This window comes from Strongylocentrotus purpuratus, unplaced genomic scaffold, assembly GCF_000002235.5.
Source record: "Strongylocentrotus purpuratus isolate Spur 01 unplaced genomic scaffold, Spur_5.0 spur5_scaffold_6, whole genome shotgun sequence".
Taxonomy (NCBI): domain Eukaryota; kingdom Metazoa; phylum Echinodermata; class Echinoidea; order Camarodonta; family Strongylocentrotidae; genus Strongylocentrotus; species Strongylocentrotus purpuratus.
The window spans coordinates 39,062,664-39,134,752 of NW_022145612.1; the positions used below are offsets into that span (position 1 = coordinate 39,062,664).

General features: G+C 36.1%; 2 protein-coding genes and 1 long non-coding RNA gene across 4 annotated transcripts; 2 read left to right on the forward strand and 1 right to left on the reverse strand.

The window, feature by feature from the left end:
* Positions 1-1,115: 1,115 nt before the first annotated feature.
* On the forward strand, positions 1,116-6,055 carry LOC115919482. The gene is made up of 4 exons (XR_004061873.1): positions 1,116-1,264; positions 2,888-2,921; positions 4,107-4,398; positions 4,985-6,055. It is a non-coding gene; the product is annotated as an uncharacterized LOC115919482 (long non-coding RNA).
* A 21,289-nt stretch (positions 6,056-27,344) lies between these two features.
* Positions 27,345-35,222, forward strand: LOC115919222 (annexin A7-like). The gene is made up of 4 exons (XM_030972472.1): positions 27,345-27,677; positions 31,600-31,901; positions 33,345-33,423; positions 35,062-35,222. Exons 1-4 carry the CDS (start codon positions 27,648-27,650, stop codon positions 35,080-35,082), a joined length of 432 nt encoding a protein of 143 aa, XP_030828332.1. The 5' UTR covers positions 27,345-27,647; the 3' UTR covers positions 35,083-35,222.
* A 6,874-nt stretch (positions 35,223-42,096) lies between these two features.
* On the reverse strand, positions 42,097-51,325 carry LOC100889589 (ankyrin repeat and protein kinase domain-containing protein 1). 2 transcript variants are annotated; one of them, XM_003728797.3, is made up of 4 exons: positions 51,250-51,325; positions 49,686-50,118; positions 44,104-44,333; positions 42,097-43,427 (listed from the first exon to the last, which is right to left on the reverse strand). In XM_003728797.3, the coding sequence occupies exons 2-4, from the start codon at positions 49,946-49,948 to the stop codon at positions 42,577-42,579; spliced, it is 1,344 nt and encodes a 447-aa protein (XP_003728845.2). In that variant the 5' UTR covers positions 49,949-50,118; positions 51,250-51,325; the 3' UTR covers positions 42,097-42,576. The 2 variants fall into 2 exon arrangements, with proteins under 2 accessions (XP_003728845.2, XP_003728846.2); XM_003728798.3 differs by lacking the exon at positions 51,250-51,325 and adding an exon at positions 50,215-50,745.
* Between the last annotated feature and the right edge of the window lie 20,764 nt (positions 51,326-72,089).

Genomic DNA, 72,089 nt, shown 5'->3' on the forward strand with positions numbered 1-72,089 from the left:
GTAATAGAAATTCTACAAATTCATCATTATTTTCCTCTTCTTCCTCCTCCTCCTCCTTTTTTTCTTCTTCTCCTTTTTCTTTTTCTTTTTCATTTCTATCATCAGTTTAATTGGGTTATTATTATTATCTTGAACAATTTCTTTTTCTTTTTCTTATCTGTCTGTAAATATTACTATTTTAACCTTTTAATGTTGTACATGTCTGTAGGGGACCCACTGGAAATAAGCTCTCGTGCTTTCGTGGGTTATCCTGTTCAAGCTGATTTAATTTTGATATGTTATTTTTTTGTATGTTGGAAGCTTGGCGAATAACAATCAATCAATCAATCAATCGACCCTCATTCTGCATTATGAATAGCGACCCTCATTTCGTTGCATGAATAGCGACCCTCTTGTCGTATTATGAATGGCGACCCTCATTTTGTGTTATGAATAGCGAACCTACTCCTCCTCTTATGAATAGCGACCATCTTCACCTATTATGAATAGCGACCCTTTTCTTGTATTAAGTATAGGGACCCTTATGAATAACGATATCGATTTTGTATTATAAATGGCGACCCTCTTCTCATATTATGAATACCGACCCTCTTCTTTGATTATGAATAGCAGTCCTTACGAACAATGACCCTTATGAATAATGACCCTTTTCTCAAATTATGAAAAGCGGTCCTTATGAATAGCGGACCTTTCGTGATAGCGGTACTTATGAATAGCGACACTGACCCGGATGTACACTCTATATAAGCTGAATTTTAAATGTATTTTTCAAGAAAGGTGATATCTGGAAATGATCTCTTTAAAAAGAATTCAGCCGATCAGGTACCTCAAAGTTACATTTTTTGTTAAACAGTCACCAAATGATCAAATCTCTTCCTTATTTCAAATTGAGAGGATCTCATCAAATGAAATATATTCCCTCTCTCGGCCATTTCTCTCCCTCACACAAACGCATGCCGTCGTAATATTGCGATGTTAATTTTCATTATCAGTATTATATCATTATTATTATAATCATAGTATTATTATTAGTTTTGTTGCTGTTATTGCTCTGCCTATTATTATCATCATCATTGTTATTATAATTCCCATGAAATTCGAATCATTTAGATACCCATAAAGAGTACACTAAGTGGAAAGTGCATCCCTCTGAAGTTCGAGCTTCAGTTCTCTCCTGAAGAGAAAGGGAAGAAGAACGTCCATATCGACATACTACAAGGGTCAGCAACCCTTGCAGAAAGAGAGTATATCATTTCAATAGAAGGTAAGCCTAAATTATGAGGAGGTAGGATAGTATGTGTCTTTGATTTCATCAACTGTAGTCGGGTAAATATTTCAAAGACCTTACGTTAGTCATTTCTGTAACTAGTTACCTCGAAGACCGAACGTAAGTAATTCATTGTAACTAGTTACATCAACGATCCATAAGCCATTTCTGTAAGGAGTTATAACCTCACAGACCCTTCATAAGTCATTTATGTAACAAGTTACGTCACAGACCCTTCCTAAGTCATTTATGTAACGAGTTATATACTTCAAAAACCCTACATAATTAGAAAGCAATTGCAACCAGTTATTATTGTTATTATTATTATTAGGCATTTAGCTACGCTATTTATAGTACACTATATCATAGCGCTTACAATAATATGCAATATAACAATATAACCACAAATCATAACATAACATTGAACAAACAAAGATAATCAAGTAAGAAATAAGTAGGTTTGAAGGAGTTTCTTAAAAACATCCACTGATGGAGCAGCTTTTATACTGGAGGAAAGATTATTCCACTCCTTAGCTGCTGCAACAGTGAACGTGCGATCTCCTGCCTTACTACGAGCCACATGAAAAGTCAATCGAAATGGGTCTACATTGGTCTGAAGGTTTGTACTCACAGGTCGATACAACTCAAGACAGTCACTAAACTACTCTGGCGCCTGATCATTAAAAATGTGTATACAAATAAAAGAATCTTAACAACAATCCTCTGTTTGATTGGCAACCAATGGAGGGATGTTAGTAGAGGCATGGCATCCTGACGACGCGACGTCTAACCGAAAACCATGTACCTCAAAGACCCTACATTAGTCATTGAGTTTAATACCTTGTAGAGACCCCACATAAGTAATTTATTTTGACTTGATACACAAAGACCCTACACAAGTATCTTTGAACTTTGTAATCTTTGTTTGTATCAGTCTCCCGACTGTTTTAACGTGGAATTTTGATTCAATAAACCGAAATGACATGAAAGAAAAAGAAAAGTAATTTAATCAATTTTGTAACTAGCTAACTCATAGATCTTGCATAAGTAATTTTTGTAACTGATCTTACTTAGGTCATTTCTGTAACTAGTTACCTCAAAGGCCCTACATAAGATATTTTTGTAACTAGCTGCCACAACAAAAATTACGAATTGTCATTTCTGTAACTTCAATGTAATCATGTTTTCTCCTCATTCAATAAGAATTGTTTAAATGAGGTCAAAGTTATACGTAATAGCCTTTTTGGACGATGGTGAAAATGAATATAGAATCATGTTGCAAAATCCATTTACAATAAATGTAAAAAAATACTCCTTCCTAGTTTAAAACATAATAAATAGCTGTGGCGAAGACCTTTTCTGATCTAAAAAAAATTAAATTAACAACATATTCCTTTTCTTTTCGTATCTTCTGAAATAGAGATATTGTGATATACTCGATATTGTGAAATTATAGAGGTATTTTGTGACGCTCTTAACATCTTAAAAACAAAACCATTGAATTGTGATTAATTTTTTGTCTCAATAGACATCCTTTATATTAAATACATAGCAACTCCAAATATTGAAGAAGTAAAATCGCCTTAGTTCTATTGTATTTCTATATTTCGTTTGATGCAGATGAACCGGATTATGCAGTCGATCCCCCATATTCGTAAGTAAACGAATATCATCATCCATGAACGTATCGCTCATTCTTGTAACAATAAGTATTGAATAACATTTAACATATGTTTATTACGACAATTTCAATAAAGAAATTACTTTTTTAAACTCTGATTCAGAATCATGGCATAGATCCAACTCACGGTATTCTTTAAAGGGATTGGATAAACTTTGTCTCAGATTCTAAAACAAAATCCTCGATTTAGCTCATGCTGCGATGCTAATTATAAACCTTAAGGTCAGTCAAGAACCCCCGTGACTTTTACAATCCGATCGCTTGTCTGATTATGAAGATATTTATGATTGGAAATCGAAATCAAATTTTGCGTTTTCATTACACTACAGTCTATTGGGAAAAACGAGTATGGTAAAAACCGGTCACTCAAAGATTATTACTTTTTTTAGGCACTTCGTGATCATTTTAAAGCGCGATATTTTTGTTAGGGCTTCAATATTACACCATAGACACTGATGACACGTAGTGCCATGCATCTCAGATTTAACATTGTTAAACGATGCCTTTAAGAATGGACATTGCACTAAGCATTTATCTTTCCTAACGCGTAACCGGTCACTTTAAAGTTCTAATTTACTGCATGGTCGACAACAACTTTTTGTTAGTCGAATCTTGATCTGTAGATAAGGGGGTTTATCAAAGGACAGGGACTCCTGTTTATATTTTCCAAATGAATGTAGCAACCCTCTATCAACATAGGTATTGTTAAATATATATTGCCATAAACAGTCTAAATCAAGTGATTATTTTTACATGTACAACTCGACTTGATATCGTTCAATTTCAATTCAATTCAATACTATCACGAATGTGACTTTTTCTCCGTCACCAGTTCTCTCTGTCCATTCTCTTCCTATGCCCCTTTTCTATCTTTCTTACTTTCTGTTCCAATTGTTCTACAGCGCTTCATATCGCATTTATTCTTATTTTCATTTTCTAGAGGACTTCACTTGAAGCTTATGCTTTAAAAGCCCCTTTTCTGTAAATACCATATCATTATCATACATCAAAATTAAGTTGTAAATGTATTCGATTTACTCATTTTCTTTTTCTTTTTGCGATTTTTGTTCAATATAAAGATGGACATAACTACGCAACTACTCACATGTACAGTATTACAGATTTTCTACCGAATGATATATATTTACTTTCATGCAGACTGGGGGGAATGCAGTATGTTTCCAATGATCTTCTCGAGACCCTGGCAGATGTAATCCATACACCAACGAATTAAAGTCCCTTGGCTACCAGCTTGGCTTCTCTTCTTCATCTATGGAGAAATACAACAACCCAGCAGACGTGTCCTTTGATAGTGTCTCGAGGTCAGGCTTTGGTGAGATGCTGCGTGACTGGAGATGGAAGGTTCGACCTAGTGAGCAGGTAGATGAACTTCATCTGGCATTAAAAAATGCTGGGTTGGGCCACACAGCTGAGGTCATCATTCATGGACGTAAATATACTATTAACTATTTGGCGCTTTGTAAGACTAAACAATTCCCTTATATAAGTGATCAGAAAGATGGAAACTAAAATATGTTTTTAACTCCCTTTTACTAAACCATAGGCGCTAAGAAAGGGTTTCACTTTTATTATTCTGCGAAGCGATGTGTTATATGCTCGAACTATTTGGAAAACTGCCCCAAGATCGAAAGGAAATTAATAGGTTTTGGAAACAAGCTTGTCCTATATGGTAAGAACCTAGCAAGGTATTAACCCGGGACCTTCCATATGATAGTCCAGTATGGAATGCCATCTTTGATTGACATTTTGGCGTTTCATAGTCCAGAGCCACCAATGTACCACAATGCTCCCAAACCCTAGGAGCGCTAACTCAATCCGTGGCTGTAATTTCTTTAACGACAGCAGCTACAAATGTTCTTTTATGTTAACAATCAGTGTGGTATTTCTAAATATTCCAATGATTGAATTTCCTGCTTTTATTCCCCAAATGTGTATGTGAACTCTCAGTATTAAGTAACATGATCAAAAACTCAAACTATTTAATTTTCCGCCATTTCCTTCACCTTCCCTTTTAGTGAGTATCACCTCAAGGAGGCGCTTTGCACAACTTAGAGAAGCATGGGAGTCAAAGAAATAGGCCAACACTTTCCTTGCAATGATTATCCTCATCCAACGACCAAGAAGAGATTCACTTGATTTATACATTAAGCTGAGAAGCCTACGTCTTCAGTAACATATATTTTAATTAGTCTGCATGATCCTCAGCCTGACCCTCGAAGTGCATTTTTCTTCCCTAGCCAATGCTGCTGGGAGTCATGTAGCTAAGCTACATATGAGAATTATTTCTGTTTAACCTTGATAGTAAATTAATAAAAAAAAAAAAGAACAACAAGAGAAGCAGACTAGTGAGAGTTTGAAGGAAATCAGACAGAAAAGGAGTAAGTTATGAATATTTGACAGTTATATTCACTAATTATGGGCACTTCAAAGTGGTTACAAAAAAGGCTCTCAAAATCCCCTCATATTTGAAAGTTGACTGAAGAAGCTTTTAAAAATGTAGACTAAATTGAGACTGCATGCGACCTTCTGCAAAATAAATTGAGTCAATTTTACGTCATTTCGATTGAATAAAAATCTTTAGAATACAACTTTGTGGATACACCCTCGAATCAAACAGTCCCAATACCATAAGCAGTTTCTTTTCTAAAACAATGGCATGACCAGTACTTATCTCTCTTCAGGATGTATCAAACTTGGTTCAGTTGTCTTAGTGGCTATAATAATGTGTTCGTTGTGAAAGGTTTGTGTGGAAAGCGTTTCAGTTTTATCGCCGCAATAATTATATGCATGGCATAACGACAACAGAAATTGTTCTTCTTATATAAATGTTGCATGGCAAATGTTTTAGTTAACTAGCTAAAACCATCATTTCATGAAGCAACTGATAACCCTATTAAATACAAGTATTGCCCTTTTGTAAAATTGTCTCGATTCTATTAATACAAATACGTTATGCATAAAGTAATAACCGCAGTAAGTACGTGATATTATTTATGTTAAGGTTGTGTGAATACTGTTTCAGTTATATAGGATTTTCCGGCCAAATTCGCGAGTTGGTCATCTTAATTAATTTGTCTTGCGTTCAAATTCGACGGTTTTAGTGCTGTCAGAAATATCTTGGGTTTATATTCCCTTTTCTAGTTTTCAAATCTATGAAGTTTTCGTTAGAATCTATGTATGGTTCATTCAAATTAACGAACAATGTGCTTCTTTCGCTATTTGGTCATTCGATTTGGCACAACACGATTTCTGACATCGCGAAGGTGTACTTTTAGCATTCGAATTCGTTTTTAGCATTCAAGTTAGCACTTTGTGCACTTAAATTGATTGTCAATATACATTTCTCGTTTATTAAACACTTTTTATAGCTCATTATTTTCTTCTCATGTTTATTTCATCATATTTTATTTTCTTGCATTTATACTTTATACTTTTTAATTTATCTGATATTCATCATCCCTCAAGTTTGATTGTTAAGAAAAAAACGACTTACATCTACGGACTTGATGGTCTCAATATTTTCGTAAATTTTCATGTAAGGAAGTTGTTTGTCTTGTGTTTCATCATAAATTTATCACAATTTCATTGTGGAGGAAGAATACAATATTGTGACTGGGGTAGGTATTTTTGTGTCCCCATTTTTCCGGGCTATATGAACATGTCCGTGCAGAAATGCCATATCCCTTGATTTCGCCCCTCCTTTGCCTAATGTCTGACTATACCCATATGAATTTTCCTCAAAATTAATAAATGGAATAACAGAAAAGACCCTAATGACAAATCATGCATTTAATTGCATTTTTTTAAAACTGTTAACGTGTGTCGCATTTCTTCCCCCTAACATTCCTAACTTGAATAAACATAATTCGAATACGAATGACAGGTGTTAATTTGAATGATAAAAATGACGCCTCGACAAGTGACGATTAATTTGAATGCTAATTGAGCAGTTTCTAAATTAAATGACAGATCTATGAAACCCTTCGACCAAAATCCTAAATTAAATATTAAAACGGGAAAATTGAATGATAATTGGCATTGCAAAGCCGATCTGCGCTAACTTAAATGCAAAGTAAATGAATTCGAATGACAAACTCGCGAATTTCGCCGGGAAATCCTATATTCAGTTCCTACAACACTGATGTACATTATACATGTAATTACTTGAGATATTTTCATCATTGTATGGTTGTAGAAATGCTGTTTTAGTTATATTATTACAACACTAATGTACATTATAATTCCGTGAGATATTTTTCTTTATTGTAAGGTTAGATCAGGGAGGTAAGACTTTCCTGGTTAGATTTAATTTAATTTTATTATATATTATAAATACAATATAACTGAATAACAAAGAACATATAAATGTAAGCTAATAAATATAATACAAGATATACAAACAATAATTTGTTCATGTCAAAATGTTTTTTTATAAACATAATATATGTACACAATAATAACGAAACTTAATATTTCCATAACATATTATCATCCGAACTATTCTGTTGGAAAAGTGCAGGAGACCTCAGTCATAAGCGATGCTTGACAATGATGGCGGCCTCAAAAAAACATATAATGTGATGAAAGCTGTTTCAGTTCTGTTATACAATACTAATGTACATAATAACATAAGATATTTACTTTATTGTAAGGTTTTGTGAATACTGTTTCAGTTCTATTACTACAATATTGATATACATTATAATACGTAAGATATTTTCTTGGTTGTAAGGTTGTTTAAATGCTGTTTCATTTCGACTTCTACAATGCAAATGTACATTGTAATAACGTAAAATATATATTTTTTATTACAAGGTTGTAATGAAAGCTGTTTAAGTTCTATTATACGATACTAATGTACATAATAACATAAGATATTTCCATTATTGTAAGGTTTTGTGAATACTGTTTCACTTCTATTACTACAATATTAATGTACATTATAATAATACAATATATTATATTGATTGTAGGGTTGTATAAATGCTGTTTCATTTCGACTTCTACAATACTAATATACATTATAATAACATAAGACATTTTAATTATTGTATGGTTGGGTGAATATTGTTTCAGTTCTCTTGCTACGATAATCATTTACATAAGATAAACATTTAGGTATATATTTAAGCTTTCAAATAAGGTTGTATGAACAAATTCCTGAAGTCCTGCTACAACAATCATGTAAATAAGATAATTTTAACAGAGGACATTTTCTTTGTTGTATGAAAAACGTTTAAGTTCTGTTGCTATAAGGCAATAAATACAAGAAACATATTGTTAATCATAAGGTGGTATGAACATTTTTCATTTGTATTGCTACAATGATCATGTACATTACGTAATAACTTGAATATATGTTTTTTGTATAAGTTTGGATGAAAACTGTTCTAGTTCTATGGCTACAACAATCATGTATATAAGCTTATTGATTTCAGAGGATATTTTCTTTATTGCAAGGTTGTTTTCAAACCTTTTCAGTTCTATTGCAGCAATGATCATGTACATGAGTTGATAACTGCATGTGCTTCACTTTCACGACTATGAAGTTTGTATACACACTTCTCCAGTTGTATTTCCACAACGATCATGTATATAAAACGACAATAACAACACATATTTTTGTTAATGTAAGTTTGTATGAAAACTGTTTCCGTTGTATATGAATAACAATTAAGGTTAAGTCGTGTGGTAAAGGCTAACTCTGATTTGTGAGGTTCTTTATTTAGCTTATATAGGCTGAAGAAAATCGTAATATCAAGCGATGCTACTTAAAGATGACTGCTCATAAAAATGTTATAATATCGAAACATTGAAGGTTTTGATGGCAGATGTGTTATATCCCATATGACCACATGCATGTGCAGTGTTTTTCAACTGTATACAGCTTTTTATCAAGATTGCATACCGTTATGATTTGTATCTGTATTATTTCCCTGTAATAGTTCATTCCGGTTGATATGGTCCTTGGTGGTTTTAGTCTCCAAAAAGAATTGATATTTATTAGTGTATATTCTGTTCACGTTTGTATTTCTTCTATTCAACATGCATTGTATTATCTATAATCATTTGTATTTGCTTTATTGTTTTGATTACTGCATCGGCTGAAATTATTATTTTCAAAAGCTATTAACATATTTAGAATGTCGATTCTGTCAAGGTTCTACTATCAAGGTATAAAGCAGAACTAAAACCAATTGTGTTATCCTGTACAAATACATTTTTATCAAATACATTTTGATCCCGGCTGCTATCGACTCAAGCATCCTTGCTTATGATAGTTGGCCTCTGCATTTATCTTGATTATTTTTACTTACCTCCATACTTTCAAGCTTTCAATTATGCATTTTTATTTGTGTGTATTAAGTTGTCACTCTTTATGTAAATCAATTATATTATTGTTATTTGAATGTTTTATAATAATAATAATAATAATATTCATTTGTAAAGCGCAATAACTATGTGGATATATTATATTGCGCTGCAAGAGCTCGTAAATGCTGTGCTATACATACTATATGAACAAGTGAGTTTTCAGTTTTGATTTAAAATTATCTAGTGATGGGGCTTTCCTTATTTCTAGTGGTAATTTATTCCATAATCTAGGGGCAGCACAGAGAAATGACCGGTCCCCGAGGGTTACTTTGGTTTTATATGGGGGTATTTGCAACATAAATGTGTCTTGTGTACTACGAAGGTTACGACCATGAGTTTGAGACTTGATGTGCAACAATTCAGTAACGTAACTAGGAGTTTGACCATTTAGAGCTTTGTAGACTATCATTAATATTTTAAATGTAATTATCTGGCGAATGGGCAACCAATGTAGTTCCTTTAGAAGTGGAGTTATTCGAGAGAATTTTGGGAGGCTGCAAATTAGTCTTGCACATGTATTTTGGACCCGCTGCAACTTGGAGATTTGTGAGTCTGGCAATCCATACAATAAACTATTACAGTAATATAGTTTACTAGTAACACATGCATGCATGATAGTTTTCATGCTGTCCTGATCAAAGTATTTTCGAATGCGTCTTAAATTATAAATCATGAAATAGGCTGATTTGCATATTTTAGTGATATGTGAATCCATATTCAGGTGGGTATCAAAAGACACACCTAAGTTTCTAACAGTATCAGATGGGGTTATGGTTGAGTCACCAACTGATACACTACGCGACCTAAATTTAGAGACCTGGCGTGGAGTACCAATGACCAAAAGTTCTGTTTTGTTATCATTTAACATCAACTTGTTTTGCAACATCCAAATCTTAATATAAACAACACATGATCTAATTCAGAAATACAATGATCTTCAGCCGGTGTGTTAGGACAGAAAGATAGGTATAGTTGGGTGTCGTCTGCGTAGCAGTGACAACTAATACTAGGAAACTCTGTATGGATATTTGTAAGGAGTCTGCTTGTATACAAGGTAAACAACAGAGGGCCTAATCGCGACAACAGAGGGCCTAATTCAATGTGCTCAAGAATCTGTTGGGTAGCAGCACCTTCTACCAACTTAGAAATATACTGAAGATTACTAATGGGCCTTAAACTACTCAATTCTGTTTCGAGGCCCGGCTTTTTCAATAGTGGTTTCACTAGAGCGACCTTCCACAATGCAGGGAATTGCCCTGCTGATAGAGACAAGTTCAACATAGCAGTAATAACAGGTATTAATTCATCGAGACATTGCAGCAATAGTTTTGTGGGCATTGGGTCCAATGGACAGGACTTCTTACTGAGCTTCATTATCAATTTTCCGACGTCTTGTTCGGACAGTGATTTAAAACTTGTCAGCGTCACTATCTGCGAATCGACTGGAACGTCATCATTGATCAGTTTGTCTACGTGTACATTGCCATGTTTTAAATCTTTTAAATGTTTTATATTTGATTTATCAATTAATGCAGAAACATCTGCTAAAAAAAAAAAAATTAAAATGATTTCTAGACATAAAACATTAATAAACCCCATGTATATTCCTATGAACTCAATCAACATTTGTCAATGGTTTCCAGGCATTTTGTTAACAATGCTCTTGCCGAACCAATACTTCAATATATATTTATGATGTATCAATGATAATGTATGTAGGACGATATACAGTCATTTGTGTATCATATTAAGTTGTGGTAACGTTTCAGTTGTGGTGTCGCAATAACCATTTACATTTATAATAGTGTTGTAATTAAGTAATAGATATTACACAAGTGTTGCATATAATGATCATACGTGACCGCGATCTGAGGGAGTTGGTAAATTGACCACCATCCGAAGCGTGAACTTACTTTTAAAAAGTAAAGTTGGAATAAGGCTTCTGATTTCATATCATGTTTGATAAAAAATAAAGTTCAATCAATCTACCTAATCACTCATGTCAGAGTCTGGTTAAAGCATCAAATAAGTCGATTGACACACAATTTTCTTTAAAACTATGTTCGCCTAATTGTTTTGTATCGATTGTGATTACAGCGATATCAATAATTGTATTGAATGTAATGCGACATGCGACCATCTGTACATATTCTAATTACACATTTGCTTTGTTTCTTTGATTTTTTCTCTTTTTCTCTGTGTAGCATATCTAGTTCTGCTTTGTTTTGTTTGTTTGCTTTGGTGATAATCCCATCTTAAAATGCCAGGATTTGATTTTATCAAATTATTTGAATTTGAATTTGAATTAGCACCCTACTACACAATAAACGCTAAAAAAACCCACAAGCCTTATTGACTTAGATCTATTGAGTAATGTACAATAAATCAATTAATGTATACTGTATTTGTAAATACAACATTTCTTGCAAATGTTTTATTACTATGAATGTAAATCATGCCTTCAACTCGTAAGACAATAAATTGCTATTGTATTTCATGATCTTCAGACACGCGTTTTACTATATGCACATTGATGTTGTGCATTAATATGTAATATATATGATATAATGTTCCTGTGTAGATACACTTGTTTAAATAATCGAACACCTTAGTAGTTGATTAAAAACGATAAGAGCAATTTATGAGTTTATGCAGTTTAATTTTTCATGTAGATTGCCACTATAGAAATTAACAAAAAAAGAAAAAAAAGAACCCGAATGGCTGATCAAATCACAGTTATGATGCACAGGTGGAACCAGGTACAGTAAACAGTTAATGGTCGTCTAATGCATTTCTTAGTACCTAACAAGATTTTGTATGAACATCAGTACGGTTTTCGCAAGCGATATAGTACGAAGTTATCATTGATAAATCTTGTAGATACACTTATAAAATCAATGGATAAAGGTAAACCAACGCTAGGTATTTTTATCGATTCTAAGAAAGCATTCGATACTATTGATCACGAAGTCCTTTTAGGAAAGTTAAAAAATTACGGTAAACGAGGCATAGTATTGCAATGGTTTCAAAGTTACCTTTCAAATCGATCGCAAGTCTTATAACAGGAAATAATATCAAGTAGGAGAAGAATAACATGTGTCCCTCAAGGTTCAGTCCTCGGGCCCACTTTGTTTCTATTATATATTAATGATTTACCATCTTCTACTAAATATTTTGAATTTAGATTATTTTTGCTGATGATTCAAACCTATTTCATACTTTTGATAGAAAACGGAAAGAAATAGATATGAATGAAGTAAATATCACATTTTTGGAAGTCCAAAATGGTGTTTTGTTAACAAGTTGACAATGAACTTAAAGAAAACAAATTATATGCTCATTAAGAGACAAAGGCAATCATGTGAAATTAGGGGTATTTTAAAACTCAGTGATACAGTGATAGATAGAGTCAGTGTAACATCTTTCGTGGGAATTCAAATTGATGAAACCTTGATGTGGAAGGAGCAAATTCAGAACATCAATAAGTGTATACGGAGGAAGATGGGACTGCTGTGTAAGTTGAGGCACTATGTGCCTAAGCACATTCTCATGCTCTTGAATAAATCCTTTATCCAGCCGCACATACTTTATGGTTTTGAAGTTTGGGGAAGTTGCTATAAAAGTCATTTAAATTGCATACTATTGGCACAGAAAATGACCATGCGTGTGATAACATTTTCCCCATTTAGAACAAGTTCAAAGGCACTGTTCGTAAGTCTAAAGGTATTAGATGTGCATAATCTGTTCGAGCATTCAGTATCGACATTTGTATATGATCTGCAGAAAGGACGTCTACCAAATTCGTTAATGGATTACTTTGTTTTAATGAATCACATTTATAGAACAAGAGGGAGAGAACATTTAATGCTACGATTACCTAAATGTAGTACGACACGTGGGACTTTTTCAATTTCTTTCATTGGAGCAAAGCTGTGGAATAATTTGCCCATAAATATAAGAGAAGAAAAAACAAGATCATCATTTCGTCAAAATCTCAGAATTAAACTCCTAAGCAGAGATGAATCATAAGGATCAAATAATATGATATTAAGACAAAATAAATGTCAATATGACTTTGCATACAGTTTTAGAAACTCGGAGAACCAATCCCGACTAGCACTCGTGCTAACTTTTGGTTCTCCCTTTAACAACATTTTACATTTTTAAGTTTAAACATATCCTTTAGTTGAATCACTTATACGTTTATTGGAAGTCTGTGAATTTTAATTAAAGCCACAAATCTCTAAGTATAATATTAAGTTATAGCTAATTCATCACAGGTTTGACATGACATGATATATGATGAACTTAATTTGTACATTATGGTTCAACTATGGATATTTTCTTTTTCTTTGTAACCCATGTACGTGGATATGTATATACATTTTGTAACATTGTGTTGATGTTAATAAATTCAAATTCAGAAGGTAAAACAACCAAACCAACCAATTGGACTGACATACATACGCGCACACACCACATACACGCACGCACACACACACACACACACACACACACTTTTTTTTTTAACAATTTTGTTTTATTTCTCCAAATGTGCAATACAAACCATAACATACAATTGAATAAAATAAACGTGTTCAATATTGATGCTTTTACATAAACATAATTAAACACAAACTTATTTGCAGTATATATAGCTTAGCAACAAAGTAAACGTATAAGTACCTACACATAATATGTCAATTGTAAATGTTATACACTTATATACAAACAAAAAAAACTTAAACAAATCTGGAGGTAATTTTACTGGAACAATCCTGCCCCCTCCCTGCCCCCTCCATCACACAAACATACTCACCCACCCACACACATACTCACCCACCCACCCCCCTCACACACCCTACTCACTCAGTGGATGTCTCCTAACATTCTCAACTCAAGAAAAATATACTAAATAAGTTATCCAGGCCGCAAAATAGAGTTACCCTTTTAACAGGCTCACAGTGGAGAAGAAGAAAACAATCTTAATTAATCTTAAGCTGCTCCCACTTTAAGAAATGTGATCCCAGCTTTCCCATTTTAATTGCTATTTTCTTTTCCTCATCCCTATACTTAAAAATGTTTTTTTCATCTTTTCTAAAGTTGATACTCCCCCCCCCCCCCCCCGATCTTGACATAAATGTAACATACTTCACCATGAAAATGATAGTATTACACATTTTTATTCTATATGAACTACCTACCAACCCAACCAATATATCTCGCCATTCTAAATCTTTAATTTCATCTAACTCAAAAAGTTGTATTAAAGCCCGCCATATCCTTTAAACGCTCCCGCAAGATAAAAATAAATGTTTGTATGTTTCTATTTCCTGCTTACAAAACGAACATAAATTATCACCTACAAAACCAAATCTATGAAGATGCTCATTAGTGTATTTGGCTCCATGCAATAATTTAAATTGAAATTCGCGTTGTTTTCTAATGAGTATAGTAATTTTTGGTCTAACAAATATTTCTTTTAATTCTTTATCTATAAAATCATAATCATTTTGCCCATCCCTTACCTGCAAATCATACGTTTGTTGCAGTGCTTTGATAAAATAATCATAAATTGTTCTTGAACCCGCATCCACAAACTGTATTTTTTTTACTAGAAATATGGAAATAAGTATTAAAGCTTATCAAATCAACCTCGAGGAATTGTATTAACCCTGAATCATCCTTCCATAACCTGGGTATCGCATCATATTACCTTTCATACCGAGGTTCATAAAATATTTAACAGACTTAACATGGCCTTTCTCAACCAAGTGATTCAGTTGAACAATCCCTCTTTCAAACAAGTATCTATCAAATATACTTTTTCCATTTATACATATATTCCGATTATTAAAAATAATTGGATTAATATAACCCTCCAAATATCTTAAATTACTTGTCTCTTGCCATGCTTGCAACATTTCCATATAGTATGGTGGAATATCTAAAGCGAGTTTAATCTTTTTTAATTCATAATCACATTAAAAAAAAATCTGCCACCCACAAACTGTAAGCAATGATCAAAAAACAATTTCCATCCCAAATTTTCTCTCCATATAAAAGACGTTTTATCCACATTATGCGCTGTATTTTAACAGACATTTCAAAATTAATCATTCTTAATCCTCCAAAGTCATAATCCTGATACATTATTGCCCGCTTAATTCTATCTTTCCCACTCCATATAAATTCAAATGAAATTTTTGCAACTTCTTTGTATACCCAATGAGGGACAATAACGAGAGATGAAATATAATTTAATTTTGAAAGCGCATAAGGTTTTAACAAATGTATTTTACCCATAATAGTTAAATCTCTTTGTTTCCACCATACAAGCAATTTTTTTTTTACACACACACACACGCACACACACACACACACACGCGCGCGTGTATGAGTAGCCTTTCATCATTGTTTTTGATTGAGAAAATAGACCTATAATAATATAAACTTTATATTGGTTACTGCCAAACGTTAATGTCATGCATATAGCTCCGATTAGTCTCATTTCACAACGCCTCCTATCGTCAGAGTCCAGCAGCCTAACCGTGTGTTAGCATATGGACTGTTACAAAAAAAATCGTTAAAAATTCATTTTTTGTTTAAACGAAAAGCACATCCACCCCGACGTACGTTGACACTAGCTCTTTCATTGGAATCCCCATGTCTTATTGACTTTTGGAAGTTCACCCACCGTAATTTGATCAAAATAGGTCGCAAGCTCGCCATTGCATATATAACGCATGTGTAACAAGTCGAACTTTGGACGCAATTTACCACGCGATTGTAAGACTATAGGTCAAGCACACGAAGAATAACAAGCATGAATTATCATAGATCAGTTCTGCTTGGTTCATTATGTCCACTTCAGCTAACCCCCATCGTAATTTTTCCATTTAGTATAGGCAAACATTTTTCCGAGGTAAGCAAAAACATAAATATTCATGACACACCATGGACTATTCGATTATTTACAGAGGGGTGCAATTGTGCACCATATCAAACTCCCCTACTTTCAGTCAAGTATTTCATTGTATTATGTAGTTTGGTAGGTTTATTTTACTAACTGTTTAATTATCAGATATCAATGATAGTTTAAAGATATGGAAAATGTTCTTGTAGTTTATATTTAGCAAAGCAATCTCACATACAAAATCACTATCAAGTGTCGTCTGCTCCGCCGATTGCCGTCTGCTATACGTTCAAGACACATATTTATCTATGGATTGTGATGTAGACAGTTTACTCGTCATTGTAGATTTATGATTAGCCATCTGACACACATACAATTACCACACACACGAACACTCTCACTTCCCCTCCCCGACACACCATTTCCACACACCCGGTTCACACATACCCAATGGCACACCCTGTAACATAGTGGAACATTCTACGAAATTGACAATTTTCCTGCAATGTAGACCCCTTGAATCATGTAAGACGTATTTTACCCTATTCTGATGACATGAATGCATGCAATGATAATAAAAGCTGCGTTTCCATACAGAAATAAAACTAGTTTGCGATTAGAAATAGTCAATTTTTGAAAATTTCACAATTTTTTTTTGCCGCCTCATACAATATGACGTCATTGACAGCTGATTGGCTATAGTTTGGTAGTGACGTCATCTGTTGAGCGTCGAACTAGCTACGTTTGTGCTGGCTTTGGTCCAACGAGCGAAAATGAGACAACCGGAGCAATATGTCATAATCAAACTGGCTTTTAACTGTTCCATTTCTTGCTAATTCTTGAACGGGGTCACGTTGGATAAAAAGCCAAAAATATTATCCTTATCGTACCATATAGCCAGACATTGTACAATCTCTTTTCAAAGTTCAGCTTTTTATTGCTCAAATGTTCTTATTTCTAATTTAATATATGCCTTTGATTGAACTACTAGCAAGTAAAACCATACGGTGTTTAATTCATCCCTCTCTACATTTCATTCAACTTATAACGACATTTTTTGCTTTTGAAATGATAGAGTTGAACAGTTCGTTTGGCTACTTGTAAAAAGATGAGCCGTGAAGTCTCTTTTACTTCGTGAATTCTATTTTGTCACAAACTGAATTACAAAGAGGATATAATTCATGGAGTGTACACACACAGAATGGTACGCCGGGTGACAGGTGGCTATCTCATCAAATCAGCTCTCAATTAACATAAGAAAAAGAGGATCATGGGGACCAACGGTCACCGATTAGGCATAGTTTTCTATATCGAGGGATAAAGTAGCTACAAGTAATACAGTGAGGCTTTAAATAAACTGGCTGAGGCAAGAGTTTGCAATGGGGTAAAAAATAGTCCATGATTTACGAAGTTGTCGAATAAATGTATGCATTCAAATTTTTAATCGAGGCAATGCCCCGATAACCTGAGTGTCATCTCATATGAAATTAAAGTAAGCACATTTAAAGATGCTGCTCCATGGCTGCAAGCAGCCTGGGTGAAGATATCGAATCATTAAGGAAAGAAAACACACGTTCAGTCAAGTAAGGAATGTCTCTCCTCTAAAGTAATCTATTTAATCGTGTGTCCAAAACGTCGTATACAAATATACATTGGCGGCACCTATCATGGAAGTGTTTTACCAGTCAGGCTATTCCGTTACCAATGTGTAAGCGAGAAATCCGTTTATGAGTTTTGCTGTAGCTGGGACTTCCCACTAAATCCAAAGTCCCAACATTTCCTTTTCCTTTCCGTCCAAGGGTAGGGTCGTTTTGATCCCTTTTTGGATTTATATTTTATTCAATTCTGTCTCTTTCCTTGCTTTTTCCATTCGATGTTCAACTATGCATCGTGGTACATTTGAGTAGATATTGAATAGCTCATGTGTATCTTGATCAGACGAAGCAGGTTTTAACGTTCTCAGAAAAGCCTTCCAGGCGACATAGCATGGGACTGAGAATTAATGTCTTACCTATGGGCAAAGTGGGTACTACACCACATTAGGGACTTTTAGATTGAGTGGACGAGAACACGACGAACGCCGACTGATCATGAGTGTCAACGTACTCAACTGCCATGTTGACTACAATTAGAAATCTTTTAGATTGCACTCGGCGATATACATGCATGCAGTAAGTAACATTATGAACATGATGGACAAAGAAAGAGGACAAATATACAGTTCCTCATTCTACCCTCAACAATAGGCCATTTTCGTAATGTAACCAAATTTAATGCATACGTCTTTGTGAAGTGCCTCAATAAAGATTATTTCATTCAATAGATAGAATCCGAACTGCATACATTAATTGTTACCAGGTTGGACAACATGATGGCTTGACCTACCTAGCAACACTTAATATATGCAGTTGCATTCTGACTATTGAAATACTATTATTCCTATCAGGTGAATGAAATAATTTGTATTGAGGCACTTCACAAAGACTTGTGCATTAAATTTGGTTACATTACGAAAATGGCCTACTGCTGTGGTAGAACATCCCTTCACTGCTATTATGTAAAAATGTGTATAACAGGTGAATATGCATGTGACACCTGTTCTACACATTATTACATAATAGCATGGAAGGGATGTTCCTTTGTCTACCTGAGGAACTGTATATTTTATGCGCACGCGGCATATACTAGTACCGTACATTTAGGAAAATCAAGGTTGACGCATTCTCGATCGCCGACTGAGACGACGTGACGCATGCGCAGTGCCTTAAAATGACGTCACACTTTGCAGTCAAAGCTGTCGACGTGCAAATCTAAAAGTCCCTATTGCCGCTAACTCGACCTGACTTGGGCAAACTCTCCAAATCAATGACGCTGTTATTCTCAAACAGATTGTGAAATCTTCCAGATTGTGAAATCTTCTTGAACATGCATTTCCTCCATTTACCATTCATCATGCTTTAGCCGGGGTAATAATAAATGCGCCTCGGAATAGAATTTCTAGTTAGACGGCGCTATAGAAATGCTTATTATTATCATTATTACTACCAAACAGGGCCATATGGCCTGGAAGATGACCACTATTGATGGAAATGTGCTATACCCTGTATAAATATCAGAAATAAGAGTACATGGTTAAATTATTCAAATAAATAAATGAATGGAAATGGGATGTGAATTCAATTAGAAGGAAAATGGAAGCTGAAAAAGAAATCCTTAGGAGAAAAAAAAACGTTTAATGTTATTAAGGTGAAAGAGGCAGTTACTACAATAAATAAAATTAATATCATATATTATCCTCGTGTGTCATGAGTCATGTGCAGAACTTGGTGGATACCAGGAAAAGGGGGCCGTGGGCATGAGAGGGCAATACCTATGATTCAGGCATAATTGAAGTAGTCTACTCATTAATTATAAAAAGAAATGTGGCCACAATTATTCACCGCCACTCTCAGGGCAAATACCAAAGCACTGTAAGCACTCAATTATTAGGTAAAATTTAAATGAAAGCCTTGACGGTGAGCATTGTATCATAAACATATGGATAACACTGGGGGATGATTACATAGGCCAACCCCCTTGGTCAAATATTGCCCCCCCCCCCTCACCCCCCCCCCCCCCCACCGGATCTCCGCCTATGGCTGTAGGCAGTGGCGGATCCAGGGGGCGACCCCTGGGAAAAAACACGTTAATTTTACCTTTTTTTTAGATGCCCCCCCCCCCTGGCGCTCAAGGGGGGTGCAATTTTTCAAATTTTCGAGGGCCAAAAAAAAAAAAATTAATGCTCACTACCCCCCCCCCCCCCCCCCTTTTTTTTCTTTTTTTTTACCTCTGAACATGTGTCTCAAATCGTGTTTTTCTTCAGATGCTTTTGCACGTATATGTAATCCAATTAGCAATTTCCCTACGATTACCATAAGGCAAACGGAAAAAATTCTAGATTATGTACCTTCCAATTTTTTGCAACATATATAATATCTCTATATAAATTGCAATCAGATGCAGATTAGTCAGAGATGTAGAAACAAAATTTAGTTCAAAATCCAACACGGTTGTAGGGCATAGTCCAACCCAGCATTGAGACTATCCTCTGATATGCCCCTTCACCTCCGATAATTGTCCCTATTCAAATCTGAGATGTACACATTTTACTTTGACAAGTGCCCCTTTTTCTTTCGAATAATTGCCCCTTCCCTTTCTGATAAGTGCTCCTTTCATCTTTGATGAGTGCTCTTTTTCACCTCCATAGGGTCCTTGCCTTTTTTTGGGATAAGTTGAATAATCCCCCTTCTTTGCTCGAGTGACATTATAAACCATGCTTAAACGATAAATCAAAGCTGCTAAGCATGAAGATTCCTATATCTTTAAAAAAAGAATTTGTAAAATTCGGCAGGAAAACCATCAGTACCCGGACTCTTGTTACTATTCATAGTTTTGAGTGCATCAATACATTCTTGTAAATTTATAAGACCTTCACATTTGTTCTGCACATCATCTGAGAGTTTGGGACATTCTATATCATTCAACAAGAAATCATTGATATCCAGAGAAGGCGAATGACATGATGAGTAAACTTTATCAAAGTATTGTTTGGCCGTATACAAGATTTCTCTACTTGACGTCACAGTTTTTCCCTCGTCATCAATTAATTTTGTAATTGTTTTTTGCCTTTGGTTTCTCTTTTCCAGATTAATAAAATACCTTGTATTTTTTCACCGTATTCAACCCAAGAAGCACAAGATCTGATAATACTGCCTTCTGTTCTTTTATCATATATCAACTCTAACTCTTCTCTACATTGTTTGATTTCATTTGAGAGAGTGTCAGATTGCGTTATACAATATAGAAAGCCTCCAATTTGGCTATTTTCTCAATGAACATAGTCTCCGCCCTTCTGGATTCTCTTGACTTTCTTATTGAATAGGTAATTGTGATCGAACGTAATTCACATTTCAAAAAATTCCCAAAACATGTTAGGATCTAAGCTTTCTATATGGTCTTTCTGTACCTTTAGACGAATCAGTTCTACATAAGTCTCATCTTGTTAGTGTGATACATTACATTTCCAGAATCCCCGGCCTCTACGTTCATTGAATGGAACAAATTCTATGAAAATAGCTGAGTGGTCAGTCATAAAACCAGTCAGAATTTTTGTGGTGTTAACTTGAGACAAAAGATTGTTTGAAATCAGAAAAAAATCCAAACGACAAAACACGTTTTGCGAATGCTATGTGAACTTCTGTATGTTAGGATTTTTCATTCTCCATACATCGACTAAATCATATTCTTCTATAGCTATTTTACACTTCTCAATGAATTAAAATGAGTAAACATGCGTCCTCCTTTCTTGTCTTTAGCAATATCAAAGACAAAATTAAAATCACCACCCAAAATAACTGATTCGCAGTCAAAATGTTCCAGGGTTTGAAAAATGTTATTAAAAAAAGAGGAGTCATCAATATTGGGACCATAAATATTTACAAGAGTGATTTTCTGGCCATGTTATCACAGGTAACCTTTTCAATGTCAATATCATGCACATTTTTCAACAAGACACAAACACCTCTACTGTTTGAACTGCCATGTGAGAAAAATACAGTACCTACAACCCATTCTTCTTTCCATTTAAATTCGGTTTCTTGAGTTGAATGGGTTTCCTGCAAAAAGAATATATTAGCTTTTTTTGTCGTAACCATTCAAACACCAGTCCTGAGAACGTTTACGGTGATCAACAAGACCATGCACATTCATGGAATAAATGCCAAGACTATTCATCAGGAGAGACAAACATTAGCTTGAGTGCAACAAGTGCACACGAAGTAGAATTCCTTTCTCGTAACTTACAGTGTAATTGTATATTACAAAGCTGGCCTACATTCTTAATTCCTGGCCAAGAGGCAAACAATGTCTGCTCCTTGTCATTAGCATACATAGACATTAAAATAAGTTAAATCTTGAACTGAAATGTAGTCTATATATTGCAAAACACATTATGCATCACGGCAAAAGAGGACAATGACCTGTCATTCGAACAAATGCTTTCTTGTATTAATATGATTAGGTGTTTAATACCTATGTAAAAAACTAAAGACACACATAAATTGCGTTCAAATAGAGCTCTCCTATTAATATTCTGACAAGACAAATATTTATCCATCATAAAGCTATACGAACAAAAGTTATAAGTTATAAGTTATATACGAGAGACAAACATCATGCTGAAAAGAGATTGTATCAAAATCACTCCATCCTGCAACACATGCTTGCAAAACAAGGCCTTTAAGAACTCTTCTGAAACATCGAATATGGTCAATATACTTGATAAAAATTGTGTCAAGTAGTTGGAAATATAAGAACATAATAGTCATAACATGATAGATTCCAAAGATATACACTGTGTATATCTTTGGAATCTATCCTTTTCATTTTGTCCCTTGCCTTTATAAAATATTCAAGTAGATTGAATCTTAAGCCAATCTGTACTCTGGCGCTAAATACTGTATGCATCATGAAAGAAGACGAAAATTGCTTTATATTTGAACAAATGAATTCTTGCATTGGTGAAATTAGATGTATAACTCCTATGCATAAAGACAAGCCACATAACAACTCATTATTTGTACTATGTTTAAATAAAACTCTCTTAAATACACAAAATAAATGTTTACTCATCATTGAGCAAACGCATTGGCCTAACTATGCACACAGAGAAAACTAAATATATGACTAACTTATACCCCATTCACAGTGGTTTTGAAATTTGTAGCGGCGTTGTAGCGGAGCGGCGACACCGCCATAACACCACTACAAATGCATTCACAGTAGAAAAGTTATCCCGCTGCAGCAGCGGGATAAATATCATGTACCCATTCACGCTGCAGCGGGTGATTTTTATTACCTCCGTAACAAACACGTGTATGCATGGCTCATGACCCGTGAGTGACCCCGATATGACCGGAAATACTTGCTTGAAATTGCGCGGTAAACATGTCAAGTTGCTTTTTGTATCCTCGATCATATTACTTTTTAAAAAACTAGCATTTTTATTGCTTCCAGTCAGAATATTTTAATTTTTTGAAGTGTGAAATATTTTTATTTGGATAATTATAATACCTACATAATAATAAAATCAATTTGAATCCACTGGTTACTTTATTTCTATTTCACTTTATGTTCCCCATTGCTGTAGAAAAGAGGTCAGTGATAGGTAAGTAAACAAATCACACGTGTTTGTCGCGGTGTTATAGCGGAGAGCCTTCACACTGAGTAAACACCGCGACAGCAGCGGGACTGTCCCGCTGCTGTAGCTAGGCGTCCCTAGCGATAGTTTGTGTCGGCGTTATCGCTAGGCGGTGTTATCCCGCGATAGTTTATAACGGGTCCGAGCCTTCACACTGAAGACAACACCGCGACAGCAGCGGGACAGTCCCGCTGCTGTCGCGGTGTTTGAGGCCACTGTGAATGGGTATACCCCATTCACAGTGGCCTCAAACACCGCGACAGCAGCGGGACTGTCCCGCTGCTGTCGCGGTGTTGTCTTCAGTGTGAAGGCTCGGACCCGTTATAAACTATCGCGGGATAACACCGCCTAGCGATAACGCCGACACAAACTATCGCTAGGGACGCCTAGCTACAGCAGCGGGACAGTCCCGCTGCTGTCGCGGTGTTTACTCAGTGTGAAGGCTCTCCGCTATAACACCGCGACAAACACATGTGATTTGTTTACTTACCTATCACTGACCTCTTTTCTACAGCAATGGGGAACATAAAGTGAAATAGAAATAAAGTAACCAGTGGATTCAAATTGATTTTATTATTATGTAGGTATTATAATTATCCAAATAAAAATATTTCACACTTCAAAAAATTAAAATATTCTGACTGGAAGCAATAAAAATGCTAGTTTTTTAAAAAGTAATATGATCGAGGATACAAAAAGCAACTTGACATGTTTACCGCGCAATTTCAAGCAAGTATTTCCGGTCATATCGGGGTCACTCGCGGGTCATGAGCCATGCATACACGTGTTTGTTACGGAGGTAATAAAATCACCCGCTGCAGCGTGAATGGGTACATGATATTTATCCCGCTGCTGCAGCGGGATAACTTTTCTACTGTGAATGCATTTGTAGCGGTGTTATGGCGGTGTCGCCGCTCCGCTACAACGCCGCTACAAATTTCAAAACCACTGTGAATGGGGTATATGACACAGATGAAAACACCGAGATAGAAGGTCGAACGTTAGAGAGAGTGAGAGTTACAAGTATCTGGGACAAACTTTGAAAATGGAAGACACCACAAAAGAAGAAGTTATGATGAGAGTAAAAGTAGGATGGATGAACTTTGGAAGATACATGGAAGACATGTTGACCGATAAAAACATATTGTCACTCAGAAGAAGAATGTTCAACCAAAGCATTCTAACAACTATGACATAATCAGAAACATGGTCATTGACAAAGGACATAGAACAGAAGCTTGTGACTACTCAACGAGCTATGGAGAGAAAGATGTCACATTTATCTCTGTGAGACAAAATCAATCACAAAGTCATACGCCAGAAAACAAAGGTTAAAGACATCATGGAGAAAGTCAGAGAATCCAAGTGGAGATGGGCTGGGCATGTAGCAAGACTTCAAGACAATAGATGGACAAATCGTTTAACAGAATGGCAACCAAGGATGTCGACTTCTCGGGTACGAGAAGGTGAGATAGCGAGATTCCAAATCTCGTCTTCTCGACTTCTCAGGTACAAGAAGGTGAGAAAGTGAGATTCCAAATCTCGTCTTCTCGACTTCTCGGGTCCAAGAAGGTGAGAAAGTGAGATTCCAAATCTCGTCTTCTCGACTTCTCAGGTACAAGAAGGTGAGAAAGTGAGATTCCAAATCTCGTCTTCTCGACTTCTCAGGTACGAGAAGGTGAGAAAGTGAGATTCCAAATCTCGTCTTCTTGACTTCTCAGGTACGAGAAGGTGAGAAAGTGAGATTCCAAATCTCGTCTTCTTGACTTCTCAGAATCTCAGGTACAAGAAGATGAGAAAGCGAGATACCAAATCTCGTCTTTTTGACTTCTCAGGTACAAGAAGGTGAGAAAGTGAGATTCCAAATCTCGTCTTCTCGTCTTATCGGGTATGAAATGGTGAAAAGGTGTTTTTTTTACAAACTCGCCTTGTTCTAGACGAGAAAACGGAGAGGCGAGATGTACAAACCCGCCGTGGTGCCTTATACAGTACGAGAAGGCGACTTGTTAGGGGGAATCCCCGCTATTCATGAGGACCGCTATTCATAAGGACTACTATTAATAATTTGAGAAAAGGGCCATTATTCGTAAGGACCGCTATTCACATCCAAAGAAGAGGGGCGCTATTTATAAAAACGAAATGAGGGTCACTATTTATGATAAAGAGGAGGGTCGCTATTCATAATACAAGAAGACGGTCGCTATTCAAAATAATTTTAAAAAAAAATTAAATAGTAGTAATTAATAAACAAAATGATAATAAGATAGCGAGATAATGGGTAAGAATATTTTGTAGAAAACAAATATTGAAAACACACATTTCTGAACAAATAAAGAAAAAAGACGTGCCCCATTAATGTACGCGACCCATCTTCCCGCAGTATTCCCTAGGTACAAATACATAATACCTACATTTTTCGTCCAAGTAGCGTAGCCTGTGTGTTTCACGGGGGGGGGGGGCAGTGGGGTGTAGCAGCGTTACCATCAAGGGACTGATCTATCATGTCTCTAACCCTCAGCAAAGGAAGGAAACGACAGAGAGAGGGGTTGTAGGGATTTAAGTTATTCACCATTTTCAAGCATTTCGTAAATATACAATTTGGCACGATATATTTGCCATATGGGTAAGGAAGTTTGATTTTCAAAATTTTAAGCCAAATTAGACTCGATTTGGTGACCCTAAGGCATTATGCAAACGGTAGCGTCCCTGTATCATATATTTCTAAAAGTATTTTGATTTTTTAGCTTTGATAATTATCATAATCTAGCTAATATATTTTCCCCGCTCCTGTGGTGACAAATAAAAGGAAAACATAAGACACATAATAATCCTATCGTAATTTGTCCCCCTTGTACTGTGGGAAATATTGCCCCACAACCCTGCCCCGACTGAGCTTATGCGGGCTATACCACTAAGACATTAACTAGAACAAGCAGGTCCATTATCATAGCCATTTAAGGACTGTGATTGCTATTTTAAAAAACCATAGTAATTGTTTATACGCCAATAAAAAAAAATTATTTGTAGAAAGTAGCTTTTAGTAGGACTTATGAAGCTACAAAATATATAGCCTGAGCCATATCCAGGGACCCAGACCTGAAGCTCTTCAATTTTAACCCCCCCCCCCCCCCCCCCCTGGGAAAAAAAATGTGTATTTTTACATTTTTTAACGTTAATTTTACCTTTTTTTGGAGATGGGCCCCCAATTTTTCAAATTTTCGAGGGCCAAAAAAATAAAAAATAGTGCTCCCAACCCCCCCCCCCTCCCTAAATACGTCATATTCCAGTGATCAAATAGGGGATTTTCGATTTGCATAGATTTAATGATCTCATATTTCAAACACTCATAACTTTATTATCATTGGTCCGATTTATCTATTTTCCCCCTTTCATACAAATGTACTGGTTGGATTACCATTTAAGTTCGAGAGAATTGTATAAACCTATCTATGGCTGCAATACAAAAAAAAACGCATATAGTTTGCAAGAATCTTCAGTCAATTTGAAGGAGGCAGACTTAATCAGAAGAATAAGGAGAAGAATAGAAGACATTCCCCAGTAAATATGCCATTTTCTTTGGTAAGGGAAAAAACCTACTCTGCCTGGAAGCCAGGCTAACTGGTGACAATAAAACTAGGCGTTGTGGCGTGCGCCTGTAATCCAGCTAAAAAGTGGAAGTTACAAACTGATTCAGCCGAGGACGCAGGTTCGAAACTGAGTCACGTCTTTCGGATGGTGACGTTTAAAGGTCGGTCCCAGACGTAAATAATCATATCTGATTGATACACGTCTGTAAAACCCAATACACACACACACACAATATTGTGTACATACTATACTAGTTATACTAGCGATGTGTGCATACTATACTAGCGATGTGTGTCGTTCAAGCACGTAGCGGAGGAACAAAACGAAAGACCTGTCCTGTACCGTCCTGTGCAACGCTTCCGCATTGATCTTGTAGTTGTACAAAATAGTTCACTGTTGATAACATTTGCTTCGTAACCAAGAAGAACGGCATCATCGGACTAGATTCATCGTTGGCTTTCTGCAAATTCTGGTTTGATCTAGAGTAGAAAACAATTGCATCTCATCCCAGTCAATTATCTAGCCTTCAATTTAGCCCCTGTGAAAGGAAAGGACCAACAATATGAGCGACAAACCACCTCCATATAACCCGGTAAGTTTCAGTTTCACTTTATTTTCATACTTCACATGATGTATAAAACTATACAAAATGATTACATTTGGCATGTTGCATTTTTTAATTTTATACAAACGAAGCTAGAGAATGATACATAAGACTAAGTTGAATAAAGGGAGAAATATGATGGAGCCAAGTAAACAGAAAGCATTGCTTGCATTGGCAGATCTACGGGAGGGCCGGGGTAGGGGGTTTAACCCCCCCCCCCCCCCCCCCCCCCTTGGGCTGCCAAGTGCAAATGTGATGTGCATAGAAAAACGCCATCATGTGTAACCACATGACTGTGTGCTCAGTCTATAGACTCACTGAAATGTTAACCAATCATAGATTTCCCCAAAGAGAGGTCCGACCAAGTGCCAAGAGTTAGAACACAAAGAAAGAATTAACGAACACTGGAGAAAAACCAGTTTCAAGTGCAAATATTGTGAGAAGATATTCAACTCAACTGATAACTTAACCAAACACATGATAACTCTTGATATAACTGTGTATTAAACTGTTACTTGATTTAAAAAGACGTTATCATGCACTGCTTTTTATGGTCTCCATTGTGTTAGTACTAGTAGTAGATGCCAGGAAAACATCACACACAAAAAAATGCCTCGTCGCTACTTGGACAAAATTGGGTCGAACCCCCCCCCCCCCCCTTAGCAAAAAGATAGATCCGCCCCTGGTAGGCCTACTTGTAAGTTGTAATATAGTAGGCCATAGGCTCCAGAAGTTACAACATTGATATAGATCTAGTCTTGTGTATATTAAACAGCGTAATAGGATTAAATCGGAACATATTCTACTCTACGGAATAGGTAAACATTGGTCATATAATTAGCAATACTTGTGTTACATTATCACTACCTGTACGCAATAGCAATCTCACTGGAGCGTACCAAAATTTTGGCATCATTTGACAGTGTCGCTGGCGCTGGCCTGGCTGCGTCTCGGTAAAGATAAAGTGTAACCGCGCTGGCCTGGCAAACAAACTTTTTGGCAGTGACGTCAACATCTTGGTATAATGGAACATACATGAATAGAACTTTTTGCGATTTATACATTTATTTAATTAGGGAATCTATAATCTCACCTGCAGCTGCAATCGTTCCAATGTCAATGACATTATTTATCGTAACGCATATAACCTAAAACTTGTAAAAGATTGACAATGCATTGATAATTGATTTTTTTTTTTTTTTAATTGACAACAAAAATAAATAGAATCTGCAGAAATCCATGCATCATCCATTTATAATCCTCGTGTTTCATGGGTCATGTGTAGCACTTGGTGGATACAAGGAAAAGGGGGCTGGGGGCATGGGAGGGCAATACTTATTGTTCAGGCTTAATTTTAAAAGTCTACTATTTAATTACAAAAAAAAGAAATTTAGGCCCTACACCCCCACTCTCACAATAAATTTACAGGTGTAATTCTGGATCAATTCTTGGTAAAGTGATAAATGCCCTAAATTTTTAAAACTTTTAAATAGTATAGAGTGAGTGAGTGACCCCCACCCCCCTTTATGAATGTACAAAACTTTCCAGCTTCTTAAATAGAGTATTTTTGTACTTTGTGCAGTCCTTTTTTGCTTTGTTCAGGGCATGGCTGCAAAACTGTCTTTGCAGTCTTTGTAATATTCAATAATTGAAAAGTTGTGGTGCAAATAAAAAAGTTCCCCTGTGTACTGTCTACTCTGGCCTTAGTGTGATTCCATCAAGTTCTAGCCCCTTTGAACTGCGTAAGGGTGGGGACTGCTCTAGTAGATTCCAGAAGTGCATGCCACTATATCTTGCTTATACTATAAACGAAAAGAATTACAGACACTCATTCTTTCCAGAGTAATTAATCCAACTTTTAGTGAAAATAAGACAAGCTAAATATTGTGGAAAATTTACCACTAATTGGAGGCTCAACTTTGTTAGTTTCAAGTTCAACCGGATCTACAAATGTGCCCCTATAGGCTCCACGCACAAACAGCGTGCATGTACATGTAAGTACTAAGCTGCCCTGCTCAACCACTACCAGCACTGTGGTTGTTGTTGTTGTTGGTAAATGTTTAATGGCGTTCATTCAGTATTGAATATATACGCCATAATATCTTCAATTTTATAAGAAAATCAGTTATAGTCTTCATAAGAAAACTGAGAATAAAGATTTGTAATGAAATAATTAATTAATAAGTAACGCAATTTATTCAGAGTCTCTGGATGGTTTGCAACTTCGTGTTTCTGCTTTTTTAAAGTTTAATCTGGTCAACCCGGTTTCGATTGCATGGAAACTAGCTTTGCCCGATTTGAAACAGGCTTCTCGTGGAATTGTGGAATTCCCCACTGTGGAATTCCCCAAACTCTATTTATAAATTTGTATGAATACCGGTAATAGCGCCCTCTAAGGCTGTGATAAACATAACATTTGTACAGAAATGTGCTTTCAGTTCACTGTGGTAATTCCCTGAAAATCATAAACTTGGCACCAGTGGTGACTGGGCATATCTATTATCTATACATGTATGTATTATGGCACCTGGGGGAAATGATGAAATTGTGGTACATTTTGTTCATTTTTTAACCCTTAAACTCACAATTTCCAATGCATTTTATCCATATGAAATTGTGCATGGGAGTACTATATGAGCATATTTTCTTTGGGGCTGAGGCCTGATGGCTGCATATCAACCATTCTGGTTATAAGTTTCATGAGCGAGCAAATTTCTTTTATAAAAAGAAACTTTTATTATGGTAAACTCATCACAATATATTTAATTTGGACATCTCACTGCCCAAACTTTAGAACTTTATATGATAAATCTTTGGCTGTCATCGAGAGTAGATAATTTGAAACATCAATATGCGTTTTAAGTACTGTACATCTAGTTTTCTATTGACTTCTTCCTCGAACCGTAATTCATTCATTCATATTTTTTCCTTCTCCATTTTTTGTTGTTGCGGCTTTTCAAGTGCTGCCCGGGGCACATGCCTCCTCTGCCACCCACATAGATACACCATTGAGTTAGACACTTAAACTTTTATGTCATAAATATCCCTATTGGATCAGATGGTGAAATGATGATGAAATATAATGAAATTTGAATTTTTAGTAGTTTCACATTGCATAAATGGTTAAGGAAATGGTTGAAATAACATTTGTGAAGCTTTTTTTTGTTGTTTTATCTTTTAAAACTTTTATTTATCAAATAATTCTTACACACGTCATGATAACAATAATCATAAAATTACTACACAATAATTACAAAAAGGTATAAACAGATGAAAAACATCAAGCAATACAGAAATAGTGGGTAACACTTCCTTTTCTACAGTGTATATCATAGGATATATAATCAAAATAATTCTTCTACGGGGGACCATTTCTTATCTAGTGAACATTTGTGAAGCTTACCCTGTCAGTGTGCTGCCAAATAGGGCAGACATACATGTTTGTTTTCTAAACTACAGCATGTGCATACATGTACTTCAACATGGCTAATGTCAAGAGTTATTACAACTTAATATATATTAATAAATATTATTTAGACAGGAACATCCCAGCAGACTGACAGTCCTCAAGATTGGCAATGTTGGTTTAATAAAAACCCTAGGAAAGGTGTGAAGAAAGTGACTGGGAAACTTATCTTCACATTATTGTCACATTTAGATTTATATTCACATTTTTAGTTTCCTAATGCATAATCTATTATTATTTATTATTATTATCGTTATCATTATCATTATCATCATTATCATTATCATCATTATCATTATCAACATTATCATCACTAATCAGCTTTATTATTATTATCATTGTTGTTATTGTCATTGTTATTATTATCGTTATTATTATTATTATCAAATATTCAGTCTTAGTTACACATTTACACTGTTTTCCCATATAATTCATTTTGCTCAGAGTGCAGCCCCTTCACCCGGCTACCCACCACAGCAAGGCTACCCACCACAGCAAGGCTACCCACCACAGCAAGGCTACCCACCACAGCAAGGCTACCCACCTCAGCCTGGCTACGCCCCTCAACCCGGCTACGCCCCTCAGCCCGGCTACCCTGCTGCCCAACCCGGATACGCACCCCAACCCGGATACGCACCCCAGCCTGGCTATGCACCCCAAGCTCAGAACCAGATGATGTCCAACACTGTTGTTGTGACGGCCCCACCAGCTGTCCAGCAGAGTACTGTAGTAGTCCACAACCAACAGTGAGTATGATGTCATTGTAGAGGGGCATCAGTTACTATGTGCAGAAGGGCCATAATTCGCTGATACCAGATTTTTAGAAAATATCGTTCATGGCTGTACATGTCTGCACACAGCAAACCTGTAGGCTTATCAAGAAATACCCCTTAGTCTCTTGGAGAATCTTCTTTGTGTGAGGGAGAAGTAAGATATTGACATTACCATATGGGGGAATGGATGGAAAATGCAAAGCATTACACAAAGTCTGTTGGTCATAAAGCTTGTGCTATGCCACTGCTGCCATTATCTTTTTACACCCCTTCCTTTGTTACTACTATTTAATGTTTTTTATTCAACATGAAATAAATAAGAAGAATCTGAGGAAAGTTTAAAGACACTGTATCAAACATCCTTCATATTCTCTAATTAGAATTGTTTAGTACCTCTGTAGTGTGTGAACAAATGAAATTTTATCAATTTTTTGTAACTTTTTTATTTGACACCCTACCACTACCATAATATTAATTGTGTGCAGGAGGGTATTTCATAAAGCTGTTCGTAAAGTTACGCATGACTTTACGAACGACTTTTATATGAAGTACCAGATAAGATGCCCCAAAAAAAATTCTGATATTCCCAATAACCTCAATTAAATTATGGTAAAAAATATACTTTGCATTAAAAATGTTTGTTAATCTACATCTGCACATTTCAACTTTAGTTGATGCAGTTAATAATGATTGAGCATCCCACTTGGCTTTTCATATACAAGTCGTTCGTAAAGTCATGCGTAACTTTACGAACAGCTTTATAAAACACCCCCAGGACAAATAACAAATATGAATTAAGATGGAATGCCCTGATTGCCCTCATTATATTGAAAAAATTTGAATGAGAAGTTAGGATTAGACTTTAATTAGCCTGAACGGTATATACAGTACATGTACGTAGTACTAATGGGGTGTTGCGTTGCGATTATTTACAAATTTGCAATTGATCGTGACTCGACTTTCTTGCAACACCCATTAGTAAAAGAGAGAGGGGGGGGGGGAATTAAAGCTTGATCTAGTTAACTTAAATTAATTGTTAAAAACTTTAATCCTAACAAAATCCAAGGAAATTTAGGAGACTAGTGGGGCCTGAAAGAAAGTTGACTTGCAATTGATTGCAAATATCAGTTGCAAATTTTGCAATCAATCGCAACTTTCTTGCAATGCCCCATAAGAGTCTTCAGCTGTAGTAACTGGAAAGAAAGTGGGCTACGTTTCATGAAACTGTCATTACTACATGTACAAATTCACTAACATCCCTTTAACAATTTTAATTGTAGGCAAACTTGTAGTAATGACAGTGTCATGAAACACAGCCCAGATTCTAACAAGATCCAACAAATATTATCTCCTGAGATTAAAGAGATCTTTTACTCATGTGATAACACGTTTCTCATTTGTCTTTTTTGTTTTCAGACGTCGCGGTGTGAACCATTTGTTGCATTGCATCATTACATTCTTCTTTTGGCCATGGGTATTCGTCTGGATCATCCTGGTAAGAAACATTCAGAAAAAAATATAATCATAATCATAATAATGGCCCAGTCTGAGAAAGTTAGGGTTGGTCTAAAACATGATAATATTGGATAATTTAATAGTGCTCATATCCCACACACCGAAGCCTCGTTCAGGTATGACGCTGCAAAACAGCTGCGTTATTAAAAAAAAAAAAAGTAAAATGTAACACGGTCAACCACATTCATTTCCTACCTAGACCAATTTATCTCATTGTGAACAGTGTCCATGTCTAGTAGTGTTTACAATGGCGGGGGAATAGTGCACACAGATATATGCACAGGGAACCAGGGCGCGCCTTAGTTCACAATGAGGAATTCCCATGAAAAAATAGCTAAGTGCAAAGTCGTATTAGAGCATAATCCAACCTTTGTGACATTTTGAGAATTCCTGGCAAAGAGAACAAAGTGCTCATTGAACCCTCAATAAATGCTCACCTGATTACGATCAACAATTTCTTTTCTTCAATTCGATATCTAGTATATACACTTTAAATATGATACATGTAGTCTGATATTCTTTGCAGTGTGCATTTGATATGTTTGCTCTTTCATAAAGTAATAAAATATAAATAAATACTTATGAGACTATGTTTTCATGGGGCTCTTCTTGGAACATTAGCTTTGCATTATACATTTCTCTTTTGTTAATCAATGGACGTCTACATGTGGATTGGAGCAGGCGCGTACGCAGGATTTTTTCAAGGGGGGGGTTTTAACATTTATAAATCGGTCCGAAAATTTCGCAACGACTCAGCCAGCCGCTGAATAAGCGGGGGGGGGGGGTAAGAGGACACATTTTTTTTTTTTTTTTGGTCCCCAAAAAAATCGCAACGACTCAGCCGACCGCTGAATAAGCGGGGGGGGGGGGGGGGGGGGGGGGGGGGGGGGGGGTAAGAGGACACTTTTTTTTTTTTTTTTTGGTCTCGAAATTTGGAAATTTGACATTTTGACCCGTGGGGGGGGGGGGTAAGGTCACCTTTTTTAGGTTGGCCATGGGAATAATTTTTTTTTTTTTTTTTTTTTTAAATAAATAATTTAAAAAAAAAAAAAATAAAAAAAAAATCCAAAAGGGGGGGGGGGTTTTGGGGGGGGTTTACACACAAAAAAATTACCAAAGGGGGGGGTTTAACCCCCCAAACCCCCCCCCCCCTGCGTACGCGCCTGGATTGGAGTATAGACTAACATGGAGTTGGTACTGCATTATTGTGTAGTACTCTAATTATGATGGGTCCTTTTAAAAAGAAATTTTTAAAACTTATTAAAGTCTAAGTCAAATATAATTCAGATTTAGGCCACCTTTGTTTATTTTTTTTTCTATTCGTAAGACCTTTGTTAAGTTTTACACTGCAAAGTATGTTTCATGTTAAAAAGAAACATTAAAACCTTTGATCATACAAGTTGTATATAGGTCGGTTATATTTTTAGAATCCAATAAAGACTAATTAATAGATGTTTTCACACAGACTCGTTCACTCGTTTTCTTTTCATTACCGGTACTCATATATTATTGTGTAATTAGAATATAACAGTTCTAAAGTTCTCTAAATGTTTGCCAATTCGAGAAAGAAAAAAAAAGATTTATTCAAACTGACTTTCTAAAAATATTCATTCCACAGTGCATCACAGAGGGGGCTTAAAAACCCTGACTGGACATCTGAGAAACTCTGCTAAGACAAAGAGAGGAGACACCACCTGATCATCTTTCACCTTTCACCTTTGAACTTTGACCTCTTTTGCCTGCATGCATCCAGCACTCTCTATTCTTCCAAGTTTGGTATGTGCTTTCAATCACCCCATGGTGTCTTGGAAAGAATAAATAGAAAAATGTCTTTTTGACTGGTTATAATTTCTTCCTATTTCTTATTTTCTTTAGTGCATACTGTTAAATACTGTATCATTACGACATGAGAGGTCTGTAAATAACAAATATACTGGGAATTCATGTGTAATTGAAATGGCTATTATTATTTTTTATTTTAAGCCTTATAAAAACCTACATGTTATTCAACAATTTGTATCCTCTTTTCTATTAGAACTCCCCATCAGCATTGAATTTGGGTCTGTTATTAATATATACTAGAATTCATGTGTAATTGTAATGGCAATCTGTTATGAAAACCTACATGTTATTCAACAACTCATATCCTCTTTTCTATTAGAACTCCCCATCAGCATTAAATATGACTCATTGGCCAAACTACTTTGCCCGTTTTATTGTTTAGCACAATTTCCTTAGAATATATGTACACAGACTGTACATTTTAGTTAGTGTACAAATTATGCTTCTACTGTATATTGGGTGATTGTATGCTTTCACTTTCAGTTTCCATTACGTTAGTACTTAGCATGTGGGTGGGATGTGCCAGCATGTATAACATATCCCTCCTCATGATGTTAGTGTAAATTGGAATTTAATACAGCCCTTGCCATTTGCTGCCAAAAGAAGAACACTTTACTAACTAGATGCTGGTATGAAACATATCAATTTGGGTCTCGTGTGGTATATAGATTATACATGTAAATAAAGCACAATTTTACGTACATGTATCTGCTTATTAGAATTTATTATTTTCAGAATAATTGCCTTTGTCTTGTGCAAAAATATGCCTGGTACATTGGCCAAAAGAGTCAAGATTATCAGTACCATCTTTATCCATGTTTGTTGCATTTGATGCTAGAGAAAGGTAAAAAGGACATCCTTAAATTGGCAAAATGTGGAAATCTTCAAAAGGCTTTATCCATACAATACACATTGTTACTTTTAAAATTATGAAATAGCTTTATATGAGAAATAGGTTGCAGTAAAAGACAATTGGAATTGTTGCCAATTTGAAGAAGAAAAGCTGAACCCATATTATTTTTTTCTGAATGAAAACTAAATATAAATACTTAAGGCTGAAATCCTATGAAGATGTTACAAATAACATCAAGGGAATGCTGACTCTATATTAAATACTCTTTTTTTTTTTTAGTCCTATTTTGTATTTTTATTAAAATGGCCCTTTGCCCCCCCCCCCCCCTCCCCCCACCCCCAATGGCTGTACTAGCATATGAATTTAATTAAATTGCAAAATCCAATTTATTATACAAGCCTGATACTCGGACCCCAAAATAAGGTATTTTAGCCGAGATGAGAGATTTTTATCAAGTGCCTCAATGGGTGATAAAAGAAAGAAGATGAACAAATGAAAGAATCTGGACTAGAAATTTAAGAGACCTTTATATAAGAGAAGACCATGATTAAAAAATAATTTTAAAAATCTGCTCTATTTCTTAGGATTAGCCTATTGAGAGAGTGTGAAAAGATAAATCTGGCAGTACACATGTTCATCTAGGTCTTTTGAAAACTTGTTTCTTGGGATATTGAAAAATAGAAATGTTATTTGAAAATATATTTCTTTACCGTCCACCACTTTTCATCACCATCATCTAGCATCACCTTTTATAACATTTAAAGATGGTGTTATTGACAAAGTGTTAAAACTGCCATAATATTAATCTCATATTGAAAGCCACATGGATAGTATTTGTATAAAGTGGATTGATCTTTGGGGCTTCTTGGCTGAAATTGAATATTACAAATAATTTGAAATCGTTTTGTTTACCCCATTTATTGCAAATTTGCAGTCATACATTCAAGCATTCAGCATTACGAAACACTACCAAGAAATTGAAACTGAAGCATGTCAAGAAACGGCATCAAACTTTCAATAATTTTGAAATATGATGTTGAATATTGAAGTGGATTTTGAAATATGGATTTATTAAATCTGCTTGATTTTAAGAGACCTCAGTTAGGCACAATCACTTTATTGTAGGATATTAATGGTATTCAGTACATGTGTGAGGTTGTGAATTTATTTTTTTGTATTGTTAAAAAATGGGTTCAGGTCAAATAGACATTTACAAGTAGGTGGAGTCATTTGGGACCAAAGTCTAATCTTCTAGTTTATAAAGAAGTATTGTTATATCTTTATGGCTAAACATCATCTGACAACTCTGTAGTCACATATTTTATTAGCCTTTTTTTAAATTTGCTACTGATATACAACTCATGTATTTGTTGTGTATTATTTTTTGCCTTCTATGTTTTTTTGTTTTCACTGTAATGCAATGTGAACAATTTAGAATTGTCACTAGGGAGACAGTACTATCCTATCAATTCAAAACAATCATGACAAAAAACAATCTTATCATTAATACAAAATCATGTATTTTATGTAATGATTTTCAAAATCTGATAAATATTTTACCCTCTATGTCATGAAAATATCACCTTGCCAGTGATCATGCTTTGTTTGAGGAATTATGCCCTTCATCATATAAATAATTATGATAATAATATGTTTTCTTATGTTTAGGTTTAGGAATGTGTATAATATTTGTGATATAAGAGAGCTGAGACACAAGAGTACATGCCAACACTTATCGTTCCTGTTTTCACGAAGTGACGGTAGTGAGGAAAATCCGCACGCAAATTGTATGCGATTTTCATTCACTACCGTCACTTTGTGAAAATAGGGACGAATATATAACCTTATGAAGAGAGCACAATATGGCTGCACAATAATGCTTTAAAAGGGCTTTAAAAGTTGTACTAAGAGTTCTGATTTGTACTTGTAGTTGCATCCTTTTCTATATTCTTATTTCTATGGTTTCGACTTGGTATAGATGAATGATTGATATGTTCCTCTCATTTATCTCACTACTTTGAGTAGGACCTACATATTTTACCTGTATGTGTGAAAGTCTATTCATAAACTGAATTCGGTAAACTACATATATACCTGATTAATGTTCATACTGACTAAGAAACATAGACAATTATTTCGAAGAAGACAGCTTTAGCAAGGGTCCCCCCCCCCCCCAAAAAAAAAAAGGATAGTAAAATAGAATATGGAATTGATAATATTAACTTTGTTGAATGTAACATGTTATATTGCATGTATATTTAAAGGATTTTCTTAAAATTTGTCAGAGAGTTAAGTCATTAAAAGTAATGGTTATTTTTCTCTTAAATTTATTTTTGATAATTATGTGAATATAATATGATATTTTTGTAGTGTAAGTCGTGTGTTAGTAATCTTTAAACAATCATTGTACTTTTGAATCACATGTACAAGGGAATCACCTCAAGCTCAATAAAATAATGATATTGTCATTTTGTGCCTTATGAAGGCGATGTAATAGCATTCAAACTGTAGTCTTTATTTTGGGTTTACTTTTAGTCACACATTAAAGAAATGACTTTTGTAAATCTGTTTTCTTTTGGGGTTTATGTTACAATTAAATGTGTATAAGTTGTGCGAGCTTTAATCAGCGTCTTGAATATATTTTACTTTTTTATTGATTGGTTTCATTATTCGCTGTATGTTTTACCTAATAGTTCATATGATGTACCTTTATTTACCCCATGATATTATGCTATTATGCATTTAATTCTGTACTTAATAGACCAACATCCCACAAGACTGAAAAATTCAGTACTTAAGGTGAAACTTTTTAAAAAGTTGTTTGATGGCCTACATTACCAACAATATCATTTGGTAGGCTGTGACAGCCTGTCAGCCTCATGTACTGTCCGACCCAGAGGCTATAGCTGTACTAAATTTAACAGGGATTGATTCTAGTATGGGCATAGGGGTGCAGGCATATTTTTGCATGGGGGTAGATGCCTTTTGCCCAAATACCAATACTGTACATTTTCTAAAATTTCTACATACACATGTACGAGCAAAGCAAGTCACAAAATTTGAGACACTTTTTTTAATAAATAAAATGACATAGAAATTGTGTATCTGGGCACCTCATTTTATTTTAGCATCTCAATGCCCAAATATTAGGATATTCAAGCACCTTACTGCCTGAATATGAGATGGTGGTTGCATCAAAAAAAAAATATTGGATCTTTGAAAATCCTGGGGGAGATGAGGGGTCTACAGCCCCCCCCCCCCCCCTCCCAACCTCCTATGCCCACACGTATGCGTATAATTGTTGTCTCCTGTGCCAGTCCCCTCTGTAATTGTACATTTTGTATGCATTCCAATTATCATTTGTTTGTGGCATTTTATCAACTCAAGAATAATTTGTACATTCAAAAAATTTCGAATCACGTAGTACAGTAGTACAAACAAGTTTTGTCAAACAACACAATACACGTGTTTTTATGCAATTTATATTTTTTCAATAGTGGTAATAGTGGTGTGAGAATTTTCTTTGAATTAATTATGGTGTAAGAATTTCTTGATTTATATGTACTATTATGTTATTCAAGATGTGAGCACATGCTGTGTTGTAGGACAATTGTCAAGATATTAATGAATGAAGTTGCATTAACGCAACTCTTTGAAATAAATATATTTCCACTACTCTGAACATGTGTCTCAAATCGTGTTTTTCTTCAGATGTGTTTGCACATATAAATGTAATTCAATTAACAATTTTCAGACCATTACCATAAGGCATATGGAACATAATTATGCTGGATATGTACCCCCCCCCCCCCTCCCCAAATTCATTGCATCGTGTTTACCTTTATCAGATGCATATCGGTCAGGGGTGTATGAACAAAATTAAATAGAGCAAAGCCCAACCTAGTCTAGTTCTGGACTCGTTTGTATATTCTTGTATTCGCCGACTATACGCGTTAAGCCGAGTGATGGCGCGATCTCGAGAACTGATATAAAATAGTCAGAACTAAACCATGCACCTACTACATGACTAAACTAAGCTAGCCGAACCCAGCGTTGAATCTTTCCATTTCTTATATTGCTTTTCGCCCTCTATTGCTGATAAACTCGTTTACAATGAGATTGATAAAGAAGGTCAAACATCGAATTAATAAAACATTATTTTAAAGATCTTCGAAAATAATGGCATATGGGTTAAAGGCAGAGGTGGTGCTCCGGGGAGGGTGACCCAGTGCCCCCTTTTTCCTTCTGACAAATACCCCCCTTTAACCCTTGCAAGTTGTCCCTATCACATGATGCTAGATGCTCCTTTTCCTTTATAATTATTGCCCCTTTTCCAATCTAATAAATGCCCTTTTTCATCTCTGGTGGGTGCCTCTTTTCATATGCGATAAATGCCCTTAACCACCTGTGATATTTGCCCTTTTTTGACTTTCACACATGCCCGTTTTTCTTTCTAATAAGTGCCCCTTTTCCCTTCTGATTAGTGTCATTTTCCCTTTTTAATAAGGACCCCTTCCCTTTCTCTTAAATGCCTCTTTTCATATTTGATAAGTGCCCCTTTTATTTTGACATGCCCCTTGTCCTTTTTATAATAAGTACCCCATTTCCTGTGGATAAGTGCCCATTTTCCTTTTTTATATGAGCCCCTTCCCCTTTCCATAAATGACCCTAATAAAATCTGATATGTGCCCCTTTTCCTTCGACAGATGTTCCTTTTCCATTTATATAAGACTATAGTGCCTTTTATCATATCTGGTGAATGTACATTTTCACCTGTGATAATTGTCCTTTTTACTTTGTTATTGACACGTACACCTTTTTTTTCTTCTAACAAGTGTCCTTTTCCCTTCTGATAAGTGCCCCCTTTTCATTTCTCCATAAAAGGCGCCCCTTATTTAAGCGATTTAGAGTCATTTCTTTTTTAAGTAATGCTCGCTCTCTAGCATTATATAATTATGTTTCTTATTAAAGGTCTTTTCAGTCTTTCATGATTAGATCAGGCTCGAACAATTTTTCTCACTGTGACTCATAAATCTTTAAACAATTTCTCGCTCCCTTTGCTCGCTCGCAAATTCAGACCAACACCAACAGCAAGGTACGAGGCTTAAAACAGTATTTTGGACTGTGTAAAGAGATTAAAAATATGTAATCACAATCGTGACAATGTAGGGTAATTATATGTCTAAAAATGGTATATGTTTCCTTTGAGGTTTCTATTTGTAGGTGCCCCTTTTTTCCAGAAAGTGCCCTTTTGTTGGTGCCCCCTACTTTAAAGGACACCCCAACGCCCCTGGTTAAAGGGGATGACACAATGCACGCCCCACCCTCGTTAAATGGTGTGTGTGTGTGTGTGTGTGTGTGTGTGTGAGAGAGAGAGAGAGAGAGAGAGAGAGAGAGAGAGAGAGAAGGGAGAATAACGAAAATAATAGAGAAGATTCTGCTAGCTTGCTTTGCTTAAATTATTGTCACCCTAAAAACCTTTATATTTTTGTTTTAATCCTTTACCTTGATATTCTGATTCTTTCTAATATATGCCATGTCATAATATCGTTTATCTCGGATATGGGGTATATCCCGGTGCCTTGGTGATATTGCAATCATATAGCTTCAAAGGTACTAATATGATATTTAGATTATAATTATTGAAGAAAAAAATCCAAAGGTTACGGAACGTATATCTAGTAAATGGTGTGCAATGTGGTAGCTGGATTCGCAGGGTCTTGGAAGAACATGAAAAAAATGACCCCTATATGATACCAATAAATGGACCCTTAAATCAATTTGTATTTTTCATCATCTTCTCTCTCCCCTCTCCCAGCTCTCCCTCTCTCTCTCTCTCATGCACACTTCTCATCCTCTCTCCTTTTCAGTATCTTTCCCCCTCTCCTACTCTCAATTGCTATCTCTCTACTTCTCCTCCCCCATCTCTCTACCTCAAGCTCGTATTCTTCACAACACTTTTTTTATTTGAAAACCTTAACTTTAATCTCTCTGTATTTACATATATATAGTTCAAGTAAAAGGATATGTACAACACAATCTGACAAAATGTCCACATAGTCATAATGCAAATTTACATTTCACGATAACATAATAAATCTCTCTATATATAATATGATAACATATATATTATCAAGAATAATTCTTCGTTATTTGAACATATAAAGAAGAAGCATTACAAGCAGTAAAAGTACATTAAAAGTAATTACAGTTCATTAGGAGTATGAAAGAAACAATAATCGCCATGTTAGATGTTATACGTCATTAACCAGCTCTCGTTAGGAAATGATCGAGCTTGAAATGTTTCGAGCAAGAAAGCAACCAAGGTTCAAAGTGATTTCCCGAATTATTGTTTTCCGAGAACAAAATGTCGTTGCCATGGTTTCCGCTTTCCACTCTCATGATGTGACAAGGGAAGACTATCATCATTTAAGAATCTTATTCTGACATGCATTCGGCATCGTATTGAGGTATTTCTTTACTACGGCCTATCTGAAACGGACCGGAATGCCTTCTTGATTCAAATGGGTTAGTAGCGTCACTAGGACTAATGATGTATCGTTGGCCTATCATTGGTGCTTCTGATGCAGCGCCGCGATCACTGATCACGGCTCCTCCACCGCGAGCCCAGCATAACCTCATCATGTCTTGAATGTCAGTGATGTCGGCTTTGGCGCGCGCCATTTCCTCGCGAGTATCTCGGAGTTCGTCCTGCAGCTCCTCAACGGCGCGTTCAAGACTGTTGACGCGTCGACATCGTCCATGCGGTCTCGCGGCGACGTCATCAACCTCTGGTAATATCGTTTCGCAAGGAATCTTCGTTTCCATGCAGATTCCTTCACAGGAATGGCTTTTTCCGATGTCTTTCAGCATGGCGGCCTTCCGCCTTGATACGTTCATCGGTTTCACCTTTGAGCCTGTGTTAGACGGCGTCACTGGGGCAGGACATGCGAACACGACCTCCGTTCCATCTACCTCGTCGCCGATGAATCGGACCTTTGGCTGTGATCCTTGGAAGGTGGAAGACGTTTTATTCGGTACAGGTGAAGAGTTTATAACCCAGTCTTTCGTACGAGCTTGAGTGTCCAGTTGACCAGGGCTGGACGTTTGGACATGGTATTTCTCGACATCAAACCCGAAATCATGAGGAGGGTAACAGGGTACAATGGCTGCTGCACTCCTGTCTACCCACGCGGCCGTGCCTGAATGATGTGGGGTGTTTTGAAGCAGCTCGGTTCGCATAGAACCCAACGGAGCAAGCCTCCTCTCATCCATATTCGGATCTTCACCTGAAAGTGAACGCAGGTAAGAATTGTAAACAAGAAATTGTGGAAGTTTGGGGACTGAGTAAAAATCTAATCTATTTTTGTTTTAGCTCCCAGGGAACAGGGCAGACGTGACAGGCGACATACTTCCTCTTAGCATTTGTTGTTATGCTTGGCGAGGATAAAATCAGGGAAATTCCCTGAATTCGCAGGGTTATCACTGAAAGCAACACTTTTACGACACACAATGAAAAAGACAATTTATTTACACTCGCCCATTCAGTCAAACTGAACACGACAGCGAAGAAACACAAAGAACATAATTTATATCCTAACTTGTTTATGCAATGTACTCTTTTAAGTATTGTTCCACTATTTCTTTTAATACAATGTGTATATCAAAAGAAAAACAATCATATTAAATTTTGTGATAATAAGTTCATATTTGAAGTATTGAAAATTATGCTAATGCAATCTAGATGAAGACAATAATGTGAATAATCATTACGGCCTCAAGCTAATAAATAACAGAAAGGGGTCATAGAGGTACATAGACAGACAGACATATAAACTACAATGGGAGAAAGAGCGAACGAAAGAGAGGGGAGAGGAGAGAGAGAGAGAGAGAGAGAGAGAGAGAGAAGGAATACGTAAATATGCACAAAATAATGATTAATATAAAAACAAATCTTCAACTTACTTGATCGCGAGAGTCTCTCGTATCTCAGCCGCTTCGAGATGATGTGATGGCCGGCGATCTCCGCTTCGTCCACGGCGGTCCTCCCCTTCGAGTTGATGATCGTAGTGTCTATCCCGGCAGCGAGGAGGAGTAAGATGACCCTATGGTGACCTCTAAAAGCTGCTAGATGAAGAGCAGTGTCTCCATACTGTGTCTGGGTGTTAATGGGTGCTTTCTGCTCGAGAAGAAGTCTGTAAAAAAAATGAAATTAAGACAACAATCAGCTACCAGTTAATGAACGGCAGTAATTCTATTCTTTGTTTGTTCTTGTTTAAGATTCGTACGTATTATTAGTCGGCAGCACATTTTATTATCATGATTATAATATAGCTTTCAGATGGTGTGCCCGTTTTGTGACGACTTTACAAGAAAAAAAAGAAAAAGAGAATGGGTTCAATAATACCCCCAGTCACATTCATGAGACAAAACAACAACAGTAACAGTAACAAAATCATAGGTACTTCAGACCAGGATGATAGATTCATTTTTAAAGAGCACATCTTCAATTCTTATATACTTGAAATAATAAGTTGTAAGGACGATGACATTACACAGTTTGATAAACTATTTTTGTTTAAAGAAAAGAAAATAAATTGAAAATTGAAAGAAAGATGCCAGGGCATATTTTTAAAAGCTAACCCCTGGGTAGATATTCAACCACTTCGTGACTTAAGGAAGAATGTCGACAGTATCCGTATCCTTGTTTTTGTTCCGATTCCACAAATTGCGTTCTGATGAATCATAAATAAATGTAACACTTTATTGTGAAAGGTGCATGATTTTTTTTCTTCTGGGGCGGGGGGGGGGGGGGGTAACAAAAGAAAGGCTCCGGGGCCAACGTTCCCGGGTACACGATGATTAGGGGACCTGCTGTATATTTGTAATGAATGAGAATTCAAGAAGCGTATAGGAAAATTAAAGATCCGTGTTTGTTGCGATTTTTAATGTAATTAGGTTCCATTGTCAGGTGTTTTACCTATTCCAATTCGCTTTTATCTGATTAAAATTTGATGATTCCGGAAAAAAAGGGGAGAGAAATTGGAGAGGTTTTCTTGAGAAGTCACATTGTCGGCACCTTGTTAAAGCTACCTTAATTTATCATTACTCATAATTCTGCGAGTTGTTGTAATACTTGGTCGTTTGTTTCTTTGTGGGTATTTGTGGGTTTTTTTCTTGTTGTAGTGTGAAAAAATGAGTATGTGGTCTGATCGTGGTATATGGATTACCTTTTCGTACCTTTTTCTTTTGCCGGGTAACTTCAATAAAATGTTTATCGATGTGTATTTATCACTACAAACGATCGGCTTGTTACCCTGAACTTTGTTTTATTACGACTAACTAAATATTAAAGAAATCATAGTTGCACTTTATATTGAGCTGGCTTTATGAAATATCTAAAAACTCGCTTACTCTCAATATTTAAAAAAATATATATAAGTAATGTCTATATACTCATATTTAGAGATATTTAGTGTTGTGATTTTAATTTAGGCTTACATCTCGCCCCCCCCCCCCCAGCAATACACACCATTTTTTCATTGTTAAAAATCATTCTATTTTTGTCAAGCAAACAGTGCATTATAAGCATGACTTCTGCTATAGTTTCTACGGGTCGTCGGATTTAGGAATTTTTTTTTCTCTCTCCGAATTCGGGATATCCGGGTCACTGAGTTGCATGGAGGTGATATTATGGGAAAAGAGTACAGATTCTTTTCTTTGTGGAAGATATTCGGTCATAAAGGCTCAATAGAATGATGACTTAATACAAGCTGCGAAAAATAATAAATAAATGAAAAATAACGATAATAGAATGCAGTCACATTTAGTTGATCGTTCACTGGAACTGGGACCCTGACTAATTTATCCCAAGAATACCGAATGTTATATACTGGTCATGTATTACGAGGCCCCATTATATTAATGTATTTTTTGTATTAAATTAATAAGAGAGGAAAAGAGAAATAAAGGGCAGGATGGACAGGGATATATAGAGAGAGAGAGGGAGAAAGAGAGAGAGAGAGAGAGGGAGAAAGAGAGAGAGAGAGAGGGAGAAAGAGAGAGAGAGAGGGAGAGAGAGAGGAGGGGGGTAGGAAGGGGATAGAATATTACAAAATAGGTAAAAGCTTAAAGGTAAAGACCAGTTATGGTCATGCGATTGCATTGTGAAAGAAACGTTGTGGAATCGATCAGAAAAGGTTGATCATCTAGCATCTAGCATCTAGCATCTGCAAGGTTCTGGAATCATCAAAATGATAAGAAATTTGGCCCATTCTTCGTAAAGTTACAAGCACTATACACAGAAAGATGTATATGGGACTACCCTATATCTCTCACAGACCATGAGAGAAACAAATTTACCAAATATATGAATTAGTAGGCGGTTTCCCGGCAATTTTTTTATCATCATGTATTAGTCAAAACATATTCTTTCACATGATTGGTAATGAGAGCTTCCATTTCATTTTTTGAAATTGGGGCGTTTCCAATACTGGTCTTTACCTTTAAGGTCCCAGGTAATTGTTTTAAATCTAAAAAGTACAGGTCATGTGTGGTTTCGCGTTATAATCGGAAAGAGGATATGTCTACCAATTCAATATTTACTTTGAAAAAGTTCCTTTTCAAGCTTTTCATCCAGGTATTCCAATATATCGAAATACATATAAAAAGAGAAAGAATGGCATGTAAAGGCAAACATTACGCTATCCGGTATTTGTTTATAAATTCTTAAAATTTATTATGAAATGCAAAATAAAACGCGAAACCAGGCGATCGCGAGAACAATGGAGATGATGGTTATGATGGTGATGATGACGACCATGATGATGAATACGATCATGACAGTCAGTACTGTGAGGAAAAAATACTGGATGACGGATAGGGGAACCGCACAATATGAGAATAATAACAAATAAAAAAGGGGAATTATGTGGTGTCGGCTAAATTCTTAGGAAATAAGAGCATCCGTGAAAAGGGCGATATCGTACATCCTCTAGCCGCGGAAAATAGTTGATAAGTACACTTCCCATGCGGTACACATAGCTATATCCTATCCCTTAAGGGTCCTCGTGCCCCCACGCGATCCTGCAGCAAAATGATGGAGGTGCGATTTAATTTAGATCACAATGTCAACAAGCCTAGGACAGGTTTGTCTGAATTCCCACACCCCGGCACACTGCATGTGTTGAGTGTTTGTTCTGATGTTATCTTTATAAATGATTTTTTTGTGAGACTGAATTTGAAGCGTCTTTTCCCAATGATTTATCAATATTTGTATAATGCTAGTAAAATTGACAACGCGGCAGTAACTTTGATAGTTTACCCCTGACCCCCAGAAATGACAACCCTGCCCAATACGTATCTATAGTTTAGCTATCATCAGCAACCTTGGTAAACGTCATAAAGTTATCCCTTTTTCAAGATCATGGTAGGATTTGTGTTATTTGGTTAGTTCTATGCCATGTTACATGTGCTTTATTTCCATTATTTGTCCTCTTTTTGGGAGGTTACTTATTTCTTAATTCGTATACATGATATTGTTGAACGAAAGAACCCACATCCAAAACATCAACAAAACAAAATAAAATCCTAGTAGGAACAGAATATAACCAAATTACATTAATGTATCTTTTTAAATAAGTAATCGATTTTTTAATTCGAATGCTATCGAATACATCATAGTAAACAAACAATAAAACTAATCAATGGGCACACTGGCATATTATCGAGTACGTGCATGTGCGATATCAATTGGCACTGAAGAAAGAAAATAGATTATATATTATTTATACTACACCCCTTAAGAATGGAATAGTCGAATTGAGAATGCGCATCACAGACATGAGACAAACAATTAAACATTAAATTTAATTATCAATCATTGAATAATATCAGTTTTCCCTTAATAAACAGATTTTCTTTACATTTTGGGTAATGTCTTTTTTTTATATTCTAAGTTCAATCACTCATGCATTGCAAAAATTTTACACAGCATCTTTGCTGCAGACCAGAAACATGATATTTCTTTCTTCGTATTATTATCATCATCAAACACTATATTAGTTGCATGACCATTTTGGTTCTATTCGACCAGAGAATTAGCACTTCTCTGATCTGACCTTGCATAAGAATGCAACATGTTGAGTAAGTTGAAATGCGAAACCCGGACTTTCCCTTTTTTTACCAATGCCGGCAAGGACAGCGAATTCATTAATGAGTGCAAATTAATCACTTTACTTAAACCGTGTTAATTGTCCAATAATTGAATCAATTGCATGTATCGAAACCCCTCCCGTTTTTTCGATGACACATCGAGGGTCCGCCAGAAAAATCTCGGCCTTCAGAAAATCGGCAGACGGCCCGTGGACCGATATTTTCGGTCTCGTGGGCTATAACTTCTAGAGCTTGTCTGCATGTGATCGGTTTACAATGATGTATGTCATAATTGAACAATTCCTCAAATATCATCAATTTCGTAAATAAGATTTATTAATGTTATGAAATGCATTATGTTTTTTGTCAGATTGACACTTTGTGTTTCTTTTCTACGTGTATAATTAAAACAAGAAAAGTAAATGACTTAGCTCAAATTTTATCCATTGGTATAGTGCTACATCGGGAGAAAGAAACGAAACGTTTATGCTTTATATAGGCCTATGGCTCTATGTATTTACAGGGAATGAAATTATTATATATATTTTTTCTTGAGTTAGCCTATTCTTATTTTACGATCTATAGGCTCATCATTTTGTAATATCCCCATGTCTCGTATTCGTACAATAACATTTTCCTCACTTTAACTATGGATATTCGTGTAATTATGTTTCTCAATGTTGTACTATTTTGGTAGCCCTACATTATTAAATGTTACTTTTAAGAAAGTAGTCTTGCCAAAAGCAATGCAATTTTATTCAATTATTTAATTATTTCCTGTACACCTGTAATGGGCTGATAAAGGGAACACTTATGATACGTTATAGGATATGAATCCGTATGTCTTGGGAGTCCAAGCAACAAACAATAACAAGTTATCTGGACAAACATCTCAGATCTGTTAAAATTAATGTTTAATGTTTCATTCTGTACCAAAATGACAATATTTACCGTAATACGTAATTTATCTCGATTCAATTATACACTATTCATTTATGTATAATGTATGGGGATCTTTCCTTCCTCATCATAATGTTACAATCTTCTTCTTTTACCCCCTCTGTTTTCCTCTCCTTTTCTCCTTTTCTCCTTTTCACATCTTCCTTTTCCCTTTCTCTCTATCCCGGTGCTCCTTGTTATCACATATATTATTACACTGTAACTTATATTGTTATTGTTAATGTACTTTGCTATTGTATATATTGTTCATTATAACCTCCCGCCTATCCCATTGGGTTGACGGGCCTGGTTTTTGTGTGTACATGATCTCTAATAAAGACTTGATTTTAATACAACCTGATGATGATATTGTGTAGGCTACTGTAAGTTCTTTAAATAGATCCATCAAAATAATCAATGAAATAGATTAAATCAAAGTCAAATGAGATTCTTACTTGATGATCGAATCGTGGCCCCTCTCAGCCGCAGCGTGGAGTCCCGACGCACCCCAGCTAGTCGTCACGTCTACCCGAGCTCCCCGGTTGAGCAGCCAACGTACCACGCCGGTGTAACCCCGTACACTGGCGACGAAAAGAGGTGTTTCGTGGCTCTGAGGGGCCTGGTAGTTGACCAGCTTACGACAAATGGGAGAAAATGTCAGGAGACGCTGGATTTCACCAACATCGTTCGCCTGCACGGCTAGCAGAAGCGAATTCATCGTCGTAGTCGAAAATCGTCTGCGATGAGCATCAATTTGCACGTACGATGGCTGGCTTGGGAGATCGTTCTAATCGCGATTTCAGAAAATGACAACAGAGTTTGTCGTCTGCTGTGTTTAGTCACGTGATCTTCTTACAGCTGCGCAGTCGTCGTTTCTTGTTCCAGAGCCTGCATGTATAGAACAATATTATCAACAATTAAAAAGTACGTGTCCTTAACACGTACATCTCTTTGTAGCGCTATGGTACTTAGATTAAAACCCACCTCTTCAAATTAGCAGTTTGCAGTTCTGCATTTAAAATCGAGATAGTCGTTACAATGCCAGCGGTGTGGTGTAATACACATTCTGTTGAAAACAATGTGTTTTGCATGTCATCGCTTGTCATACTCATGCACCGAATATTTCACAGGTTAAAAGCTAGAGTCGATACACGCGTAGGCGTTTTCACAATGTGTGACGAACTCTGAGAAAACATTCCATATTGTAATAGTTATTCGAGTGCATTCAATGAATAATGGCGGATAAAGAAGAAAGGAAGGTTTTGAAAGCAGATCCTACGGATGTTGCAGACAATGACGAGTTTTAGCTGAAACGACTGAAGTATCAATTCCCAATTCCGCTTTTCGTAGAATCGTGATTACTCAAACTAGTTTAGTAATAGTGCCTGTCAAAAAGGAAAGTGAAATTTAGTTGAATTTTAGCAATTACAAAATCATGCACGCGTGCGTTGATTATGTCATTTTATCACGAGACAATCATGTCAAAAAGGTGAGATACTTTACGGTATTACAATGATACTAATTATACAAAATAATTGCGAAAGTCTATAAGAGTATTGAAAAATATATCCGTTTCAATAGTTTTTATTATGTCCCGTTAATTTTGATTGAGATTTACAGATTTTACACCTGTCCAGTGGCAGTGATTTAGGCTCAATTGCTTTTTTTTAAACAGAGTTAACTATCATACTGTGATCCAGATATCTCTATAGAACATTGAACAATGCGCAGAAATTTTTGTGATGTGCATTAAAATCAGCAAGAAAATGCGCTATTTACTTTGTTGATTTAATTATTGAATCAGAATGAAATCAATCGAGTCAACAAGAATATTACAGTTTTGTAACCGACTCTAATTTGATCTGCTATCCCTCATTGTATATTACCTGCCATCATAGCAATAACATCTACCACGACGAAAAATAAAAGGATATTATGTTTCAAAGTATCATTTTGGGACGGACTATAGGTTATGTATCTTGTTACAATGATAATCATCAAATTGCTTTGAACACTTACCAGCACTTGTCACAGATGACGTCTATTCTTCAGTCCACTTAGCGCATAAAAAGTTCCACATAAGTATCATTACTTCGTGTAAAGCACAACACATACCACTCAACAGTACTTGTCACAGATGATGCAATTCTTCAGTCCAATATAGCGCATAAAAAGTTCCACATATTAGTATCATTACTTCGTGTAAATCACAACACATACAACTCAACAGCGCATTGTGAAGAAGGAAAAAAAGCCTGAGAGTGTAATGTTTACCGATCAATTCAGAAGAGTTTTTAAATTGTTGCAAAATCAAATCAAATCCATGCAAGCCTGGGTTTCAATAATGCAATACGCAAGAGTGACAGAAGGGCAACAGTGCTTTCCTAATTATATGCAAGTCCATCAAACCGCAGGGTTTTAATGATGTTCCGCTTTACCCCGAAAGTGGACAATCTAGCGTTTTTGTTGGACTGTCGATTTCACTATGAAGTAATCTCTGACCAAAAAAAAAATGATTCTGGCGCAATTGTTTCTGAAGTAGTAAACTGGCGAAGGACAAAACGTCAACAATAAATTGGCCGACCTCATTTTCATTAGCTAGCAGTATTCCATTGTGCACCTTGAAATTATACAGTGACAGTTCAATAATTAGCACAGCAGAACAGCTCCATCATTTACATTTTTAGGAAATGAATTCACGTTTTTACTCAGTCTTTGGTCTGGAAATGTTGCGATGAGAAAAGGATGCGTTTGTTTTCGTCACAAACAATGTCGGTTTAGCCGGGAAATCAGAGTTTGCATATCATGCAAATCCGCGTGCTTTGAATACCAGAAAATAAAAGAATAATACACCAAGGGTCAACTAGATACGGGGAAATATAGACCATGCATGACGAGGAAGTGCGGGCACAGTTTTGTATATCCTTTTCGGTAGACACTTTGTTTATTGTCATGTGCTCTTAGAATAGGCCTACGACCCTATAGCTGCACCTGACAGTTTGGTCACCGGGTAGTTTCCCCTATTTTCCCCATGACTATTTACGGGATATGTCCGAAGTCCATGAGTGTATTCCACTGTGAGGTCTAATCCGAGTCTTCTGCGCGGTTTTTTACTATGCATGTGACCGTATACAAAATTAAGAGGGGAAAAAGGTACTACCGTAAAGAAGATTAAGAAAAAGGAAAGTAACTGAAATGAACATGATTAGACAAGAATTATATACTCAGAGGAATTATACAAATTATCGAAAAATAGGCCTAGTGGCTAATAGAGAATTTATTTTGGTTTATGATTTGTATGCCTACAATTACATTTCGAATAGCTTTAAGGCTCAAAACTGCAATATAGTTGAGGGAATAGAACAACGTAGGGGGTTAGAAACTAATGTAAAGTTATGTTTTGGGTTTAATTCATTGTTTCTTCCTCTTTATAGTTAATCCTTGGTTCAGAAGGGAGGAAACTCTGGATCATCTATTCTTTATGAGCACATATACATATTGTTTTATCAAATAAAATCACAGGTTGTTCTCTTTTTCCTATCTCTCTCTCTTCGTTTTTGTCTCGAGATTCCCCTCGTGTTTTTATCATTTTATCTCGAAAACGAGAACAAACAGTGAAACAAATTAAGAACAATTAATTTGTATACACAACAATGATTATCTATTAGAGTAAAGTTTAAGCATAGACCTAGGAAACATAATTCATGCATGGTTTGTTCAATTATTTTTGGAACAAGAAATTCCGAATTTAATGTCATGCCCCTGGCAATACTAGTGTGATCATTTACCTGGAACTACTTACCGAGGCATGTGCTTCATGATTATTAAGAGGGGTTGAGAAAAAAGGATTGAGGGTGATGAAGAGGGAAATAGACAGCTTTATATTAAGTCAGCCCTGTATACACGGTAATATTGGCCAATATTTCCTACAGTCAATATCGCTACGATATGCCTCTATCACTTCTGCATGGGAATAGCAAAAACAAAATATTTGGGTAAAGTTTAGGGGAAAATTATCCGTAGACCGCTTTCCATTTTCCCATTTACCTTTTGACAGCTTTCCCATAGAGCGAAAAGACTTTTTTTAATTGCAACCCTATTGTACACACATGTTTGTAACGATCAGCAGGGATTTTCATTTCCCCTAAAACATCCCGTTCGCTGTGCGACGCTCAGAAAACGAGTAGGGAAATTCCCGAAAGGTAATGATTACGTCACTCTATGAAAGGTTAAACCAAAGTGCGCGTGCGCTGCAATGACGCAGAGAATAGTCTACAAGCACAGACCAATAGACGATTTCTCATGGCCGCTCTAAGAATACTATAGGCATACACAGGATAGTTTGTCACATGGGGAGCAAGAGATGGATGGTGGAGGGGGGGGGGAGGGGGAGGGGGGATCGGGGTAATATAAAGTCTACCATTGAAATACTTGGCTATAAAGAAAACTATTAAATCTGTCCTTTAATAATATTGTGTGCAGTGAATATTCTATAGTTTTAGTTTTTGTTCGACGAAAGAAATGCCACCGCATGCGCCGCTTATTTCACAGAGCGTAACGATCGACAACCGACAACCAAGGGGGTGATTCGGGGAGGTGGGGTGTAGGTGGTCAGTTTCTAGTGTCCATTTTTTAAATAATAACTTTGGTTTTATTTCAATTAGTGTGAATTCTACAGAGCATCATGACCCCTACCCAATCCTGAAGAGGATTGGACGCCGACTGCTAACAACCCACACCGCTGTAAGCATTCCAGTGTGTCTGCATAGCAACAACTGTGAATAAAACTATATACGGGTGAATTATTTTAAGCCACATTGTAGAGGAAGATACATGTTTGTATTTACGTGCACACGCACTGATTCCTATCGTTGACCAAGTCCTTTGTCTTTAGGTTCCAATGGGAAGTTTTCTCGTCGTTTCTAGGTGAATAAATCGTCTGGTAAACAAATTAGTTAACTAAGTATAACAGATAACCACCAAAAGGTTTATCCCTAAACCGTAGTGTCGAAATATTTTCAATCCAACAGCAATCCATGTTCGGTATCTCAAGGATATTTTGTGTTTCGTTTGTCGTTTTATAATGATCAGCAAACTGATCAATACTAATCTCTGCTAAAGCTAATCTAAGATATAATTACTCATTGTGTCATTAAAATTGCTATTGGTCAGTGCCAGTGCCTGAGGTAAGAAAAAAAAACGGAGATTATCATCTCATAGACCTACCTGACATGATTTGTTTCAATATAATTTGATTTGTATGAAAGTTTTGATAAGTTAAAGACAACATCAACATGTTCTGTTTATTAATGATATTTGCTGGGAGATGCTCTTTAAGCATATAACTTTTTAACCCTGTGATTTGTAGCTTGGATTTAATTGTTTCCTCTTTGCTATGAGGGTATATTTAGTAACTGAATTCGAAACCAAATAATTTTTATTATTCGGTAGTGTACGATGGGTCTCAAATTAATGGGGGAGGGGGCTTACTTGGAGGATGAAGGCGTAGGAATGGGTGTGGTTATGTAGGGGTAACCCCGACCTTTCCATCCAAATTTATAAGGAAATGTTTCCCAAAATTTCTTTTCTTTCCTAATTTTGTTTAACCCTCTCTTTCCCCCTCTTCCCCCTTTCTTCCTTTTCTGCATCTGGTCGTCTCTCTCTCCGTCTCTCTCTTTCTCTCTCTCTCTCTCTCTCTCTCTCTCTCTCTCTCTCTCTCTCTCTCTCTATATATATATATATATATATATATATATATATTCGAGGAGGGATATATTCGATGGGAGCTAGTGTTATCATGCACCTCCCATAGTGCTCCGTCATTGACACGATGTATAAGAAGGTCATATTCCTGCTCTATCACGCGTATATTGTCCCTCGCGGGGTATAGTCACATGAGTTCAAACAAGACAAAAATAGATATGAGTGGGATAGCCGGAAAGTTTGTTTTTAACAATGTCATGACCTTTGGTATATTGTAGTATTCGGCTGTGTAATTAGGCCAATTACATCGCACGTGACGATGACGTCGATATTACCTAATGCATTGTGCATCATTAAAACTTAATTTCTACATAGCAACTGACCACTGCTGTCTAATAATAGCAAATATAAATTTCATCGCGCGATGCAAGTATTATCCCCTATCTTTAAAACAAATATATTTCTGCCGAATCAGCAGATGTAATTGGCAACAAAGTCAGTACGAAATAACGTTTGAAGTAACATTAGTTTGCAATTATTTAATTTGAATTGAAAATTTTCTTAATTTGAATATAAATAGTTAGGCCTACATAATATTAGAAAATTCAATTATATTGAAACATCCCAATACAAAAATATGCCTCAGTAGACTAAAAATTGTTGTGCACTTGCACCACGACGACTCAGAAATAAATAAAATTGTATAGCATAAAAAGTACATCGCTCTGACAACTTTAATTTAAATAAATTGTTGAACCTGTATGTTCAGAATGCTTTTCATATCGTTTTGTCATCCCTCTTTCTTCTTTCTCTTATGTTTGTAAAATGTGTTTGGCGTATTAGTTTTCACCTCTCTAATGCATTCTCTCCTTAAATTTATATCCCACTCTAACTCTTCCTTTCTCTCTCTCTGATTTTTTACTCGAACACATACTTGACAATTTATCTCGACAAATCCGATTTTTATAAACTTTGTAATTGTTTATATTAGATTGTCGATTTCTTTGATTTGTTTTTTTCCACCTTCATGAAAAGATTCATTTAACGACCTCAATGCCTTACGATGTAGCTTGGCTAAAATAATGTTAATAGAAGTACTTTGTGTTGGCGACTTTAGCACCGCTGTGTGATGTATTACTCGTGTTATCAATATTTTCAATGCTTTAAAAACCTTAGGGGGCTTTTTTTCCTTCTGTTTCGAGACAAGATGGAGAAAAAAATGGAACTACATCATGTAACTTCCAGGGGGTCAATCAATATTTATGACGGGGTAGGGGGTTTACAAACGCAACACCCGTAACGAAATGTACCATATAGGATGAGAGGTGTCATAGAATCACTGGAACCCTTGAGTCTCCCTTCCCGGTATAAGGTTACACAGGGGTTTCCCCCTACTCTTAGATGAATCGTGCAATGGATTCTAAATGTGAAAAGGTGATGATTTTCCTCTACACGGGGTCTCCATTTAATGTTCTATCCGAGAGATGGATTGATTTCCACAGCAACCTTTTTTTCTTCTTTTTCAATTCTCGTTTTATTAATTCGTCCATCATAATCTCAAACTTTTACAACATATATCAATAACATAAGTTCATACAACCATACATGTGTTTTGTTTTTCATACATTAGAAATGAATTGTACATAATGCAACATAATATAGACTTTTACCTATTTGTTTCAAATGTATTCTGATAGTCGATTAGGAAAATCATATATTGATTTGTTTTTATTTCTTCGATTCTGATTAATTTCAATTTTATTTAAGTTCTCTGAATTAAAGATATACTGCAATTCAGATTTTCTACGATCATACCCCTTTTTGTTCCGTAATATCGTTTTATATATTGACCAAAGTGCAATGGAGATTTTGTGATCTGTTGAGTTTTCCTCACCTACTTTGATTAGATAATCTACTGTAATTGTTATTTCTGTATAAAACACTATTTCTATTAACCAGCATATATGATCTGAATAAATCGTAACATTTACATTAAATAAAAACATGAACAATGTCTTCAATTGCTTCACATGTTTTACAGGAATCATCAGGTGCAAGATTCCACTTCAAAAGATTCTTTCTAAAACTGGTAGAATGTTATACAAAATCTTAGGGGGAAATTCGTTCAGCTTATTATAATTAATGTTAATCAAATTTCTTTTAAAACAATTTGGCCGATTGATATTTTTATCTATAACAGCTTTTCCCAAAATAGACCACATCTAGCAACCCCTTTATTTAGGACCCCATGGAAGACCAGCAGTGTCGTGCCTGGCACAGCTGAATATGGGCTATCCAGCCGTTTTATTAACGCTATGTATATACTTGTATTATATGCTTCTTTTTTTTTTTTAACGGAAAATAAATACTATACTATACTAGGCGGAGCATGTCATAGTATTGTTTACCGGTTAACTCATGAAGTTGTTTTTATTCTACCTCTATATTAAGAATTCATGGAATTTGTAAATTATTTTGTTCTTTTCAATAGAGAGCTATTTCCTTTGGTTAAGCAACTGTTTTGGAATCGCTTTGTAAAGTTTTGCAAGGTCAAACAGTACATTGCTTTTCCGTATTCATACCCAATTCGAGCACTACTTCTATAGGTACCGTTTCTAAAAATTGTCGTTTACATTCACAATGCCACTTTGAAACCAGTTCTTAGAGAAGACCAATTTCTTTCTGAAAATAATGTTCTGATAACACCATAATATTTACGATGAGGTATTTTAAACTATATTCCCCTTTACTTTATAACATGCTAGTAATAAAACAATAAAACAATGGCAATTTCGATACACAATAATGTAAAATTCTTTCATCAAAATTACAGTTAAATACTACAGAGAGCCTGTTCAAACCAGAAATTAGCCATTCTTTTCCACAATGTGTCTGATTCATCAGTAATTCGCCCGCAATCTGAAACTCATAACCTCAGTTTCAACGTCCATCATACTTTAATACACCCCCATTCTCACAATTTTTAAACATATGAATTCTCCTTAGTATTTCACTTTTCCCCTGCCCAATAATTTTTTTTAAAATAAAGTATTCATTTTTTTGACATAGATTTTGGGAACAGTTTCAAACATTAATATATGTATCAACCTAGTCATTCGTCTATGAAACCATGGACCTACTATCTACTGTCATGTACGTAGTAGTAGGTCCACGATGAAACAGAGGAGAGGCACTGTTACCCGCCTGGGTTGGATTCGAATCCACGATCGTTGGCCCGGTTCGACAGTCAGACGCTTTACAGACTGAGCCAAGGCGATTCTATCCGTGTCAATGTACACCTGTGTTGAAAGTGGCAAATGTAGTTTATTGCGTCGTCAATGGACGTTGGGTTCAAGCAGTGGCGGATCCAGGGGGCCTGGGCCCCTCCTCTGGCGCTCAACTGGGGGGGGGGTGCAATAAAATTAGTGCTCACCAACCCCCCCCCCCCCCCCCCCCCCCCCCCCCCCCCCCCACCACCACTGAGCGAATTATCGGCAGGCGCGATTTTTCTTATTTTCGGCCGGCTTTTTCGCAGCTAAATATTTTCTCGTGAAATGGGCCCCCTCCCCTGCCGCCTGCTGGAATCGCTCCTGGGTTCAAGTCCCAACCGCGAATCGTTTTGATCCGCAGTCTGGTGACGTAGGCTATTCACCAGTCGATGACATCTTTAAACACCAAGAAGGTATCATCTTCTTGGGTATACCGTGGTAGGGTCCAGGAGGGGGGGGGGATGTTTCACAAAGTCTTTTTTCAATGACAAATTACAAAAATCTGTGACAAATCTGCTGATAACCAATCAAATGCAAGGATTGAGTAGCTTGTAACAAAAACTGTCATTTGTCACTGATGACAAGTTTTGTGAAACACCCCCGGGGGGATACCAAGTAATATACATTGGAGATAACTAACCAGTACATATCAGTCAATCACGGACATGATAATCTTCGCTCAAACAAGCTAATTATGATCAGCACACAGAGCGTGCGATAAAGACCTTGTCACGGTGTGTCAGAGGGGGATTCCCGGCTACATGCCTAGGTAGTAATATACAAGGGGTGAGCTGCATGAATTTGACGAGACAATCAAGACTAGGGGATCATAGGGGTACAATGGCATATAGTGGCCCCAGCTTCTAAAATGTTCACGTTGCATCCTCTCACCCGCAATCGTTTTAGGCCCAAATAATATTTGAAACTTCAATACAAATTTACTAACTCTTAGTTTGATTATTTTATCATTTTTGTTAATAAGATGTCTACGGTAACTCGGGAATGTTTGAAAGTGAGAAGAGATATGTTGTTTGATGGTATGGTGTATTGTTCACCTGTCTGTCAGGCGAAATGTCTTTTTGTTTACTTTTTGGTTTTATGTTTTTGTTCGTTTTGTTTTTCACTACAACAATAAAAGTGATTTATACTGAGTCTCGAATCAGTAACCATATCCCTGGAAAGACCGAAGACCAATAGAGTGGGTGAGTAGTCTATCTACTCTAGACCCAATAGACGTACTATAGTTAGTCGGCAAGCAGGGAACGCACTCCATTATGGAAGTATAGCCGAGAGCTTCAGAAATCGTACTGTATCGTACCAACATCGTAGAAGCATAAATGAGTGACGGTAGTCCGATGGTAAAAAGCATCTTTGGTCATGCAGGACTGATGTAGGTACACCATGGGAAGCAAAGTAACCAGACTACGTTGAAGGGAGAGTCACACCACCTAAAAGCAAACAGAACTTGTATATACATGCCATCATTGCAATGTCTGTAGTCTATTGACGAAAATGATAGAGAACGTTTGATCAAGAAGGCAACTCCTTGGTTTGAGCAAACAGATATTACAAATTACATATTACAACATTTACAGGTATCTCTTTGGTTTGAGTAGTAGGTCCATGGTTTGATCTACAATGTTGATTTACCTCTTCTCGCTAAAAATTTGTCATAACATTGTGGTTAGGAGACAAGAAAAGTATATCATCTCCATTCTAATTGCGCAAATACGGATGTTGTCGCACCGTCGTATTCTTAAAGTTATCGGTGTATTTTGGGGTTAAGGTTTTATTGAAGATAATCTCTTTCAGGATTTTGAACAAATTTGGAGTAGATTTACCCCGTATTGTATTCATGATCATATCCGTGTAGTATTATTCTATACTAAAGATATTTGTATTTTCCTGCGGTACAACGTATAGCAGGAAAATGTTGAATATGCGGATCCGTTTAATGATTACGTAATGGGAGTGGCGAGACGCCACGATCCCGCGAAGCGGGATGGTTTGAATAACTTAGGCAGGTGTAAGTTATTGTATTGAGAAGGAAAGGAATGTTCAGAAAGGCATAATAAGAGAGGGAAATGGGCGTGGTAGCCATTCTAGCTTTGTCAGACACTAGATACACGACACAAATTTCAAGTGGAAATTTTAATACAGAACAATAGTTTGGTGTTTGTTTTTGTAGGAGGTTTAGAGATTCAAATAGATTATTTTTATTGGGACGATTTGCCATTAGGTTTTTCCAGAGTATTTGCCTTATTTAGTTTATCTCTGGTTTTTTCAACCTAGGGAATCGGTCCGGGCGTGGGGAAAAAAGGCAAAGCCCCATGCAGGTTAGGGATCAAAATTAATATTTTGCAATGTTCTATACAATGTCAGTATATATTTAGGTGTGAACGTTGACGATTGAGATTGAAATTATGCAATGTTAACAATATTTACACTTGATATTTTCAAAATCAAGAATGAGCTTAAAAAATTGAAATTATTTTGATGTTCAAAATGATATAATAACAAAGATTGTTCATGATTGTTCAAAAAGATACAATTCGAATAAAAGCTGGCTTGGTCGGTCTGGCAGGCTTTTCCATAAAGATTGTTATTGATGTAATCTGTGAGTCATTAACTGAGTAATGAAGGATGAGAATATACCCTTAATTGACCCTAAAGATCAATACTCCGCAAGTAAAGAAGCAGCATCAGGGGGGGTGTTTCATAAAGCTGTTCGTAAAGTTACGCATGACTTTATGAACGACTTGTATATGAAGTGCCAGATAGGATGCCCAAAGTTTTTTCTGATATTTTCAATAACTTCAATTATATTATGGCAAAAAATATACTTTGCATTAAAAAAAATTGTTATCAAAAGAATGTTGATCTACATCTGCACAGTTCAACTTTATTTTATGTATTTAATAATGATTGGGCATCCCATTTGGCTTTTCATATACAAGTCGTTCGTAAAGTCATGCGTAACTTTACGAACAGCTTTATGAAACACCCCCCTGGTCACTTCAAATGGCATGATAGCACCACTGCTAGATAGGACGCGTAATTTGACAATTTCATTTTTAAACTTAAATTATTATGATTTAAATCATTTACTTTTGCTCTTATTTACCCAAGGTAGCCACTTCAGTAAACTGCTGCTGTTCCTGTGGGCCCTGCAATTACCATTACCCATTTAATATATAGGGACAAATTTAAGGTAAAACACACAATCAAAGGATGAAGCACCGAGCGAGGATCGAACCTGTGACCTGTCGTACGAGAGTCAAACGTCTTCACCAATACACCATGGTTCTCCCACACTTGACGTCTGTGAAAAAGCAACTTTAACGAGGGTGCAACATTGGACTTTCCGGGGGCAATAATTATGTAGTGGTTTAATTTCAATTTTTAATTCCAATTTTATTTCTGTTTCAAACACTACAAATCAATTATAATTATTTACAAACATTAAGGAACACGTATTGGAAATAGAGGGGTCCACTAGAAGCAATGATTGTGAAATTCTGGACCCCTCAAATAATAGTTAGGAATAATTAGTAATTGAACTAACACATTTTTGACAACAAAAAACGAACTAAAAATAGGAAAAGAGGGGAAAACGGGACAAAAGAGTACTTTACATGGTCACAATACAAATGTAGACAATGCCACAAAAGAGTGAGAGATAGGGGGTACGGAAAAAAAAAGAACGAGCTGCATGTGCATGGGGTTGAGAGAAGGTGAGGAAGAAGAGTTGTGCATTAGAAAGGAGATATGCATGAGAGGGCACAATATAATTAATCTTCTTCCCCTCCCCCTCAATTTTCAAGTTTATTTTCAACATTCAACTAAAATTATATTTTAAAAATAACTCCAAGGCAAAGCATCATAAATATGGTAAACAAGTACAATTAAGTACACTTAAAATAACAACATAACAATACAGCGTAATCTATTAATAAATGATATAGATAAAATGACAATGTGGAGGGGAACCGCATAGACCTTTGTCTTTTGGTGGCAGAACCCTTATGTAATTAATACCTATGTAAGTACAGGAAATTAACCTAACAAAAACACTAACAAACAAACAAAGGGAAGTCAAAAGGTGACATAAAGGACGTCCAAAGAGAACAACCATGAAGGGAGAAGCTAATCAGTGGTCATGAGAGTAAGTATACTGAGAATGAAATTTTCTGTTTTCTCTAAAAGGGAATCCAAGAGCGTTTTAATCATGGGTGTCGAGCCCGGGGGGGATGGGGGGGATATATCCCCCCAATATTTCAGGTGGGGGGATGGCATGTACAATCATTCCCCCCCCCCCCCCCCAAATAATTCACCATCGGAAAAAAAAAGTAATGATGAGACCCCGATGAGAGCAGTTAATGGTTATTACTCGCAAGATGACCATCAATATACACATTTTGCCATCTCATTTTCATAATACATACATATATAAATAGAAAACTAAGTAAATGAGACGACCGTATATGAGACAAGAATAAATTGAATTCTCGCTCATACGGTTTCATCAGGAATTGATGAATTTATTCAATTTATTCAATCAACAGCATCATAGAAATGCAGTGCGCCAAATGCAAAGCCGCAGCGTTAAAAAGCAACGAGCTTAGTAAATGTTAAGTGCGAAGCGCAAAAGTGCAACAAAAAAAAAGAGAGTGGGAGAGAGAGATAATGAGAGACAGAGAGGATACAGGCGCGTAGCCAGGGGGTGGTGGGGGCGGTCGCCCCCCCCCCCAAAAAAAAAAGGAAAAAAAGAAAACGCTGACCAAAAAAAAAAAAGAGAGACAGAAAGAAGAAAGGAAGAGGACGTACAGTAGGAAGAAAAAGGATTAAGAGTCGATACCGGTGCAACGAATCGTCTTCTTTCTCTAATAATTTAATGAAACGTCAAAGCTTCCGCGCTTCGCGCGGGAAGGGGGAAACTGAATTCAGACAAGGATTAAGAGTCGAGAATGGTACAACGAATCGTCTTTTCTTTAATAATTCAATGAAACGTCAGAGCTTCCGTGCTTCGCGCGGGAAGGGGAAACTCCCCCTCCCTGCACCCACCCCCTAAGAGGTGCTCACTACCGTCCCCCCTAAATTAAAATCCTGCCTATATGCTTGAGAGGATAATAAACCAGGTAGCAAGGCCATAAGGGACCCACATGGGTCCCATATTCTCTAAACTGTTGTCTTTATCGAGGGTGACTTGAAAAAGTTAATAACTTGGAAGGGAGGGGGTGCAACCTGCCACACACCTCTACCTCTTGGTTGCTTTGATCCATTGTCGAAAATATTTTGGCACCTATCACCCCCCCCCCCCCCAACCGAGGATACAAATCGACACCCTTGGTTTTAAAGTTGCGCTTTAAGATTTGCTGTTATATTGTACCAGATAGCGGGATAGGGGGACAATTAACTTAGCACCCTTTCTTCCCATTGACTTGTTATGAATACATAATGAATTTAGAGCTCCCAAGAATCCCCCCTAGTCGGGAGGGAAGACCTCTGGTCATTTCTTTTCATCCCTTCCAGGCAGCTAAGGGGTGGGAGAGCACCCTTGCGAATGAATAATCAGTGTGTTCTTTTGATTCGTTATAATAACATTTTCACTTCACGTTTATTGCACGTATGACTTGTATGAAATTGCCAAATAAATAAGAATAATAATAAAACTGACATATTAACCAGAATCATTTCTCACATGGACCCCATCAACACAATATTATTAAGTAAAACAAAAATGCACATCTTGTTATTGGTGGACTTAATTGAATAGAGGTCTATTCAATTAAAACATGTTTTAACGACCATGACAACTTTTAGTCATCTACTTTGTCTTGATGTAGGTTTCAGAATTTGAAAATAATATCCCTATTTCACAGGGGAAATGAGGGCATGCAGTGCATTTAACCATGAACCTAATACATTTAACGCCAATTCGTTTTTACTATAGTACCAGGGTCTGATAAACAGTTGCGATTAATCGCACCTTACATTGTAATTGATATCAATCGCAACTAGGCCTATTAGACAGGGGACTACAAACTTACGATTGATTTGAGGACTTGCAAATGATTCGGATCAATTGCAACTCTTTATGAGGCGGGCCCCAGGGATACACCCCAAATAAAGACAAAAACAAAACTTTCTGAAGGAGGCTCCCCGATTTTTGGCCGGTTTTTTTTTTTTCTTTCTTTTTCGAATAACAAGATAATCAAAACAGCATGAAATAGAAGACCAGATACAGATTAAAAAGGAACCGCAGACAAACAAAGAGAGAGAGAGAGAGAGAGAGAGAGAGAGAGAGTGAGAGAAATAGAAAGAGAGAGAGAAAAAAATTGTGTCTATTATTATCGGTAATACAAAAAATCAGTTAGAAAGAAAAAAGGATTTCAGACCAGTAATGCATGGATTCCTTTCAAGGAATGCCAACGTGTATTACAACCTGTCTAAGAACCCGGATTAAGGGTGTAGGGTAAACGGACGATTCCAACCCGAAAAGAGATTTAAAAGAACACTAACATTCTATCGTAAAATGTGAATCATCATTTACATGATTCCGAACAGGATCTGCTTTGTAATCATTTCAATACCACTCTAACTTCTAAATATCGACGAGCGTAATAATTGTCCTTGCATCGGCGAACCACCTTCACGTGCAGCGGCGTAGGCGTACAGGCTTCACCCTTTCCCATGAAAAAGGCGAGGGACGCAAAAAATGTTTCAATACATCAATATTAATTGTCATGTGCCTCGCGCAAGGTTAAGATATTGCTTCTCATTATTGGCTGGTCGTTGTCATTATTGTTTTTGTTATTGCTGCTGCTGCTTCATCATCATCATAATTATAATTGATTAACTAATAAATTGCGATCACCGAACAGTCATTGACTTAAAGGTCAAAACAAGGTAAATTTCATGAACTCAAGTATTTCCTGATAATGCTGAGCAGGATATAATCCTAAATTTCAACCACTTTTTGACAAACTACACTGCGAGAGAAATGCCATCAAGATTAGTGAGAGGGGAAGGCGGGAGGGTCTCATGGTCTTATCATATATGTGTTCAAGTCCCCCCCCCCCCCCCCCTCTCTCTATCTCTCTCTCTCTCTCTCTAATTCATCTCTCTCTCCCCCCTCTCTCTCTCTCTCTCCCACTCTCTCTCTCTCTCTCTCTCTCACACACACCCTCTCTCCCCCCCCCCCCTCTCTCTCTCTCTCCCCTCTCTCTCTCTCCCCCTCTCTCCCCTCTCTCTCTCCCTCTCTCTCCCCCTCTCTCTCTCTCTCTCCGTCTCTCTCTTTCTTTCTCTCTTTCTTCTATCTTATACCCTCATGCACCACGGCCTAGGACCCACCCACCCCCCCCCCCCCTTTCCTATGAAGAAGGCGAGGGAAGCAAAAAATTGTATAATACATATCAAGATAAATTATCATAACATTAATTGTCATGTGCCTATCGCATGGTTAATATATTGCTTCTCATGATTGGTAGGTCGATGTCGTTGTTGTTGCTGTTGCCTCCTTGTTAGTTTCGTTTATGTATAGGGTTGTCCATGAAGAGCAGATACAAGCTGATCATCTAACTTTTTTATTCCTCTTCCGTACCTCAAACCCAACCCTCTCCTTGCTTTCATACATATGGACATTCATTCTCTTACAAAATTGATTTAACAAACAAAAAATTCTGAAAATCGTACCATTTTCCAATGCTGCCCCCCCCCCCCTCAAACTGTAGATATTACAGACAGGATACTTCTTTAAAATCACTACTATAGAGCTTTGAAATGCATGTCACCTTTAGATATTTATTTTTAGAATTTTGAATCTTTGTCGATCACTTAGTTTGAAAAAATCATGATAAACTTACCTGTAAGTTCTGCACGTAATTGTGCTGGTGTTATAGTTTATGAGGGAAGTGTGAACACGTATTTATTTTTTTAATTTCAAAAAAATATATTAAGGGACCTAGGAAAAATAGGAGAAAATGTTATTGCTGTCACCTTGCCATTCCTGCCCCCTGTTTTTGTTGTTGGTGTTGTTGTTGTTGATGTTTTTGCTATGCTTTGATTTTTGTTTTCGGGTTTCGGGGGTGGGAGAGGGGGTAGGTGGGATTATCATTATGTTCTTTCTATTGAAAGAATGTTGATGATGATGATAATGATGATGATGATAATAATAATAATAATGATAACAACAATAATAATGATAATAGTGATAAATAATTATATTACTATAAGAATAATAATGATAATCATCATCATAGTCATATTCATGATCATAAAATCAGAATTGATAAACTAATAAATTCCGACCACCAATCAGTCAATGATCTGAAGTTCAAAACAATATGAAGTTCTTGGACTCAAGTATTTCCTGATAATACAGAGCAGGATCTAATCCTAAATTTCAACCACTTTTTGACAAACTTCATCCAGACCAAAAAAGAAAACAAAGGCTTGCCATGATTATCAACATCGCATAAAATGAGATTCATGATAAGAAGTATCCTCAATAACGCAAAAAGCCAAGGAAGTATTAATGTACATCCATAGCGTATAGTTGTAATCGACGAAACCACATCCTCTTTGAAGGGTCATTACACACTCCCCCAAAATGAACTTTATATGGAGATTTTTTATATTTTAAAAAAATGCATAATCTGGAGAAAGGTTGACGCCTGCCAAGCTGATGGCGGATCAATCGTGAATTATTGTAAACATTGCCGCGTAATCGACCCAATTTCTCGTTCAGCGTGCCTCTAGCAAAATATGAAACTGGATAGAATGTTTATTTGATGTGACACTGTTCGGTGAATTTTTGACAATGTTTCGTGTAAACTAGTATTGTTTAGATTATAGACAAATACACTTTGGTTTCGGGTTTGATAAGATGTTGGGCAAAAGTTTATTAGAAAAATCCCTTCTGAATAAGGGTGTGCATTCCATAGTTTTGTGAGGTATAGCCTGAGGAGGGGGAATTCCCAGATGTAATGTTGGCTCAGTCTCTATTCCAGGATATCTGATTTTTATTCAACTATTTCCTAATTGTTTTGACCCCTTCCTTGTGGTTAAATAATGAATATCAAACTTTGAACTCCTTGCGAGATTTTCATAGCGTTCGCAACGACACATCCTGATACAATTCTATGCTTCTGTCAAACTTTGAAAACGTAAGTATCATGAGGGCTGTTGAAACAAAAAAAGCAAACAAATATGTGGCATCTTAAATTTATATAGCCATCGCTTGATGGAGACATGCATGCCATTAAGCAGAATATAAATTATGGCGTGTCAGGTATCATAATCAAAGCAATCCATAGAGAACATTGATATCTTCCAAATAGGCAAAAACAAATAAATGTTTAATTATTATGATACATGTATTCATATCATCATTTGTATGATTGTCACTGCGTAAAATTGTACTTGTAGTAGTAGAGTAGCAGCAGCAGCAGCAGCAGCAGTAGTAGTAGTAGTAGTAGTGGTAGTAGTAGTAGTAATTGTAATAATAGTAGTAGTGGTAGTATAGTAGTAGTAGTAGTAGTAGTAGTAGTAGTAGTAGAAGTAGTAGTAATAATAATAGTAGTAGTGGTAGTTGTAGTTGTAGTAGAAGTAATAGAAGCAGTGGTCGTCGTCATAATAGTAATAGTAGTAGTAGTAGTAGTAGTAGAAGTAGTAATAATAAAGTCATTTTTATATAGCGCATAATAATAAATTTTCTGTGCGCTTTAGCAGTCGTAAAAGCAGTGGTGGTGGTGGTGCTTGAAGTATAGTGTTTGTTGGCGGGGAAAGTGTGCGTAGAAATGCAACAATTCGCATTTCGCACTTTACTGAAAGACAGAAATGTTTCATTTTCTTTACGTTTTCTTCCTGTTTCAAGCAACAAACATCGTACTTTTAAGTTCTAGAATAATCTCCAGAAATGTAATGTTTGTAGTTTAATTTCAGAAGTTAGTAGGAAAAAACAGTTAGTAGAAGGAAATAGCGTACTGAATGCGTACGGTTGGGTGAATTAGCCTACCATTGTGTACAACCAGTTTGTCTTCTACCCAATTAGTCGATTCCCATATGGTCTACACCCAACCCACCCAACCCGTCCACTACCTACATGGTCTAATAATCATTTCGTCTACTTATCATTTGGTCCAATGACCATTTAGGCTAATAGTCATTTGGTCTTATTTCCATATGGTCTAATTCCCAATTTGCATATTGCCCATTTCGTCTACCGTCTATAAGACTACTAATCATTTGATGATTATCATTATTTATGATTAAATTATTATTATACTGTTAAGGATATGAGACAAATATAGGCATTAGGCAAATGGGAAGTAGATCGCCTGGGAATTGATTATTAGACCACGAGTGAATAGTAGACTGGCTGGGTGTAAAGGAATAGACCAATTGGGTAGTAACCGAACTGCCTGTAGACCAAACGCCTATAAACCTACGGTTGTATACTTTAAGAGTCATCTCGGTAACACAGCGTGAAATATACTATATCATGTAAATACGTGTACAATCATTTCCCCTTCCTTTTTCGTTCTTGTTATCTGTTCTTTTTCTTTCGCAATTTGTGAGTATAGGCCACAACTAATCTCCACCAATAATCCGGTGTCTGTTGCTATCGAAGCTTTAATTGCGAATACATAATGCTCCGCAAGGAATCTGCAAACTAAATTGTACTGCATTTCTTTACTCTTTCGAATAACCTTTAAAGTACTTATTGATTTGAAACTGTGTGTTTCGTAAACAATGCCAAAAATATTTCATATGATTTTATTTCAATCAATTTCAACGAAAGCAGTAAAAATAATGCTTATACTATTTTCATTTAAACATGGAAATACAGAGAAGAAAAAAAACATCAACAACATCTGATACACCGAATGTTTCACTTTCTGTGTTTTTCTTCCTGTTTATAATACCAATCAGACAATCATTAAGTTTAGTAGACTTTCAGACTACATTTTGAACTCGGCTAAAAAAGAAAACTAATTCTCAATGAGTAAAGCGGACATGAGAGTGCCAAAAGAATGACGTCTTATTTACTGATATGATAAGATAATTTCTAAAAATAGGTGTCTTTCATTTCCTTATTATTAAGCCTAACAAAAATCAAAATCATTTCTGCTCTAATTCTATGGAAAGTAAACACTCAAAAGGTTAAAGGTTAACTCAAAGGTTAAGGTGCGATGTCGAATGATAACGTGATTACGAACAAATAAACTCATTTTGTTTGTCTCTAGTAAGTTTAGGCGTTTCATTTGACACAGTCGCTAAAACTCTTTAAATTCATTACATAATACCAATTAATCACGGGAAGATTTTGTAATTCTTGTTACAGACTACTTCGTAAAAAGCAAAGTATCATTTTTTAAATGATTTCTTTATGAAAATGATTTTGATACTCCTTGTTTCCTTTCATATTTCATTTATCTTGTGAACGGCAGGTTTGAGTAACTACATTTCAATGTCAATATACCCATACATATTGCACAATGTGTTTGGTGTTTGTTCATACGATTCAGTCCTTTAAAATTATTTACGTAGTGGCCAAGTCCATGCGTTACGGATTTACATTTTCAGAGAACTTTCAAATTCAAATTAGAATGTCATAACAGTTGTAATGAAATGAACGAATTAATGATGTAATGTGTAAACTAAAATGACATGCTTTCACAACAATTATGTTTCTTATCAACCTTTCATAAAATTTATGAAATATTGTATTTTTTAATAACGTTGCTATGTATAATAACCAAAGATTTGACCTTCTATGTCATTCAGTTACAGAGTATATAAAATTCAATGTTTCGTAAGTGTGATGAATGGTTGATAGGAAACCCACATGCTGTGCAAGAACCTCATTTAAGTTAAAGATAAACTTGTAATGAGTTCTAGTAAAAAATAAAAAAAATGAATTCTCACAGAATCAAACGAAACTTACTCTGAATGTTCAAGATTACAAATAAATGTCATGTGCCAAACCATTTTTGAAGAAAAGGTATACTGGCTGAGTAATGAGCATAGACAGAGAAGGAAATCAAGGTAGGTAGCCCCGACACCATTTGTGTAGTCCCATATACATCTTTCTATGTACAGTGCTTGTTACTTTACCAAGACTAGGCCAAATTTGTTATGATTTTGATGACTCCAGAACCCACCTTTATCTTTAATATAGCATATCTTTAATTTCTAGACTTTGTAGAAAGTTTCCTGGAAAAGTCATTCCATAACGCATGTATTTGACCTGTATAAGTCAGAAGGTCATGATTATGGGGTGCTGATAATGGTATGAAGCTCTATCAAGACATGATCCAAATGTCTATGATTTTAGGATTGTTCCATGGAACTACAATGAGTTTATTTTTAGATATTATTCATACCGTGTCATTGCTCTTTTGGGGTATGAAAACAAATCCCCTGTTCATTTTGTTTTGATTTTTTTGTATTAATGTTCATCACTTTTCTTTAAAAAGGAAAGAAAACAAGAGATGCATTTTCGTTTATTCTAAACATAATTATCAACCGTTCGTTTACTTTCATAACCATGTTAAAATACTGAATTGCACAGTGAAATCGAAACTTTTGCTTAACCACTTGCTTTCAAAATCTTTCCCCGAATGTAAGGTGGAAGTATTTCATTTTTCCTGTGTTCCTCGTCAGAACCAAATAACAAGCAATGTAATTCCAGTCTTTTGCAGACATAAAATGTAGCGTTTGAGTCTATGTTATAATAATAAACCTGAACCTCTACAAGCAAACACATCAACATGAAATTTACAATACAGGAATATGAGCATTCACTCTTGTGTAGAAGTTCATCGGCCAATATTTATTTTTCATGTCTTCGCATATTTTTCATTGATTGTTGACCACCATCCCGATTCATTTTTTTGTTTAATTTTAGAAACGTCCGTATTCTCACCCTCCATGTGGAATCAATAAGCATTATACCCAAGCAACAGTTTGGAGTTTAGACCCACTCTGTAGGTCTAGTCTGCAAGCACAAACCCTGGTCAGTCGTAAAAGTGAGTCTGCACTATAAGACTACCATAGGCCATGTACTGTAGCTGCTCCTGACACAACCAGTAGGTAGCTTGGCTAGACTTCTCTCAAGGCACAATGATTTTTTGATAAAGTGTCAAATTAGGGTCTGTGCCTGCAGACTACTGTAGGTCAGGGGAAAAATTCGGCCATACTTTTTTAGCTTCATTAATTATTTAGTCAATATTTAGGTAAATATTTAGTTAAACTCTACGCACCGTAATTAGCGATATGGTTGAAAGAAAAAGAAAAAAAGTAGGCCTAGAAGGGGAGAAGAGGAAGAAAAAGAAGAAAAGGCAGAAGGAGGAGAAGGAAACAAAATTGAAGAAGAAGAAAGAAAAAGGTAGAAGAAGAAGAAGAAGAAGAAGAAGAAGAAGAAGAAGAAGAAGAAGAAGAATAAAAAGAGGAAAGAAGAATAATGAAAATGTTAAATTGTCATCATTTACCTGTTTCCCTCAACCGTTTGAATTATATACTAATTATTTAAAAACAATTGCAAAGCATTTATTATTTTTTTCTTCTCCTTTTTTCAAGTTACTCAACCCATTCTCTCCGTACTTACAGCCAAAGAAGCAACACTTCAGGTTTCTTGTACCAGTTTTAATCAATATTAGACATGGTTGGTTGTCTCCATCGTGAGATTACGACAGTTATAATACTGCTGCCTGTAGATGGCGTACCTCTATATAATAAGAGCAGATAGAGCATAGAGCTATATACTACTGACAGTAGAGAGGGAGCAAGTAGCTACAAGTAGGACAGTGGGGCTTTCAGACAAATGAACTTAATATTACAAAAGTGGGATTGCCCTGTAAATAGTACACACCCATCTCCACC

What these genes read in the sequence shown, in the direction of transcription:
- LOC100889589 (XM_003728797.3), bottom strand. Translation starts at nt 49,948, where the DNA reads ATGAATTCGCTTCTGCTAGCCGTGCAGGCGAACGATGTTGGTGAAATC. An exon ending in GGCCACGATTCGATCATCAA is followed by an intron (nt 44,334 to 49,685) that starts GTAAGAATCTCA and finishes TTTTTTTTACAG; the next exon opens with ACTTCTTCTCGAGCAGAAAG. An exon ending in CGAGAGACTCTCGCGATCAA is followed by an intron (nt 43,428 to 44,103) that starts GTAAGTTGAAGA and finishes GTTCACTTTCAG; the next exon opens with GTGAAGATCCGAATATGGAT.
- LOC115919222 (XM_030972472.1), top strand. Translation starts at nt 27,648, where the DNA reads ATGAGCGACAAACCACCTCCATATAACCCG. An exon ending in GTAGTAGTCCACAACCAACA is followed by an intron (nt 31,902 to 33,344) that starts GTGAGTATGATG and finishes TTTTGTTTTCAG; the next exon opens with ACGTCGCGGTGTGAACCATT. An exon ending in TATTCGTCTGGATCATCCTG is followed by an intron (nt 33,424 to 35,061) that starts GTAAGAAACATT and finishes TTCATTCCACAG; the next exon opens with TGCATCACAGAGGGGGCTTA.